Source organism: Nannobrachium achirus (genome assembly GCF_963921795.1).
Source record: "Nannobrachium achirus genome assembly, contig: SCAFFOLD_360, whole genome shotgun sequence".
Lineage (NCBI taxonomy): Eukaryota > Metazoa > Chordata > Actinopteri > Myctophiformes > Myctophidae > Nannobrachium > Nannobrachium achirus.
In genome coordinates this window covers 1-68,000 of record NW_027664656.1, presented here as the reverse complement: position 1 = coordinate 68,000, position 68,000 = coordinate 1, and the positions used below count along the sequence as shown (strand labels likewise).

The 68,000-nt window shown below is 45.0% G+C and overlaps 9 protein-coding genes across 9 annotated transcripts; all 9 read left to right on the top strand.

Moving 5' to 3' along the window:
• Positions 1-29,346: 29,346 nt before the first annotated feature.
• On the top strand, positions 29,347-30,306 carry LOC308280882 (beta-1,3-galactosyltransferase 2-like; the record flags this gene model as incomplete). The annotated part of the gene is made up of 1 exon (XM_080755192.1): positions 29,347-30,306. The coding sequence occupies one exon, from the start codon at positions 29,347-29,349 to the stop codon at positions 30,304-30,306; it is 960 nt and encodes a 319-aa protein (XP_080611318.1).
• A 3,600-nt stretch (positions 30,307-33,906) lies between these two features.
• LOC308280881 (beta-1,3-galactosyltransferase 2-like) lies at positions 33,907-34,866 on the top strand (the record flags this gene model as incomplete). The annotated part of the gene is made up of 1 exon (XM_080755191.1): positions 33,907-34,866. One exon carries the CDS (start codon positions 33,907-33,909, stop codon positions 34,864-34,866), a length of 960 nt encoding a protein of 319 aa, XP_080611317.1.
• Positions 34,867-38,466: 3,600 nt separating this feature from the next.
• LOC308280880 (beta-1,3-galactosyltransferase 2-like) lies at positions 38,467-39,426 on the top strand (the record flags this gene model as incomplete). The annotated part of the gene is made up of 1 exon (XM_080755190.1): positions 38,467-39,426. One exon carries the CDS (start codon positions 38,467-38,469, stop codon positions 39,424-39,426), a length of 960 nt encoding a protein of 319 aa, XP_080611316.1.
• A 3,600-nt stretch (positions 39,427-43,026) lies between these two features.
• LOC308280879 (beta-1,3-galactosyltransferase 2-like) lies at positions 43,027-43,986 on the top strand (the record flags this gene model as incomplete). Its single annotated transcript, XM_080755189.1, has 1 exon — positions 43,027-43,986. One exon carries the CDS (start codon positions 43,027-43,029, stop codon positions 43,984-43,986), a length of 960 nt encoding a protein of 319 aa, XP_080611315.1.
• Positions 43,987-47,586: 3,600 nt separating this feature from the next.
• LOC308280878 (beta-1,3-galactosyltransferase 2-like) lies at positions 47,587-48,546 on the top strand (the record flags this gene model as incomplete). Its single annotated transcript, XM_080755188.1, has 1 exon — positions 47,587-48,546. One exon carries the CDS (start codon positions 47,587-47,589, stop codon positions 48,544-48,546), a length of 960 nt encoding a protein of 319 aa, XP_080611314.1.
• A 3,599-nt stretch (positions 48,547-52,145) lies between these two features.
• On the top strand, positions 52,146-53,105 carry LOC308280877 (beta-1,3-galactosyltransferase 2-like; the record flags this gene model as incomplete). Its single annotated transcript, XM_080755187.1, has 1 exon — positions 52,146-53,105. The coding sequence occupies one exon, from the start codon at positions 52,146-52,148 to the stop codon at positions 53,103-53,105; it is 960 nt and encodes a 319-aa protein (XP_080611313.1).
• A 3,599-nt stretch (positions 53,106-56,704) lies between these two features.
• LOC308280876 (beta-1,3-galactosyltransferase 2-like) lies at positions 56,705-57,664 on the top strand (the record flags this gene model as incomplete). Its single annotated transcript, XM_080755186.1, has 1 exon — positions 56,705-57,664. The coding sequence occupies one exon, from the start codon at positions 56,705-56,707 to the stop codon at positions 57,662-57,664; it is 960 nt and encodes a 319-aa protein (XP_080611312.1).
• Positions 57,665-61,264: 3,600 nt separating this feature from the next.
• On the top strand, positions 61,265-62,224 carry LOC308280874 (beta-1,3-galactosyltransferase 2-like; the record flags this gene model as incomplete). Its single annotated transcript, XM_080755185.1, has 1 exon — positions 61,265-62,224. The coding sequence occupies one exon, from the start codon at positions 61,265-61,267 to the stop codon at positions 62,222-62,224; it is 960 nt and encodes a 319-aa protein (XP_080611311.1).
• A 3,594-nt stretch (positions 62,225-65,818) lies between these two features.
• On the top strand, positions 65,819-66,778 carry LOC308280883 (beta-1,3-galactosyltransferase 2-like; the record flags this gene model as incomplete). The annotated part of the gene is made up of 1 exon (XM_080755193.1): positions 65,819-66,778. The coding sequence occupies one exon, from the start codon at positions 65,819-65,821 to the stop codon at positions 66,776-66,778; it is 960 nt and encodes a 319-aa protein (XP_080611319.1).
• Positions 66,779-68,000: the final 1,222 nt, after the last annotated feature.

Below are 68,000 nucleotides of genomic sequence, written 5' to 3'. Positions count from 1 at the left end.
CATCTGGAGCATCAGCCATTGCGTTGCGAACTTGCGATGTAGCCTGAACCAATCAAATAGATAAATAAGAAGAAGAAGTATTTGGGGGTGGGACGTGGCCGTGAAACCTCGCTCAAATAGAGACTCTGTGAGCAAATATAGGAGAGGTGGACGACGTCGATGCACGATGTGTTGTCGCTCGCGGTACGTCAGGACGGTTCCATTGAAACAAATGTACTTTAATGAGATTTCGTCGCTAGCGTCGCAGGCAGTGCGAATGAGCTGTTACAGGGTGTGTTATACTGTTGTTATGCTGTGGTATACAGTGTTATACAGACAATGAAACAGAGTTTGACAGTGAATGTGTGTCACTGTCTGATGAAAATGTCAATTCCACTCACGAAGATCATTCAGGGCTTTCATTTCATTTGCAGTGTCACCCACATCCTTATTTTCAACCTCTTTGTCTTTTTGTGATTTTCTGCTCACTAGAAAACAACAGAGTAAAAAAACAACAACATATTGGTTCAAGAAGAACATGTTTTACTTAAATAAAAGTATCAATACTGCAATGTAAGTAAAAGTCCAGAATTCAAAATGTATTTGAGTGAAAAAACTAAGGTTTTTTGGGGGGTGACGTAGAAATCCTACTTTATTCATGGACTAAAACCCAGCAGAATTGAAACTCTCAAAAGAACAGAAAACCTTGACTCAGAAACTATGTTAAAAGATAATAGAAAACATTTATTTACATCGCTGTAACAGTCACACACATGTACATACTGTACGTCCTACACCGAAGGCACACAAGACAAGACTGCAGAATAAGTTTACATGTGTCTTATTTTCCCACTCAGATAAAGTGATGTCACGAGGAAAACTTGAGAGGATCTCAGAATGTCCGTTTCAATTAGAACAGATTAAACATAACTTTAAAGTTAAAACTTTAAACACACTTTGAGAAACCCTGAGCTAGATTGATTGATTCATTCTAATCATTTGTCAGATGGACAGTTAAAATATATATTTAAAAAAAAAGTAATGGGGACCAAATAGAAGACTTTAGAGTATAATTACCACTTTTCTAATCATTTCTGTGTCCACTGGAGTGAAATTGAAATCTAAAGTGCAAATAAAGCGTGCAGGAGTCCGTTTAGCCGTTTCTGCTGATCTTGTACAGCTAATATTAATCATATGGTGACCTTATCACTGAAGTAGGTTGATTTATTTATTTATTTATTTTGGGGGGCAAAGGTGTTGGCACTTGGGGGAGTGGGGTTTATTAAGCTATCAATGGTGGAGGAAAGCGTCTTTGGGTGGTTGTGATAGTCTTAGCATATTTTGAAGTTGTGGTTGTTGTTTTTTTGTTTGCATATTTTAGATTTTTTGTTTTTCACCATTTAATATTTGGCCAAGGCAATAAGTTGATACAATTTTTTATTTTGGTTTGACTACCAAGGCTGGGCTAAATACTATGGACAACATGATTCTATGTGTTCAAATACTGCCCTCTTCTGGCCAGAGAGTAGCATTGCTGCATCTACAGTTCAAATGAGGGATATCAGTGTCTCTATCAAATAGCAGTTCCTTTCTTTATAATTACTGGACTGGAAGTATTAAAACATGTCATTAAAACATTAATTACTGGACTGGAAGTATTAAAACATGTCAGACACTTGAAACAGGACTGTTATCTTCATCTCAAAGACCGCAGCAGTGCGGCAGTGGTTCAGCGGTAGAGTTGTCGTCTTTAGAACACAGAGGAACCCTCTGTGTTATAATAGATTACAGTACCCGAAGGGTTTCCAGTTCGATCCCGGCCTCCCCCTGAGTTAGTGTCGAAGTGTCCTTGAGCAAGACTCTGAAGTGCCTTGCATGGTTTCCTCTGCCATCGGTGTATGAATGTGTGTTTGAATGTGTGAATGTAATCTCTGTAAAAGTGCCTTGGATAAAGGCACCATTTATTTACCATTTGACCCAACAGCTTATTGAATGTTCATGATGTTCAAATAAAAGACAGAACATCCTATGACTACAGAATATAATACAATAATGTTACTCACGATTAAGAGTTCTGCGTTTTCTTCTTAGGAAGAGGAAGAGGAGAATCAACGCTGTCACAATCACAAGGACAGTGACGATTATAATGATCGTCACCTCCGTAGTTGAGAGGGGAAGTGGATAACCTGAAATCAGTTGACAGAATGGAGTTTAACCTCTTACAGTGGTTAAACTCCACTTAAGACTATAATGACATTACCCAAATAGTGAGGCAAGGGCTAATGTGGTTAATGTTGTTGTTGATATTGACGTGCAGAGAATGTTAGAGAGGCAGGGGCTGACATTTCGAAGAGGGCCTTTTGGTGAAAATATCGAAAATAGCAGACCTTCAAGCTCACAACGCGTTGCAGCGCGACGCATTGTGAGCTTGGAGGTCGGCTATTTTCGGTGCATGGTATCACACCAAACTAAGCATAATCAATTTCTTTCACCATAGTAAAAACTGCATTCATGGTGTGGAGAGGGCACTTTTTACAGACGAATAAAAGGGCAGGGGCTCAAGCCCCCTTTGATGTCTATGTGTGCATATGCCTGATCGCCATCATAATTTTAAAAAGACAACATTAATTTCAAAATTGATGCATAAGAAGCTAAATAAAACAACTGAATATTAAGGTAAAAGCACAATTTTTAACAGGATTTATTGTTTGTGAATTGCTTATAATGAAAGTAGGTTTGGTACCTTGACAATAGATTTCAGCTGGTAGGACATATTTACCTTGACAATAGATTTCAGCTGGTAGGACATATTTACAAGGCTTCTTGCTGACACAGTCTCTGATGTCCAAATGATCTTCTTTGCAAATCAACGACATGTCCATGTTCTAAAGAAAGAAAAAAATAATAATCAAAACGTCCTTTAGTGCTTCTTCTTGTTTTCTTTTGTTCTTCTTTGTTGGGAAAAAAAGCAGATATGTAATTTTGTGTGACTAATCCTTTATTCTGTTCATCTGCCAAAAAACAATAAAGAAATTTGTAAAAAAAAAAAACGTCCTTTAGTGTGAGAGTCTGTTTTCAGTCAGGAATGAAAACCCCCCAAATGTATGTTTTTCTATCGATATACTCATCCCATGGAATTTCTTTTAGTTTTGTTTTTGTCGCATTACTAGGCCAATAATTTGATGATAATAATAAAGCCCAAAATGTACAAAAACAGACTCTTTTGTGTCTCCTACGGAACCAGTGCTGGTAATCAGATTATCGACAAAAAAATAAACAATATCCATTACTTCCAGCCTCCATGGGAAGAGTAATCCATAGAAAAAGAGTCACTTTGGGGGTGAACGACACCTTTAATGTGACATAAAATACAACACTAAGAGGAAACAGGAGTTTACCTTGGTCCAGCCTTCCACATGTGGTGTTGGGTCGTCTATGGCTTCTCCACAGTCTCCAGGAAGCCTCTTACACAGCAGGTTGTTGAGATGCTGTGTTAGATGGAATGGACACACCTGCTGCCACTGCTTTCTAAACAGGACCTGAAGCGTGCCTCCACACTTCTCCGTGGTCTTGAATTCAACAGTGTCTGCAACAAGTTCAACGAAATACAAAAATCACACCCAGTGTGAAGTGAGTGGAGCTATTTATGAGTTAATTTCATTAAGGGTCTTGTGTAGCTTGGCTAATGTGACCCTGTGCGTACATTAACTGTGAGCGCTTTGTGCCAGAATGTAGGCAAGATGTAGACCAGATGTAGACCAGATGTAGGCCAGATGTAGGCCAAATGTAGGCCTGATGTAGACCAGATGTAGGCCTGATGTAGGCCAGATGTAGGCCAGATGTAGGCCATGCTTCAGAGCCCGGACATGTTTTGAGGCCCGGACAAAGCCAGATGTTGGAGCTTAGCTCCTTCCAGGAGTTTCGCACCAGAGTATGTCCGATTTGAAAATTACCCTCCGTCTTTCTGGAAAACATATTACTCAGGCTTTGTAGCAGCTAGAAACACAATTCCAAAACTATTTGATAGCTTACACCTTTGGCTTTCATAGAAAAAAGAAATCTGAAAAACGTAAAATTACTGTACTACATACTGTACATGTACTGTAATACACATAAATGTGTTCCCAGCCTGAAGGGGTAATACACTTTTAAAGTTTAATGTGCACCCGACTGTCCATAATGGGTTAATGGTGTGAAAGGCAGCAAAAAACACAACAGACCCTTTCCCTCCACATACCTTCTTTATCAAAGCTATCAGGAGGGTGACTGTTGTGACATTACTATTCAGCTGTGCAGTCCACAGACATGGTTATGCCATTACTATTCACCTGTGCAGTCCACAGACATGGTTATGCCATTACTATTCACCTGAGCAGTCCACAGACATGGTTTGACCAGCACCGTGGCCCAGCACCGCCTCACATTGCTCCAGTTTGGACTCAGAGCCCTGGCAGTGCATCTGGTACGCGTCTACCTCTGACTCTGTTTGAAAGGATTCAAAGTGGAGGGCGCTGCCGCAGCCCAGCTCCTGGCAGACCAGCTGAGAGTGTCTGCTGTCCCAGTGATCACTGAACACCAACCTGTCATCCATCTTCACCTCGCCAGAGCAGTTCCCTGATAGCGTGACCTCGGGAGATTCTGAGAAAACAGCCGTAAAACATCAACTAATAAATCAGTTGAATCAGATATGTCTGAATTAAATGTTTCATCTGGACTCAAGTAGAGATGTCATTCAAAGTGTCTACATCAAATGGTCTTGATTTCTTTTGTACATTGTACATCCTGTGTTAATTTAACTGTGAATGTGTAAATAATGGACTTGCTAAATCCACAGTGGTGAAGTTAGTGTAGCAGAGAATGTTAGAGAGGCAGGGGCTGACATCTCTAAAAGGGCCTTTTGGTGAAAATATCGAAAATAGCAGACCTCCAAGCTCACAACGCGGCACAGCGCAACACGTTGTGAGCTTGGAGGTTGCCTTTTTTCAGTGCTTTATCCCACATTGAACTAAACATAATCTAGACAATACTGGAGATGTGGCATAACGGCACAGATTTCTACACAGAGAGGGACATTCTTTCAACATAAGATGCTGCATTCAAGTTCAGGAGAGTTTGGACAAGGTCTTGAATGCTGCCTTCAGGTATGGCATGGAAAGAGGGCATTTGCATTTCTTTCACCATAGTGAAAACTGCATTCATGGTCTGGAGAGGGCACTGGCAAAATGGCAGGGCTCAATCCCCCTTCGGTGTCTATGTGTGCCACTCTGCTACATTATTATCTTTTTCTTCTTGTTATTATTTATTTATCATCTTGGATTTGACTATTTGTTAATAACTGCTGTTACTCTGGCATTGGAGGTAGACTCCTTGGCTCCCAGAGGGTCTCTCCTCACTCTCACAGTCCCAGATGCTCTGGGGTTCCTTCACACGGCTACAGTTGAAGCTCTTCACCCACATAGGAGAAGAAAGCTCTGATGTCGTATGGTTTTTATATCCTCCCAGGTTGAGATGACGACACAGTGTCTCTCCCTCTGCTTGTGTCCAGCCATGGTTAGACACCATCCTGGGACCCATCTGGCTGTCAACAAACACACTGCCCTCAGAGGCCGTTCCAGGCACTGTTGGATGTTGTAGGATGATCTTCTGCCAGTCTGAGATAAGATGAAGAGTAAAAGAGACAGAGGCAAAGCACAGATTAAGAAAACCAAGGCAATTAAAGGACCACTTCCGCAGCTAAATACATACAGTATCAAAAGAATCCTATCCCACAAAGATTTGGTGGCCCACCTGTAGTAACTCCGAGGACCCCCAGTAGAAGAGCATTTAAAAACATACCGTAACAGCGGAGGCCACCTAGAGTGCAGCTGTCATAGTTCTGCGACTGTTTGGAACAGGTCAACAGTGTCCAGCTGTTTTCAGAACAACTCAGGTGCGTCACTATCTCCGGTCTCAGCGGCAAAGGTCCGGAGTGTTCCAGATACTCTCCGGTCTCGCCGCATTCCAGCTGTCTGCAGATGGCGTTTCGGACGTTGCGCTCGTTTTTCAGAGCCTTCTCGCAGACCGAGAGCTGTCTGCCCTGGATGGAGGGATTCATGGGACGATATGAAAACGTCAAGTCACGATTATTGTGATTAAAGAAATTGCGATTTACCATACGGTATTATCGCGATAATCAAAATATCCCCAACACCCATTATCCTGGGGCAGAACATCTACCAAAAAAGAGCAGATCTACAAGCCCACAACGCGTTGCAACGTCGCAACACAAGCTTGTAGATTGTCTACATTTTGGCATGGGGTTTGGCAGGGATTTGGTAGAGAGTGTATGAAGTATGTTATTTCCATGTCTGTTAATTCTAGAGGGTTCAAGTGGTACCAGATATGCAGCTCCACAAATAAAAGGCCAATTGATCCCAGTGAATGACGGAGAATAATTTCACGATAAATTTAAACCTCCACGATACAATTATTGTTTTTTATCAAGTTTTTTATAAACGATAACGATGATTATCTTCCCATCCCTACCTGGTATGCTATCTTCAGGTTGCCAGAGCAACGGTCTCCTGAACCCTGGAAGTTGGGAATGTGATTGTGCCACGCATCGGGGCACATGGGCATTGCCGTCCACCATCTTCACCCCGGCCACAGAGCAGTTCCCTGAGAGGACACGCCACGGGGTTCTTCCTGCGGGAAAACACAAATACAACACAAAAAGAGCTTGAGAACTTATATTGTGGTCCTTTAAGGGGGAATGTCACTTTCAAAAAAAGATTTGGGTCATTTTATTTTAATATTATCTACTTTGGGAGCACCTCGGACAGTTTTTAAGTTGCTCCATTCAGTATTTAGATATTTGATATTATTTTTTTTATCAAACTCCATTGTAACCATGATAGATTCATAGAAAACACCCGTACTTGTGTGAAGCGCGAGGACGCGCTTCAAAAGACAGAGGGGGTGATTGTAGCCCCAGCCAATAAACCGACCCGCAAACGCCCTGCCAATCGAGCTCAGCTCTATTGGCACAGTGGTTTGGGTGTCGGACTGGCGAGTGGGAAAGTGGTGTTCGATTCCCGCTCCTGCGCATCACTACACTTGGTTCTGGCAATACCTAATAATATGTGAGGGGGATGTGTTATTTCGATTACTTTTTTCACTTATTTTAATTCTTTGGAAAAAAAAAAGAAGAGCTAAGTACAGGTGTTTTGGATGAATCTAACATGGTTGACATGGAGTTTGAAGTTACAATGGGAAACAGCAGGGGTCATCAATATGTCTGTGGCATCACGCAGAGGACTGGAGATTTGGGCATTTTGAGTAGGGGGCGTGGCATATACTGGCATATTGATGAGTAAGGGGCATGTCATATACTGGCATATTGATGAGTGGGGGGCGTGGCATATACTGACATATTGATGAGTAGGGGGCATGTCATATACTGGCATATTGATGAGGGCGTGGTATATTCATAGATCCTGGCATTGTAAATGAAGGTACATATAGGGCAAAGTTTGAGATACCATAAAGTTCATTTAGGAACATTTTTGGGGTGGGGAAATTATTAGCATGTAGTTTTATTGATCATCGTTTTTCTGAGAATTAAACCACACTTTGCATGTGTGAACTGCATCTTTAAACCAGCAAAGATAAAGAAAATGTAAAAGTGCTGAAACAAAAACAGACCCTGTTTCCCTCTGCAGACTTTCTTCATCGAAGCTACAAGATATAATATAGTGAAAGTATTGACCTGTGCAGTTGACAGACACCAGTCCACCATGGCACTTTCCCCAGTCTCTCTCACACTGGCCCAGGTTGGACTCAGAGCCGTTGCAGTGGACGTGGTAGACATGCGACTGGGTCATTCCTAGTTGGTGAAAGCTCACTGCATCGCCGCATTTCATCTGCTGGCAGACTATCTGTGTGTGGTTGTTGTCCCAGCGGTCGCTGCACAACCTGATGCCCTCCACCCTCACCACGCCATGGCACCACGCCGATAGCGAGACCACAGCGTTCTCTGGGGAAACAGAAATACAACGTCAACACATCAAAACAAAAACAAACAAAACAAAAATTAATACATTACGGGAATGTATCAAACTGTAAAAATAATAATAATACAGAAATAATAATTACAATAATGATCAGAGCAGGGTTTCCCAATAAACTACCTGACCTGGTGGAGTGGTCTGTTTGCAATGAATCAAATATTAGATAAATCAGTATATTGTAGACCACTAGGGGGCGAGCCCAACTTGTTTGTGATGGTTTTTGAAAATCTTATACCCATACCTAACACCATACCAAAAAAATCTAAAACTTTGCACCAAGTGCACGAACTTTACCAGTTCCTCCCCAGCTAGGAGGGAAGCCTCGCCCTGTAGGCTTCCCCTCCCCTGCGTGTTTTTCTTTTCTTTTTACAGTGGTTGGGCATTGTCCTATTCTAATACAAATCCAATTTTGTCCCATTCTAATACAGACCCATTCAATGCCCCATTTCGGCACCGGCCTCAGTGGCTTGGCTCGCTATAATCACTAGACTCCCAAAACACACCTCCCGGGTTTGCATCTGCTTGTGCTACTTTTTTCCTGCTCACCACAGACAGACAACCTTTTGCAGATAAAGTATAGTTATTGACCACGACGGAGGCGCACCGTCTCAATCCTTGATCCACGTGAGAAACCGCTGAGCGAGCTAAAGCGAGCGAGTCTCCGTGTCGAGTAGCGGACTCAGCAACGTTGGAGGTGTAAACCAGGGGACTGCTTTTGTGACCGACTCCCACACTTTTAGGGACTCGTAGTGGGCTGGGCTGCTGGAGTGCATCTCTCCACTCCGACATGTCTCCTTTCCGACATGTCTCCATTCCGACACTAACCCTATCTCTAACCCTAACCCTAAACCTTAGGCCCATGGGAGTGTCGCCACTCCGACAATAAGAAGTCAATTTCGGAGTGGCGACATGTCGGAATGGAGAGAGCCTCCCGGGCTGCTGCATGCAAGGCATGCTGGAAAATAGTTCCACCAAATCACTGGCTGTTTCACGCTGATAAAACGTACATCGTAGGGTCTGATTTCCTGTCATTGTCATTGTGAACCACAAACACTGCTTAAAGTGCTTATGGAACAATTTTGTCCTTGTGTGCATGTGCTGTGCCGGCCCCCCCTCCCCTCAGTGAAAATGTAATTGTGTTCTTTGGAAGGGGGAACATAGCCAAGAGTGGCAGATCTAAAAGCTCACAACATTGTGCACATCAGCAATTCTGTTTTAGAGATTTGGTGGAGATAAAAAAAAAAAAGAAGAAGCAGCGGTCCAAGTACAGTCATTTGACTAAGAATACAGGGTTTAAGTGGTTAACAACTTCAATCTTGTTCTTTCAACAATTTGAACAGAATCATTGTGTTCTAGTTAAGATAACTAGTTAACTGAATGATTGTGTTCTAGTAAAGATAACTAGTTAACTGAATGATTGTGTTCTAGTTATGATAACTAGTTAACAGAATGATTGTGTACTTCTAGTAAAGGCTCTGTGGAGTTGCAGTTTCAAGTGTTTGGAGTCAGCAGAGACCAAAGACAGTACAGTTTGTTGGTTTGAATTGTGAATGAACCATGTGTGTGGAAACGTCTCTTTCATGCAACTCCATGCAAACTGTCAGAATCCCAATACTTAGCTGAGCAGTATGCCCTAGCCTAGGCCCTATACTAGCTTTCACCAAAACTCTTGAAACATTGTTTTCTCACTAAACAGTAAACAAACAACATACACTCATACAGTATAAGTGTATAGAGGGTATCTGCACATTTCAAAAGTGACAATTTAAGGAGTTTTAAAGGAGTAGTTCACCCCCAAAACGACTTTTTTTCTATTGATTAGTCACGCCATGGAGACTTGAGTTCAATAATATTTTTTGGTTTTTGTCGCATTCCTAAGACAGAAATGTGATAACAATAAATTTACCCCCATTGTTTCCGGATGGTGACTCGTTTCGAAACGGGTCACCATCCGGAATCAATTGGGGTAAATTTACTAGAATCACATTTTTGTCTTAGGAATGCGACAAAAACCAAAAAATATTATTGAACTCAAGTCTCCATGGCGTGACTAATCAATAGAAAAAAAGTCATTTTGGGGGTGAACTACTCCTTTAAATAATTGTCAACTATTAGCAGATCTACATGCTCACAATGGTAATATGAGCATGTAAATCAGCTATTTTCACAATAGAACCGTGTTCAACAAAATGTAATGCCTCAAGTCTTACAACTCCAAGTGTTTTTCAGGGTGAGGGGTCCCCAGTTCAAATATGATTATTTTGGGGGTCACGGCCTGAAAAGGTTGAGAACCACTGCCTTACAGGAGCAAGTTACGGACGGGTCTTTTGCGTCATCGTTACAATATTGTGGACACAGCTGGTTTCTGCCAGAAAGCAGAAATATATAAACCTGTGATGAGAGAATGAAGATGATGATTGTGATTTTCTGGTGGGTTGCCAATTTCAACCAATCGGGTGCCGTAAGTCACACCCCTGTGTAGTGTGTCTGTGTCATACCGGCCAACCAACACTACCAATATACAGTAACGTGATAATCTTCTTAAGACTGTATTCTTGTTCAGTGTTGAATGAAAGGTTGTCACTTGCCTTGTGGCCATGACGTCACCCGGCCGGTGGCGGCGACGCAGAGCAGCAGCAGGAGGAGGAGGGAGCACATCGTCACCGTAGATCCTGACCGGGGACGTGCACAGAATGTTACAGAGGCAGGGACTGACATTTCTAAAAGGGCCTTTTGGTGGAAATTTAGAAAATAGCAGACCTCCAAGCTCACAACGCGTTGCAGCGCTACGCGTTGTGAGCTTGGAGGTCGGCTACTTTCGGTGCTAGATATCACACTGAACTAAGCATAATCAAGTCAATACTGGAGATGTGGCGTAACGGCATGGATTTCTACACAGAGAGGGCAATTCTTTCAACATAAGATGCTGCGTTCAAGTTCAGGTATGGCATCATGGAAAGGAGGGAACATTTGCGTTTCTTTCACCATAGTAAAAACTGCATTCATGGTCTGGAGAGGGCACTTTTACAGACGGATAAAAAAAACACCAAAAAACCCAACCCAAATGTAATGGGGAAATGTTCACAGTCACTCACTCGAATTGTAAAAATGCATCACTTTCATATGCTGTTTACAGTGTATAAATATAATAAATATAAATATATAATCCTTGTTTCTGTGTAAAATAGTAATTCTCAAAAGAGCATGTGTCCTCAGAAACGCCACCTCCAGTCTTGTCATCTATTTGATCTTGAAAAGTGGGATATCATATGTTCAAGATTTACTATTATTATATACGAGAAAAGAGTAGAATTATTGTATGTTGGTCCCCCCCCCACATACACACCACCAAAAAAAAAAAACATATTTGAACTAGGGACCCCCACCCTGACAAGCACTTAGAATGTAGGAGTTGAGGCATTACATTTAGTTTGACTAAATGGTGTTGTGATGCATTGTGTTGTTTTGTTAGCCTACTTCTGCTGCAGTATAGAGATCATGTTGTTTCTATCTATTATTTCTTTCTTTTACGTTTCAAAGATCTTAAAAGGTCCTTAAAATTCAATGTTAATGTTTACAGATTACATAAACTTGTGCAGGACTTCATTTCCAATCTTTTTTTTTTTTTTATTGAATATACAATTTACAAAAAAGTTCAGGTATTCAAACAGCACAGGTAATAGACATAAAAACATTACATACAGGAACGGAAAAAGACAAAAAAACAACAGTACAACCATATTATATCATAACATTAATCAGAGAGATCGGGAAAATGGAAATGATACAGATCTAAGAGTTTTAATTTTTTTTTGTTAATTACTAGATCTAATGATTTAATTAAAAGATAGAATTCCAATTTGAAGTGGGTGAAAATAGGTGGAGATTTGGCGAATTTTTGCTTGTGAATAAAGAATTTGGCATAAAGAATAATGAAATTAAAAATAAACTCAAATTCGTCATTGTCTGGGTTGCTGTAGTAGCAAATGATGTCCTTGAGGTTAAAGGAATAATTTAGATTGACCGAATTGAAAAAGTGGGCTTCTAGATCTGACCAAAACTTACGAGTGAAATTGCACAGGAAAAATAAATGGGAAGTCGTTTCTGGAGCTTGATTACAAAATGAACAAGAGGGGTCACTTCATTTCCAATCTCCACAACATCCTAGTGGTGATTGACGTCATCGTGCTCAGCTCACCTTTCTTTCTCCTTTCTGAACCTCTCCCTCCGTTATAGTCCATGGGCCAGACGGGTTGTCGGTATCAAAAAGGTGGCAAAGGTTACCATGCATTTTTGAAAAGCTCTATATCTGTAGATTATATTTTGGTATGATAACCCTTTCTTAGACCCAGCTAAATTGGTGTTATCAGCCGCTGGAGTTGGTGTCTCATTAACTTTACATTACAGGGAAAATAAGCAAAACAATAATCTGCTTTTAGTAGCATAAGAGGGGTGTCAGGGGTCAAACTAGGGGTTTGTCATGATGCTGAATCCATTGCAAGCATCTGTTTTGCACAAACAACATTCCTTGGGCTAAAAAGACTATGGTTTAGTGATGAAAAGTGATGAGTCATCACTTTTGTGGGGGCTGTTTTAGCCCCAGGAATGTTTTTCGTGCTAAACAGATGCTTGCAATGGATTCAGCATCATGAAAACCCCCTAGTTTGACCCCTCTTATGCTACTTAAAGCAGATTAATTTTTTGCTTTTTTTCCCTGTAATGTAAAGTTAATGGGACCAACTCTAGCGGCTGATAACACCAATTTAGCTGGGTCTAAGAAAGGGTTATCATACCAAAATATAATCTACAGATATAGAGCTTTTCAAAAATGCATGGTAACCTTTGCCACCTTTTTGATACCGACAACCCGTCTGGCCCATGGACTATTATGCAGCTCAGAGATGAGGTTCCTCACACAATACATCCACAATCTATCGGTTGCGGGGAAGCTCCACCATCAAGCAACACTGGTCCGTGTAGGTCCGTGTACCTTTTGATAGTTTGTTATTTGATTTGGTTTTTAAGAACGAAAAACGAAAAAGGAGACAATTAGTTCTGGTTTGCCGTTTTTTGTTTTTGATTAACAAATCGAGGAACGGAATACCAATCCCGAACCGTCCATTTCCACTCTGTTGTTTACACGTGACAAAACCAAAATAGCCAATGCAAAAACTGCGAAACCACTCCGCGGTCCGTTCTGGGTCTTGCTTATTCCGTGTCATTCTCTCATAATGAAAAATGAAAGAACGCAGAACGGAAGCAGCAGTGACGTAAGTGTCACGTGACCGGAAAATCTGTTGCGGTTGTAGTTCTTTCAGTTTTTTTTCAGTCGTGGACTCGTGTACTATATTAAAAGCTTTTATTTGTAGTAGATCTACACATTGTGCAAGTAAGCAGTCATATGGAGTGTAATTTTATTATAGAATTGACCCGATAATTATAGGGGAGAGCCGGGGAGGGAGGGTAGAAACATGGGGGCTTAATCTATTAAGTGCAGCAGGCTAAAAGGTCCGAATTGCAACATTTGCAACATACGTTTCCACTGCAGTTTCAGATGATAATTATATTCATGGCCCTGTCCCCTACAATATAATTATATTCTAGTAGTGTAACAATATGGGCAACTATTCAGGCATTTAGCAGATGCTCTTAATCCAGAGCAATAAGCAAGGTCAATACATCAATCAAATGCATAGAAATAATAATAATTCTTACATAGTTTAACAATTTATTTAAAGTTTACATATTCTTTAAACTGATGACACATGGTACATGTGTATAAATACATAACTGGGTGTGCACATTTAATTGGAGACAATAATCCCATTTAGACTGGGAACGCATCTTTTTATGTTAAATTCACCTCTTGAAAAATAATACAATATTAAAACATTTGAGCAATATTAATCTTAGAAACAGTTGTTCCTGAAAAACATTAGGATTTAGATTTAGAAGAATTCTTTGTCATTTTTTAAGCTCAAAGCTGTGAGCTTGTAGCTTAGATCTTACAGAAATAACAGGAATTTAAGAGACTTTTGTGTGGGCGCTCAAAAATGTAGCACATTCAAAAAATAATTTGAGAATATTAGACATATTCACTCATATAACATTGAATGACAGACAGATAGCACACAGTACTATTTAACTCATATAACATTGAATGACAGACAGATAGAACACAGACAGATATGGGCCTAACTTGGGTCTGTGCAACACATTAGGATCACTGATTTTGATCATTGACCACTGATGATTAACACCATGATAGTCTCTCTATTATATTGTATAACCTCGAAAAAATATGTTTATGAATTGAAATATGTTTCATTGTTTATAAATGTGCAAACATTTCTACCACATTCTTATTGTAATCCAAAGTATACTTTCCAAGACAATACACAGGAATGACGGTCCAGAATTATCATGCTTTGGGGCCTACATCAGGGGTCTTCAACGTTTTTAGGCCAAGGACCCCTTGGCTGATAGAGATGAAGCAGGGACTCCCTGCACATATTGTATAAATGCGTGATGCAGATTTTCATCAATGTCATAGATAGATTCATAGACTTGTTAGGCGTCCGAGCCTATGTGAAGTCAGCTGCATTAGCGTTAGCTAGAATAAGACTTCCGGTGCCGATCTCTTCAGAATAAGAGTAGCCCCGAGGCAATTGAAAAATGTTGAAAAGCGAGTAATTGTCCCATGATATGCACATTCAAAACATAGATTAAGCATTTAAACGAACACACACAATGCTAATTATGTTTCTGGGTAAAAAAAAAATTAGAAAAACATTATACATGGATAAATGCAGTTCACTGGAGCCTTTACAAATTGAGCACTGGACGGACAGGCGGCGGCTTTTTGTGGTCGGCACTTTGAACACACGCACACGTTCGGGGAGACCTCCTCTATCACACCACACTCTCCGCTAAGCAGGAGAGGTGTAAAATCTATTTCTGTTGGCTTTCCAGTGCAGCCACTCACTCAAAAAAGTGAAATTTTCAGACATTTTCAAACTCTAGTTGGCGCTGGAGAGCAGACGGCTCTTTGCGTCGGCACTTTGAACACACGCACGCATTCGGGGAGACCTCCTCTATCACACCACACTCTCCACTAAGCAGGAGAGGTGTAAAATCTATTTCTGTTGGCTTTCCAGTGCAGCCACTCACTCAAAAAAGTGACATTTTCAGACATTTTGCTATGCATTCTGTATGTTATGACTCTAAGACAGGGTGGGCAACTTTGATGCTGAAAAGGGCCACTACATTTTCACACACACTCCAGAGGGCCACAATGCATATACCAAAAATAGAAGATCTACAAGCTCAAAACGTGTCGCATCTGCTATTTTTGCAAATGTTTTAATTGATATCCTTAAAAGTAATTGTTTTATTTAATGTCAAATGCATGTACAGGTCAACTTATGTTCTTACTTTATGAACTTAATCACAAATGCATTTGACATAAAAAAAAAGACTAGTAATAGTAATAGGCTACTAGTCATCAAGAAGATACTAATATACAGTCGACTGACATAATGAAAGTGGGTCATGTTTTACATTTGGAATTATAACAGCAGAAATCAATATTATATCAGTATTCTGATATTTGCCTGTGGGCCGCATTAAGTGTAGGGCCTGTATGCTCTAAGAACTCATTAATTCTCATTATACTGTGACATGGTTTATAATTAAGTACAACTTGATAGAACATCTGTGTAGAACATATTTAAAATAACGTTATACTTGATGTTTAACCACTTGATCCCAAATTGGGGGGAATATTAACCAAAAGTGTCCAATCTACTAGCTCACTGTAGATCTGCTATTTTGGCAAGGGAGCAGAAAGTGCATTCCAACTCTAGCCACATTTAGGGTACTACTTTGTGTGTGTGTGTGTGTGTGTGTGTGTGTGTGTGTGTGTGTGTGTGTGTGTGTGTGTGTGTGTGTGTGTGTGTGTGTGTGTGTGTGTGTGTGTGCGTGCGTGCGTGCGTGCGTGCGTGCGTGCGTGCGTGCGTGCGTGCGTGCGCACCTGTGTGATGTAGCCCTTGTTTCATGTTATTTTATATTGTTCATTATATTTCAATATATTCACACATTTGAACACATATTTAAAAGATGAGTATATGATGTATGTCTCTATACTAGTGTACTTCTAATTGTCCTATTTTCCAGGTTCTTTCAGATTGAAATTCGTGGAATGCAAGCTATTAAAAGCCACTTTACACAATTCCATTCCAATTCAATTCGTTCTGTAATCCTATCAATTCTATCAATTGGCTGTTCATACACAATTTTACAGGTTCTTTCAGATTGAAATTCCTGGAATGCAAGCTATTAAAGGCCACTTAAAGGACAACGTTGTTTTTTTACAACAAGGTTTCATATTTTAGATTGTAATTAGAGAAATGAAAAAGTGAGTGTTAAAATGTTTTCATTTGCTTCGTTTTATCGCGTTTACCGTGCTAAAATGTGGGGCATGCGTACGCATGGGGGCCAAGTGTGGCCAAATATGTCTTTTTAGACACAATAAGCCAGCAGTTTCTTTATTGTTATTTACAGTAACACTTCTGGCCCCCATAAGTCACATCCAAGCATGAAAGGTTGCGTTGTATCTTGGGAATGGGCTTATTCTGTATAAAATGCCATATTTAGCCACTTGTACGCATGCCCCCAACCACAGAAATAAGAATCTCTAAAACAATAGAAAGAAGAAAATGAAATCATTTTAACACTCATCTTTTGTATTCTTTAATTACAATCTAAAATATGAACCCTTGTTGTAAAAAACTAAAGTTGTCCTTTAACACAATTCCATCCAATTCAATTCAACTCGTTCTACTGTAATCCCATCCATCCTACCAATTGGCTGCACACAACACCTGGCCTATTTACTATTAATAACCTTAAATGTTACGGGGCAGATGTAATGGTATATAAAAAATACTTTGTTGCAAGTAAAAGTTCCAGAATTCAAAATATGCTTGTGTAAAAGTATAAAGTATTGGTATTAAAATGTACTACTGCAGTATCAATAGTACAGATAGAATCCCAAAGTGCAAAATGTCCCATTTCAAGTTTTCAAATGTATAAATAAACATATTTTGAAAATAGAAGATCTACAAGCTCACATGTACATAATGCAAATGTATTAACCTGTATGTGGATATATGAGGTTTATATTGTATTATCTCTACATGAATGTTCTGGTTGGGGATAGGAGCTCAATGCATTATATCTACATATCGTCACTGTCTAGCCAAAACCTCTTCCATTTAGAGGCTTTTAATTTTTTTTGGTATAAATCAGGGCTGTTGAACACTCTTTACGTCTGTGTGTTGGTTAAAATAATATTGAACCAATGAAAAGTAGTAAAAAGCCCATCAGTCAAAAAGTCCTAAATCCACTTGAGCTCATTTTTTTCGAAAATTTACAATTTCGAGTTAGGAGGTTTCGCAAGACATATGCAATATTATGAACCTACATACCTATTTTACACCTCTCCTGCTTAGCGGAGAGTGTGGTGTGATAGAGGAGGTCTCCCCGAACGCGTGTGTGTGTTCAAAGTGCCGACACAAAGAGCCGCCTCCTGTCCAGTGCCCAATTTGTAAAGGCTATGCACTCCAGTGAACTGCATTTATCCATTTCTAATGTTTTTCTAATGTTAATAAAACTTTTTTTTACCCATAAACATAATTAGCATTGTGTGTGTTCGTTTAAATGCTTAATCTATGTTTTGAATGTGCATATCATGGGACAATTACTCGCTTTTCAACATTTTTCAATTGCCTCGGGGGTACTCTTATTCTGAAGAGATCGGCACCGGAAGTCTTATTGCAGCTAACGCTAATGCAGCTGACTTCACACGCCTAACAAGTCTATGAATCTATATATGACATTGATGAAAATCTGTATCACGCATTTATACAATATGTGCAGGGAGTCCCTGCTTCATCTCTATCAGCCAAGGGGTCCTTGGCCTAAAAACGTTGAAGACCCCTGATGTAGGCCCCAAAGCATGATAATTCTGGACCGTCATTCCTATGTGTATTGTCTTGGAAAGTATACTTTGGATTACAATAAGAATGTGGTAGAAATGTTTGCACATTTACAAACAATTAAACATATTTCAATTCATAAACATATTTTTTCGAGGTTATACAATATAATAGAGAGACTATCATGGTGTTAATCATCAGTGGTCAATGATCAAAATCAGTGATCCTAATGTGTTGCACAGACCCAAGTTACATGCCAGGTCCTTTCCAGTGATACACTTGCATCGTCTGGCACTATCCGTTTAGATTAGAACAATCATCTTTATCCAGGGTTGCAGATCAAAGTGCTTCACAGGCAGGACATAATTCACTTCACAGTAGATAACTCAGACATAACATTATAGTAGGCAACATGCAAAAATACAAAGAGTGCATAGAGTCCTAAGAGGACGGGACTGTTGATGTCAAATGTGTCACCCTGTGCCATGGTTTTGCAGGACAGGACAGATGCCAGCATAGCTCACTTTCACAAGTATAGTAATAGGCCTATTACAGTAGCTGTACAGTATCGGTGGCATGATGAGAAAGTATCTGCAGTGAAATGACTAGCTCGTCACCTGCTTTGAGGTACAGCGATGTTGCTTTGACATGTCAAGAGCATCTTCTGAATATCATCTGCCCCTATGAAAGCATGAAATGCTATAAAATCTATGAATGTGAGTTGCTGTTGGGTGTCTTCTTGCCTTGTTCTCCAAAAAGTGGATTGACTTTGACTTGGTGACAATTGTAACATTGTTTCATCAGGGGGAAATGTGCCCTTAGTGACTTGTTTAACATGATTACCAACCTTGTTTCTGGTCATTGCGACTGTAGGTCGCAGTTTAGTATGCGAACGGTCACAGCTTAATCGTATCTCTGTAACGCCTGACACTGTGGTTCCCCACTGTGACATGTGATGTCACAGTGATGTGTCAGGGGAACCACAGTGTCAGGCGTGGTCTATGGGTTTGCCCCTCTGACATCACGCTTTGACATCACTGTGATGTCATGGGAACCACTCTAACAGCATCCCTTTTATGCCCATATATGGAGATTTCACAAATAACTGAGTAAGCTTGTTTGGGCTCTCACAGCATATCTATCATATCATATACAGTACATGGATCTCGAGTACAAGGTAACTGGTCCGATATACATCACTGGCCAGACGGCCAAGACATGGCAAGACTTCGCCCTTTAGGGCGAGGTCGCTTGTCTCCCCCCGGGCGTCTTACTAGTTTGTAGTTTTATTGGTTGGACCTTTAAGGAGGATTAGCATACTGACAAACAGATATTTGTTCTCATTCAGATTAACATCATTATTTATCTTCATTTCGGAAACTCTGTCACCGGTTGTTCTTCCCTTTTTGAGCGGTGGTCACAACGCTCCTATACGTGGCCGTGTGTGTGGGTCTGTCTGTCTGTCTGTTTGTATGTCTGTCTGTCTGTCTGTCTGTCTCCGGGTATGTAGCCTGCAGTAACCTTTTCTGACCACACATGTTAAGGGAGGGGCGCTGTTGCACACACACACACACACACACACACACACACACACACACACACACACACACACACACACACACACACACACACACACACACACACACACACACACACACACACACACACACACACACACACACACACACACACACACACACACACACACACGCACCACCGCTCAGTTCACACAAGTGTGATTTTTTAATTGTATGGTGCTCAGAGACTGACACTGATTCTCTCAGACACCTTAATCCCTAATGTACAACTCCTGGCCAGTGTCAGTGAAATCAACTTTTATGATCTGAGAAACCAATCTGACTGGGAAATACACATACAGTATGTGTGATCATATATTGTAGAGCATCTTCAGCAGTCAGTGTATTGCATGCCTCTGTATGGCAGCCTTAATTTTGACCTCCCCTGACCTTTCTATTGTAAATACCAAGTGCTTAATTTGAGGGGGAACATGTTCCCCCACCTCTCTGTCGTCTCTGATTGGATCCGGCAGCTATTTGATTGGATCCGAGACCTTCCCTGTCAATCAAAATAGTGATGTTGGTCATTTATGTTTTCATCCTTCCAAATAGAGACCTTTTTGGTTGCAGCATTTTCTGTACTTTATATTTTCATGTTTTTGTTTAATTTCTTGTAATGTTTCTGATGTGGTGCTTCATAGGTGACACACAATAGACATGATTGTACATACATGGTGTCACAGAATTTTGTCAAAAATACATATAAGTTTTTAATATGCCATTCAGATTGATCATTCCAAATTGATAGATTGAAAACCAGTGTTCTGATGGGCCACATGTGCCAAATGTTACTAACTTTATAGCCTACTGGGAGTGTAAATTTAAAATATATAATGCATAGTACTGTGTTCTATCTGTCTGTCATTCAATGTTATATGAGTTAAATATCTATCATAGTACTGTGTTCTATCTGTCTGTCTTTCAATGTTATATGAGTTAAATATCTATCATAGTACTGTGTTCTATCTGTCTGTCATTCAATGTTATATGAGTTAAATATCTATCATAGTACTGTGTTCTATCTGTCTGTCATTCAATGTTATATGAGTTAAATACTGTATCTTTCATAGTACTGTGTTCTGTCTGTCATTCAATGTTATATGAGTTAAATATCTATCATAGCACTGTGTTCTACATGTATCTGTCTGTCATTCAATGTTATATGAGTTAAATACTGTATCTATCATAGTACTGTGTTCTATCTGTCTGTCATTCAATGTTATATCAGTTAAATATCTATCATAGTACTGTGTTCTATCTGTCTGTCATTCAATGTTATATGAGTTAAATATCTATCATAGTACTGTGTTCTATCTGTCTGTCATTCAATGTTATATGAGTGAATATGTCTAATATTCTCAAATTATTTTTTGAATGTGCTACATTTTTGAGCGCCCACACAAAAAAGTCTCTTAAATTCCTGTTATTTCTGTAAGATCTAGGCTACAAGCTCACAGCTTTGAGCTTAAAAAATGACAAAGAATTCTTCTAAATCTAAATCCTAATGTCTTTCAGGAACAACTGTTTCTAAGATTAATATTGCTCAAATGTTTTAATATTGTATTATTTTTCAAGAGGTGAATTTAACATAAAAAGATGCGTTCCCAGTCTAAATGGGATTATTGTCTCCAATTAAATGTGCACACCCAGTTATGTATTTATACACATGTACCATGTGTCATCAGTTTAAAGAATATGTAAACTTTAAATAAATTGTTAAACTATGTAAGAATTATTATTATTTCTATGCATTTGATTGATGTATTGACCTTGCTTATTGCTCTGGATTAAGAGCATCTGCTAAATGCCTGAATAGTTGCCCATATTGTTATACACTACTAGAATATAATTATATTGTAGGGGACAGGGCCATGAATATAATTATCATCTGAAACTGCAGTGGAAACGTATGTTGCAAATGTTGCATCCTCTTTGGATCAAATCATAACCTCAAAAAAGTCGATAACTTCACAATCAAAGTGGGTGACAAGGTCATAACACGAAAAAACGAAATCTCTTACTTTGTTCCACAGTTCATGACATCACCTCTAATCATGCAGTGGTGTAAAGTAACAAAGTACATTTACTCAAGGACTAAGTAGTTTTGAGGTATTTGTACTTTACTTTCTGTACTTTTACTTCTACTCCACTACATTTATTTGAAAACTTTAGTTAATTTGCAGCTATGTATAAAACATACATAGCCCTATTATATACACTAGAAGCGTCTAGTCGGCGACCTGGCCAACTCGGAACAACGTAAATAGGGAATGAATGCCCCGCCCTTTAATGCAAACCCCATTATACCTGTTGTCATAGGACCCGTTTTGACCATCTGTTTGCCTGTGTCCATTTATGCCCATATATGGAGATATCTGTTATCTGTCTGTCTGTCAGCGTCCATTTTATGTCCATATATGGAGATCACTGCAGATATAGTTCTGGGTCCATTTTATGCCCATATATGCCCATATATGGAGATATCTGTCTATTTGCGTCCATTTCACGCCCATATATGGAGATCTCTGAATCTGTCTGTCTGTGTCCCTTTATGCCCGTATATGGAGATCTTTGTGATTCTGCGTAAATTTTATGCCCATATATGCCATTTGCGTCCATTTTATGCCCATTTATGGAGATCTCTGTATCCGTCTGTCTGTGTGTCTGTCTGTGTCCCTTTATGCCGTATGAGATCTCTGAATCTGTCTGTCTGTGTCCCTTTATCCATTTTATGCCCATATATGGGGGCATTCATTTTATGCCCATATATGGAGAACGCGCGTGCCCGTGGGACGAACGGTTCTCATATGGGGGCATTCATTTTATGCCCATATATGGAGAACGCGCGTGCCCGTGGGACGAACGGTTCTCGAGATACGCGGATTACCTACATACATACACACTCAGAGATTTTTTGTTGACTCATGTGGCGTACGTCTGCCCATATATGCCCATATATGGAGATATCTGTCTATTTGCGTCCATTTCACGCCCATATATGGAGATCTCTGAATCTGTCTGTCTGTGTCCCTTTATCCATTTTATGCCCATATATGGGGGCATTCATTTTATGCCCATATATGGAGAACGCGCGTGCCCGTGGGACGGAACGCGCGTGCCCGTGGGACGAACGGTTCTCGGAGATCTCTGAATCTGTCTGTCTGTGTCCCTTTATCCATTTTATGCCCATATATGGGGGCATTCATTTTATGCCCATATATGGAGAACGCGCGTGCCCGTGGGACGGAACGCGCGTGCCCGTGGGACGAACGGTTCTCATATGGGGGCATTCATTTTATGCCCATATGGAGAACGCGCGTGCCCGTGGGACGAACGGTTCTCGAGATACGTGGATTACCTACATACATACACACTCACAGAGATTTTTTGTTGACTCATGTGGCGTACGTGATGTCAGAGCCTTTTATGAAGTGATGTCACAATGAGTCAGAGCTTTCGCCGATTTCCTCAGAAACAGCCTGATGTCAACAATCAACCCCGCATAAGGAGATTCCGAACGTTTCGCGCCGGTTTGGGAAAACCGCGCGTCGGGTCGGGTCGAGACCCGGCACTGCACTCCGTGCCGTGGCCATATATGGGGGCATTCATTTTATGCCCATATATGGAGAACGCGCGTGCCCGTGGGACGGAACGCGCGTGCCCGTGGGACGAACGGTTCTCGGAGATCTCTGAATCTGTCTGTCTGTGTCCCTTTATCCATTTTATGCCCATATATGGGGGCATTCATTTTATGCCCATATATGGAGAACGCGCGTGCCCGTGGGACGGAACGCGCGTGCCCGTGGGACGAACGGTTCTCATATGGGGGCAGGCACTGCACTCCGTGCCGTGGCCATATATGGGGGCATTCATTTTATGCCCATATATGGAGAACGCGCGTGCCCGTGGGACGGAACGCGCGTGCCCGTGGGACGAACGGTTCTCGGAGATCTCTGAATCTGTCTGTCTGTGTCCCTTTATCCATTTTATGCCCATATATGGGGGCATTCATTTTATGCCCATATATGGAGAACGCGCGTGCCTGTGGGACGGAACGCGCGTGCCCGTGGGACGGAACGCGCGTGCCCGTGGGACGAACGGTTCTCATATGGGGGCATTCATTTTATGCCCATATGGAGAACGCGCGTGCCCGTGGGACGAACGGTTCTCGAGATACGTGGATTACCTACATACATACACACTCACAGAGATTTTTTTTTGTTGACTCATGTGGCGTACGTGATGTCAGAGCCTTTTATGAAGTGATGTCACAATGAGTCAGAGCTTTCGCCGATTTCCTCAGAAACAGCCTGATGTCAACAATCAACCCCGCATAAGGAGATTCCGAACGTTTCGCGCCGGTTTGGGAAAACCGCGCGTCGGGTCGGGTCGAGACCCGGTGATCTAGTTTTAGAAGAGACCATTTTAAGATGAGACAGCGTCGGTCGTCGTCCTAGAAACGGCAGATGTTGGACATGGCGACAAAACGCGAGGCTGTCCGCGTCAGTGCCAATATTTAATGTTTCCGATTACCATGTCAAAATACTGTTCCGAATCTTGTTTAGATTAAGAAACGTAGGACACTCACGTTGTCGCGCTGTGGACCGTGGTGCTCCAGTCCGTAGGCTACTTGTTGTTGTTGTTTGAAACAGGAAGACAAACCAAACCACTTCTTCCTGTCACTGTCTAACAATATACGTTTTATAAATAAAACTATTTGCCATGAGTAAACGTGTCACGTAGAATACATTCATTATTCAGACCATTTAAAGCGTACAAATAAACGCATGATTAAATGAATGAATACAAATAAGAATATAAAGAGTCAGGATGGGATTCGATCTCCGCCCATTCTTGGCATAAAACCAACGGTCTGAAGCATAGACCGCAACGCCACGATAGTCAAGGCTTCCCTGAATTATAATCCCGTTACATAGTAAAGACAAACAGCCATCCAAACACACAGACGACATGGTCATTGGATTAATTTGAGACATTGACACTGATTTCCAACTCGGCTGTTTAATAGGCACGCGATTTGTCTCACAACACCTCACTCGCCATCATTCATCAGATTAGTCTTCATGGTATAGTATATAGTAAATATGACGCATGATATAAAGTTAGTCTAGTTAGAACAACTCGAACTGGTATAAAAAATGACAAAGCCTCCCCCTGACCGTCCTTCAAAATATAGACTATAAGGCCATAAGGCTAGTAGGCTACCTATCTCCCCTTTTCTTTATTCATTTATTCATTCATTTATTCATTCATTATTTTTTAGAACTGCCCCCCCCCCCCCTCCCTTGTTACTATTCCCTATGCATAGTAGGCTACTGTCACTGTGTTCTGTCTGTCTTTCAATGTTATATGAAAGACCTTACTAGGATCTCCTTTTAGTTGACTGTATCAGTGATGTGACTGTTATGAAACTACAAAAAAATTAAGTCTGAAGTTAGCCTTTTTTGAATGGTGTAATGTTTTAGCATAGTAGCCTACTGTTTGTCTGCCATTTTAATATTGTGATTTATTTTGTATTAATTGAGTAAAGGACCCCAGTGTAAGCAAGCCATTGTGCTTTCTTTGGTTTAGGGGAGTCTATATTTTGAAGGACGGTCAGGGGGAGGCTTTGTCATTATTTATACCAGTTCGAGTTGCTGTAACTTGACTAACTTTATATCATGCGTCATATTTACTATTTCTAAGTAGGCTGTATATACCATGAAGACTAATCTGATGAATGATGGCGAGTGAGGTGTTGAGAGACAAATCGGTTGCCTATTAAACAGCCGAGTTGGAAATCAGTGTCAATGTCTCAAGATAACCCAGTGACCATGTCGTCTGTGTGTATTGATGGCAGTTTGTCTTCACTCTGTAACGGGATTACAAATCATAAACTCCGTGTCCATCGTGGTGCAGAGGTCCATGCTCTAGGACGGAGATTTTATGCCAAGAATGAGAGGAGATCGAATCCCGTTGACTCTTTTTATTTTTAATTTGTATTCATTCATTTAGTGATGCGTTTATTTGTACGCTTTAAATGGTCTGAATAATGAATGTATTCTACGTGACACGTTTACTCATGGCAAATAGTTTTAATTATTGATAAAACATATATTGTTAGACAGTGACAGGAAGAAGTGGTTTGTTTGTCTTCCTGTTTCAAACGATAACAAAAAGCAACCTACGGATACGGAGCACCACGGTCCACAGCGCGACAACGTGAGTCTACAAACTTAATCTAAACAAGATTCGGATCGGTATTTTGACAAAATGTAATATTGGCACTGACGCGGACAGCCTCGCGTTTTGTCACCATGTCCAACATCTGCCGTTTCTAGGACGACGACCGACGCCGTCTCATTTTGAAATGGTCTCTTCATAAAATATAACACCGGCACTGCACTCCGTGCCGCGGCGGGGAACGCGCGTGCCGAATCTGAAGCCCGTGGGACGAACGGTTCTCGAGATACGCGGATTACAAACACACACACACACACACACGCAGAGACTTCTCGCATTTATAGATAGATACCGTAGGCTGTTTGAAAATGGCAGTTCTAAGCTCATATCACGTTGCATCGCAATGCACTGTGAGCTTGTAGATCGGCTATTTTCAAACTTTTTTGTACTTTTACTTTAGGTGCATTATTTTGATGCCAATACTTTTGAACTTTTATTCATTACATTAAGAAATGACTAACACCACTGCATCCTCTGGCAAAACACAACTGGTTGGTTCTTCCTTTACTCACATTTATTTAGCTTCTCTTGTAGTATTATCATACAGTATCACTGTATCAGCCTCAATCCAACGGCCAACTGTCTATAAACAAGCTCTTACAACAAGCATACAAAATAAACGAGTAAAGTATTTTTCTGTAATATCCTGGCTACCACACAAACTCGTTGTAGTCATGTATGTCACTGAATGAATATGTACAACTAACAGCAGTCATAAAAAGAGAAACTCCTCAAACAAACATACCTCGCTGTCTGCATTCACGTCCAAACTAGTAAATGAGTCCCAAAGTGACCGCCGCCCACAACCAACAAAGTGACCGCCGCCCACAACCAACAATGAAATGTGTCTGTCAGCAAATGCTAATTAAATCAACTTTTCACTTTACGACGTTTTAAAGTTTAACATGCTTTATTCTTTCCTCCCGCATCTCCTCTTCGAAGGGATAATGTATTGTGTAACAACTAAATGTGTCCTCTGAGTCCTGACAACAACACTACAGAAGACAGAAGAGCAGTTCCGGACTCAAACATAAATACTGTTATGTAGCTTTGTAACCTGCAGGGGGAGCTATATCACCAGCAGAAAGCAGGTGCCAATAGGTGGCTTGGTCCAGGCCTCAAATCATTTATATTCATATTTTCAGAAAGCTCCATGGGGGGAAAGAAATTGGCCAAATACATACTGTATATATTTTCATATCAAGGGGTCCTTGAAATGAAAAGGTTTGAGAACCACTGATTATAGAAACAGAAAAACGTTGGGATTTCGAATACGCATTTGTTTGTTTATTTAGAACTAGCTCTTACCCGTTCAAAGATATGAGCTCCAAAATGATGTGCAGTGTGTGGGTTATGGGATGTGCACTGTGCATACAGTATATGAGGGATGGAAAGTAACTTTAACTGGTGCTTGCATGATAATATGTAGGAGCGTCAATGTAAGAAATACCCGTTTCGTTTAATGGCTCCCCCCCCCCCCCCCCCCCCCGCCTGCCCACACACTCCCCCCCCCCCCCCTGTGTGTGTGTGTGTGTGTGTGTGTGTGTGTGTGTGTGTGTGTGTGTGTGTGTGTGTGTGGGTTTGTGTGTGATTGTGCATGGCCTGAACAACAGCGCCCCTCCCTTAACATGTGTGGTCACAAAAGGTACTGTAGGCTAAATAGATATAGATACACCATAAAAATGCTATTATACAGCATACGATTTGCGAAAGTGACAAACGGGCTTCACAGTTATGTCAGGTGTGTTCATATGCTGATGGTGATGCGATTTCAGATCAATTGCTCCAGCCACTGAGGAGAAACGCTGTTTCAGACAGACACTCAGACAGACAGACATTCGCAAAATTATAGTATAGATAGGCCTCAGGTCTTAAAGTATTGTAAAAATGCATAGCAATAGCAACCTGTGTAGAGAACTGGGCCTCTACGTAGGCCTCATTCAACCTGTGTGGAGAACTGGGCCTCGTCGTAGACCTCATTCAACCTGTGTGGAGAACTGGGTCTCGTCGTAGGCCTCATTCAACCTGTGTGGAGAACTGGGCCTCGTCGTAGACCTCATTCAACCTGTGTGGAGAACTGGGTCTCGTCGTAGGCCTCATTCAACCTGTGTGGAGAACTGGGCCTCTTCGTAATTTGTCATTTTAGAGGTATTAACAAAATCAATAACCAAAGACAATGCATAGCTATTTTTCCAGGACCTTCCAGGACCCTTGAAAAATTCCAAAACTTTTCCAGTACTGGAAAAATATTTTTCTGTGACCGTGGGAACCCTGGTACAAGCATTGGATATTTGCGTTGCGACAAGTCACACGTGAGTTTGTAGATCTAAAAAAAGAAGAAAAGAAATACATTTTTAATTGTATAATTTTATTTTAACAACAGAAATCTGGTACGGGCACATATTTTTAGAAGAGTGCTCCCACTGGTTTAAACAACATATGAAACAAGCCCAAATAAGCAACTATTACTTTGGAATTGAAGACCACAACTACCAATATTTACAATTACAAGCAACTTTGACCCAAGAAAATGAGAAGGGAAGGAAACAAAGAGAAACCTGATTATTGTACCACCACTGTATATTATTATTATTTTGTGTGCTGATTGACTTAATATACAGTAAGAGAAAACGGACATTACACTGGTGTGGACTCTTTTCTTGTGTGGGAGTGATCTGTATTTAGTGAAACTGTATTTATTATTGTCTTAATTACATGGGAAAAATACCCATCAAATGGCCCTTCTGCACAGAAAAATACCATGGGAGAATTGTGTAAAAATCACACAGTGCAAGTTTTGGTTTTATTCATGCCCTTTTTGACCATAAATCACAGATGTGTCCAGTGGTTATACCGATGTGTACCTGCTGTGTTAGAGCTAGCTAACACATACATCGAATGCATAAAAGCAGTCATCTAGGATCACAGGTAAACCAAGAACCAGTCATCAGTCTAACAGTAGCCTATTAACTAACTAACAATACAGAACTAATCTAAACTATAACGCTGCAATTGGAAATTGCAAGTGTGGTTGCCTATTTATTCTGGATAGCCAAATTGTCATGTGAAGCTTGATGGACTTACTCTATAATGGTGATGTCGCCGAGAATACTGCTTCCTGATTGGCTAAAAGTTTATCCAGGAAATGAAGAGGTAAGCTAGGCTAGAACTATAATGTATTGCATACAGTCAGCCAGTCATTAATAAGGAAAATCATAGTTTCAGCCCTAATATGGTCAACTCATAGTGATGTTATGATGACAAGACACACTCTTCAAGAAAGATTATAAAAGAGTCTCACTGAATATCTACAGTGATATTAATCATTACCTATTGTGGAGAGCTCTTACTAATCCAGATAGATTTCGAACAGCCCATTGAAATTAAGCGACTCCTTTGATTAGACGTAGAATCCAGTCGCCGTGCCCGCTCGCAATGCGTTGGGGAAGACCACACCATCGCATGCTCTGCGTTTCACTCGCCAGTCTCCTTTTGCGCCTGATGATGTTCGGCCTTGTGGCCTCGGGAGTAGAACGTCCCATGGACCGCCCCGTGGACCACGATGGAGATAATGGGTTGGAGACGCCCCACTGGACGATGAAGAACTGGTTGGCAGAAGCTAATGCCAGCCAAGGTGGAGAGGAGAGCGGCTCCACGCTGTCTCCTGGGCCGTTCCCTTACATCATTGACGAGGCAAACAAATGCCCGACGGGCAGAGCGGCGCCGTTCTTGGTGTTGCTGGTAACCGTCGAGGCTCATAATGTGCACCGTCGAGACGCCATACGACGGACGTGGGCAAACGAGAACCAGGAGGGAGTCCTGAGGTTGTTCCTGCTGGGGGTGAAGCCGGGCGAGCAAGGGCGCCTGGAGCAGAACATCCTGGAGTCGGAGAGCCTGGAGCACCAAGACATTATTCAGCAGGACTTTGTCGACAGCTACTACAACCTCACCCTGAAAACCATGATGGGTCTTAACTGGGTGGCCACACGTTGCCCGCGGGCCAGCTTCGCTATGAAGGTCGACAGCGACGTCTTCGTCAACACGAAGTACCTCGTCCACAAGCTGCTCAGACTGAAGCCCGGGGTGAAGGACTACTTCACAGGCTTCATCAAAAGGGGCGAGGGGCCGATCCGGAACAAAAACAACAAGTGGTACATGTCCGAAGCGGAATACCCGGGTCACACGTACCCCACCTTCGCCGGAGGGCCCGGTTACGTGTTCTCCGGAGACCTGGCTGCAAAGATCTATGGCACCTCTCTGAGCACTCCACGCTTACACCTCGAGGACGTGTACGTGGGCGTGTGCCTGGACAAACTGCGGGTGGAGCTCACAACACCCCTGCCAAACGAGTTCAACCCGGACCCAGTTCCCTGGTCACGACACAGCTACAGCCGCCTGGTCACCAGCCACCAGGTTTCCCCTGTTGACATGCTGGAGTTCTGGAGCCGTCTGCAGCACTAAGGTAGACCTGGCTGGGAGGAAGACAGCCCTGAGGCCGAAGGGGCTGAGATCATTCTCATAGGACTTACAGTCCCATTAAGAGTGTTGTGAACAGGCGTTTGACAGAAAGAGCCCCAAGTAACAGGATATTTTGCATGACTGCGGAGGGAAAGGCATGGCAGGCATGGCTGTTTCCAGTCAAGGTCGGCTGTAGAGGATTCCCTGCCCAATCAGTGTGGAGGATGCTCACAGCCATTGGGATGACCAGGAGGGAGAGAAGGACAGAAGCTTGAAGGAGAGGCGTAGCGGCAGAAAGAGCCTCTTGTTGGTTATGGAGCAGGAGAGAACTTGAGAGGGGAGTTAAGGAAGCCAGGAGGAGGACTTAGACACCACTGCCGAGTCGTGCCGACCCATCATCGGGAGGGTGTTGCGCTTTGTGTAGGGCTTGTGGTGTGTGCCCTGTCCGTCCATGACGGGACCCGTCTGTGGAGGGGCTGTGAAGGCGCCAGTGGGTAGAAGGCCCGAGGAGAACGACAGAAAACATCATGCCATGCCATGCCATCGGGGAAACGAGCCAAAACCACACAGAAACACTGAAGGAAACGTCATGAAATGTCCAGCACTACAGAGGTGCACCAGAGAGGGGGTCAGCAGCCGCGCTGGACCGACGGCGGCGGTGGTGCAGTTTCTTCATGAGGCCCGACCAGTGTGAAAGAGGGGAAGCCACTCAACGTAGCAGAGGGGCCAAGTCACGACTTGTCCCTCTCCAAGCCTTAAGTACCCCTCTTGTCACTTGATGTGGTATTGGATGTTTTTAGCCTTTTTATTTCGTTTTTGTCTAGCTGCACAGCCCCACTTACCTGCAAACTGACATTTTACACATTGGCATTTTATGCCTTGAGCAAAGTGGGGTTGCAGGAAGGTGCCTTTAGGGGCTGGGGTCTCCAAATAATCTTCCCTCATAATATGAGGTTGTGGTATAAAAGAGTTTGAGAACCCCTGCAGTAAAGTATCAATAATGCCACCTCCCCTCCCGGCCAGGGCATGTTGCAGTGGGATTGTGTTGGATGGCATGCAGGCAGGACCAGACTGAGCTCTCTGGGCCCTGCTGAGCCCTGTCATCTCCTGTCCGACTGCAGCTGCAGCTCATGGACACACATCACAGGATTTACTGGGGATCCAACAGAAAGCCACGTCTTCACTTGACAACAAAAGATTGGGGAGAGGATACATGGCAAAAGTACAAAGTGTATTTATTAAAGATAGGCCTAGGACATTAACTAAATAATGTTTCGAAACAGCTGAACTCAACATAATGCCAAAAGGATCCTATGAAGTGTGGAGTCAGTGATCAGTGGTGTAAAGGTGGATGTGTGGAACATGGTGTAGTGCAAGGTGTTGGATGGAAAGTAAAGCTAGAACTAACTAAACATAACAGAACAGAACATCAGGCAACAGGGCTGTTGGAGACAGGTCAGCCTCCTCTGGAATCTGGATCTCTCCCTCAGAATTACATGGGCTGGCTTCTTATAGACTCCTGGAGGCGCCGGTCCCAGGTGCTCTCCAATGAGCCATTAGACCAATGAGCCAATAAGGCCCCACCCTGCTCACCTATAGGAAGACAGTTAGCAAGGCAACGAGCCCTAATGACCCAGACTTAATGTGTGGGGCATCACACCAGCTGTCATCTCAACAATGCTCTCCCTCTCTCTCTCTCTCCTTTCTGTGGCAGAATAAGCAAACCGGGTCCATGAAAACAAGACAAAAAGAAGTGCCACAGCACTTGAGCACTATAAACGTACAACAGGGTTCCCACACATTTTTACCAATTAATTTCCAAAACTTTTCCAGAATATTTAACCAAATTTCAAGGACTATATAACAATAATTCAGCTCAATAACAGGTTGCTTACTCCTATGCGCAACAGGTAGTGTATGCCAGTGGTTCTATGCGCAACAGGTAGTGTATGCCAGTGGTTCTATGCGCAACAGGTAGTGTATGCCAGTGGTTCTATGCACAACAGGTAGTGTATGCCAGTGGTTCTATGCACAACAGGTAGTGTATGCCAGTGGTTCTCAACCTTTTCAGGCCGTGGCCCCCGAAAGAATCATATTTTAACTGGGGACCCCACCACCCTGGCGAGGCGTCGTGAGCATGTAGATCTGCTATTTTCACAATTTCTGACTAATATTTGACAATTTGGCCCATGTTTAATTTGTCATTTCAGAGGTATTAACAAAATCAATACCCAAAGACAATGCATAGCTATTTTTCCAGGACCTTCCAGGACCCTTGATAAATTCCAAAACTTTTCCAGTAGGCCTACTGGAAAAATATTTTTCTAATTTCAAAATATTTCCAGGAATTTCATGACCGTGGGAACCCTGGTACAAGCATTGGATATTTGCGTTGCGATGTGACAAGTCACACGTGAGCTTGTAGATCTAAAAAAAGAAGAAAAAAAAATACATTTTTAATTGTATAATTTTATTTTAACAACAGAAATCTGGTACGGGCACATATTTTCAGAAGCGTGCTCCCACTGGTTTAAACAACATATGAAACAAGCCCAAATAAGCAACTATTACTTTGGAATTGAAGACCACAACTACCAATATTTACAATTACAAGCAACTTTGACCCAAGAAAATGAGAAGGGAAGGAAACAAAGAGAAACCTGATTATTGTACCACCACTGTATATTATTATTATTTTGTGTGCTGATTGACTTAATATACAGTAAGAGAAAACGGACATTACACTGGTGTGGACTCTTTTCTTGTGTGGGAGTGATCTGTATTTAGTGAAACTGTATTTATTATTGTCTTAATTACATGGGAAAAATACCCATCAAATGGCCCTTCTGCACAGAAAAATACCATGGGAGAATTGTGTAAAAATCACACAGTGCAAGTTTTGGTTTTATTCATGCCCTTTTTGACCATAAATCACAGATGTGTCCAGTGGTTATACCGATGTGTACCTGCTGTGTTAGAGCTAGCTAACACATACATCGAATGCATAAAAGCAGTCATCTAGGATCACAGGTAAACCAAGAACCAGTCATCAGTCTAACAGTAGCCTATTAACTAACTAACAATACAGAACTAATCTAAACTATAACGCTGCAATTGGAAATTGCAAGTGTGGTTGCCTATTTATTCTGGATAGCCAAATTGTCATGTGAAGCTTGATGGACTTACTCTATAATGGTGATGTCGCCGAGAATACTGCTTCCTGATTGGCTAAAAGTTTATCCAGGAAATGAAGAGGTAAGCTAGGCTAGAACTATAATGTATTGCATACAGTCAGCCAGTCATTAATAAGGAAAATCATAGTTTCAGCCCTAATATGGTCAACTCATAGTGATGTTATGATGACAAGACACACTCTTCAAGAAAGATTATAAAAGAGTCTCACTGAATATCTACAGTGATATTAATCATTACCTATTGTGGAGAGCTCTTACTAATCCAGATAGATTTCGAACAGCCCATTGAAATTAAGCGACTCCTTTGATTAGACGTAGAATCCAGTCGCCGTGCCCGCTCGCAATGCGTTGGGGAAGACCACACCATCGCATGCTCTGCGTTTCACTCGCCAGTCTCCTTTTGCGCCTGATGATGTTCGGCCTTGTGGCCTCGGGAGTAGAACGTCCCATGGACCGCCCCGTGGACCACGATGGAGATAATGGGTTGGAGACGCCCCACTGGACGATGAAGAACTGGTTGGCAGAAGCTAATGCCAGCCAAGGTGGAGAGGAGAGCGGCTCCACGCTGTCTCCTGGGCCGTTCCCTTACATCATTGACGAGGCAAACAAATGCCCGACGGGCAGAGCGGCGCCGTTCTTGGTGTTGCTGGTAACCGTCGAGGCTCATAATGTGCACCGTCGAGACGCCATACGACGGACGTGGGCAAACGAGAACCAGGAGGGAGTCCTGAGGTTGTTCCTGCTGGGGGTGAAGCCGGGCGAGCAAGGGCGCCTGGAGCAGAACATCCTGGAGTCGGAGAGCCTGGAGCACCAAGACATTATTCAGCAGGACTTTGTCGACAGCTACTACAACCTCACCCTGAAAACCATGATGGGTCTTAACTGGGTGGCCACACGTTGCCCGCGGGCCAGCTTCGCTATGAAGGTCGACAGCGACGTCTTCGTCAACACGAAGTACCTCGTCCACAAGCTGCTCAGACTGAAGCCCGGGGTGAAGGACTACTTCACAGGCTTCATCAAAAGGGGCGAGGGGCCGATCCGGAACAAAAACAACAAGTGGTACATGTCCGAAGCGGAATACCCGGGTCACACGTACCCCACCTTCGCCGGAGGGCCCGGTTACGTGTTCTCCGGAGACCTGGCTGCAAAGATCTATGGCACCTCTCTGAGCACTCCACGCTTACACCTCGAGGACGTGTACGTGGGCGTGTGCCTGGACAAACTGCGGGTGGAGCTCACAACACCCCTGCCAAACGAGTTCAACCCGGACCCAGTTCCCTGGTCACGACACAGCTACAGCCGCCTGGTCACCAGCCACCAGGTTTCCCCTGTTGACATGCTGGAGTTCTGGAGCCGTCTGCAGCACTAAGGTAGACCTGGCTGGGAGGAAGACAGCCCTGAGGCCGAAGGGGCTGAGATCATTCTCATAGGACTTACAGTCCCATTAAGAGTGTTGTGAACAGGCGTTTGACAGAAAGAGCCCCAAGTAACAGGATATTTTGCATGACTGCGGAGGGAAAGGCATGGCAGGCATGGCTGTTTCCAGTCAAGGTCGGCTGTAGAGGATTCCCTGCCCAATCAGTGTGGAGGATGCTCACAGCCATTGGGATGACCAGGAGGGAGAGAAGGACAGAAGCTTGAAGGAGAGGCGTAGCGGCAGAAAGAGCCTCTTGTTGGTTATGGAGCAGGAGAGAACTTGAGAGGGGAGTTAAGGAAGCCAGGAGGAGGACTTAGACACCACTGCCGAGTCGTGCCGACCCATCATCGGGAGGGTGTTGCGCTTTGTGTAGGGCTTGTGGTGTGTGCCCTGTCCGTCCATGACGGGACCCGTCTGTGGAGGGGCTGTGAAGGCGCCAGTGGGTAGAAGGCCCGAGGAGAACGACAGAAAACATCATGCCATGCCATGCCATCGGGGAAACGAGCCAAAACCACACAGAAACACTGAAGGAAACGTCATGAAATGTCCAGCACTACAGAGGTGCACCAGAGAGGGGGTCAGCAGCCGCGCTGGACCGACGGCGGCGGTGGTGCAGTTTCTTCATGAGGCCCGACCAGTGTGAAAGAGGGGAAGCCACTCAACGTAGCAGAGGGGCCAAGTCACGACTTGTCCCTCTCCAAGCCTTAAGTACCCCTCTTGTCACTTGATGTGGTATTGGATGTTTTTAGCCTTTTTATTTCGTTTTTGTCTAGCTGCACAGCCCCACTTACCTGCAAACTGACATTTTACACATTGGCATTTTATGCCTTGAGCAAAGTGGGGTTGCAGGAAGGTGCCTTTAGGGGCTGGGGTCTCCAAATAATCTTCCCTCATAATATGAGGTTGTGGTATAAAAGAGTTTGAGAACCCCTGCAGTAAAGTATCAATAATGCCACCTCCCCTCCCGGCCAGGGCATGTTGCAGTGGGATTGTGTTGGATGGCATGCAGGCAGGACCAGACTGAGCTCTCTGGGCCCTGCTGAGCCCTGTCATCTCCTGTCCGACTGCAGCTGCAGCTCATGGACACACATCACAGGATTTACTGGGGATCCAACAGAAAGCCACGTCTTCACTTGACAACAAAAGATTGGGGAGAGGATACATGGCAAAAGTACAAAGTGTATTTATTAAAGATAGGCCTAGGACATTAACTAAATAATGTTTCGAAACAGCTGAACTCAACATAATGCCAAAAGGATCCTATGAAGTGTGGAGTCAGTGATCAGTGGTGTAAAGGTGGATGTGTGGAACATGGTGTAGTGCAAGGTGTTGGATGGAAAGTAAAGCTAGAACTAACTAAACATAACAGAACAGAACATCAGGCAACAGGGCTGTTGGAGACAGGTCAGCCTCCTCTGGAATCTGGATCTCTCCCTCAGAATTACATGGGCTGGCTTCTTATAGACTCCTGGAGGCGCCGGTCCCAGGTGCTCTCCAATGAGCCATTAGACCAATGAGCCAATAAGGCCCCACCCTGCTCACCTATAGGAAGACAGTTAGCAAGGCAACGAGCCCTAATGACCCAGACTTAATGTGTGGGGCATCACACCAGCTGTCATCTCAACAATGCTCTCCCTCTCTCTCTCTCTCCTTTCTGTGGCAGAATAAGCAAACCGGGTCCATGAAAACAAGACAAAAAGAAGTGCCACAGCACTTGAGCACTATAAACGTACAACAGGGTTCCCACACATTTTTACCAATTAATTTCCAAAACTTTTCCAGAATATTTAACCAAATTTCAAGGACTATATAACAATAATTCAGCTCAATAACAGGTTGCTTACTCCTATGCGCAACAGGTAGTGTATGCCAGTGGTTCTATGCGCAACAGGTAGTGTATGCCAGTGGTTCTATGCGCAACAGGTAGTGTATGCCAGTGGTTCTATGCACAACAGGTAGTGTATGCCAGTGGTTCTATGCACAACAGGTAGTGTATGCCAGTGGTTCTCAACCTTTTCAGGCCGTGGCCCCCGAAAGAATCATATTTTAACTGGGGACCCCACCACCCTGGCGAGGCGTCGTGAGCATGTAGATCTGCTATTTTCACAATTTCTGACTAATATTTGACAATTTGGCCCATGTTTAATTTGTCATTTCAGAGGTATTAACAAAATCAATACCCAAAGACAATGCATAGCTATTTTTCCAGGACCTTCCAGGACCCTTGATAAATTCCAAAACTTTTCCAGTAGGCCTACTGGAAAAATATTTTTCTAATTTCAAAATATTTCCAGGAATTTCATGACCGTGGGAACCCTGGTACAAGCATTGGATATTTGCGTTGCGATGTGACAAGTCACACGTGAGCTTGTAGATCTAAAAAAAGAAGAAAAAAAAATACATTTTTAATTGTATAATTTTATTTTAACAACAGAAATCTGGTACGGGCACATATTTTCAGAAGCGTGCTCCCACTGGTTTAAACAACATATGAAACAAGCCCAAATAAGCAACTATTACTTTGGAATTGAAGACCACAACTACCAATATTTACAATTACAAGCAACTTTGACCCAAGAAAATGAGAAGGGAAGGAAACAAAGAGAAACCTGATTATTGTACCACCACTGTATATTATTATTATTTTGTGTGCTGATTGACTTAATATACAGTAAGAGAAAACGGACATTACACTGGTGTGGACTCTTTTCTTGTGTGGGAGTGATCTGTATTTAGTGAAACTGTATTTATTATTGTCTTAATTACATGGGAAAAATACCCATCAAATGGCCCTTCTGCACAGAAAAATACCATGGGAGAATTGTGTAAAAATCACACAGTGCAAGTTTTGGTTTTATTCATGCCCTTTTTGACCATAAATCACAGATGTGTCCAGTGGTTATACCGATGTGTACCTGCTGTGTTAGAGCTAGCTAACACATACATCGAATGCATAAAAGCAGTCATCTAGGATCACAGGTAAACCAAGAACCAGTCATCAGTCTAACAGTAGCCTATTAACTAACTAACAATACAGAACTAATCTAAACTATAACGCTGCAATTGGAAATTGCAAGTGTGGTTGCCTATTTATTCTGGATAGCCAAATTGTCATGTGAAGCTTGATGGACTTACTCTATAATGGTGATGTCGCCGAGAATACTGCTTCCTGATTGGCTAAAAGTTTATCCAGGAAATGAAGAGGTAAGCTAGGCTAGAACTATAATGTATTGCATACAGTCAGCCAGTCATTAATAAGGAAAATCATAGTTTCAGCCCTAATATGGTCAACTCATAGTGATGTTATGATGACAAGACACACTCTTCAAGAAAGATTATAAAAGAGTCTCACTGAATATCTACAGTGATATTAATCATTACCTATTGTGGAGAGCTCTTACTAATCCAGATAGATTTCGAACAGCCCATTGAAATTAAGCGACTCCTTTGATTAGACGTAGAATCCAGTCGCCGTGCCCGCTCGCAATGCGTTGGGGAAGACCACACCATCGCATGCTCTGCGTTTCACTCGCCAGTCTCCTTTTGCGCCTGATGATGTTCGGCCTTGTGGCCTCGGGAGTAGAACGTCCCATGGACCGCCCCGTGGACCACGATGGAGATAATGGGTTGGAGACGCCCCACTGGACGATGAAGAACTGGTTGGCAGAAGCTAATGCCAGCCAAGGTGGAGAGGAGAGCGGCTCCACGCTGTCTCCTGGGCCGTTCCCTTACATCATTGACGAGGCAAACAAATGCCCGACGGGCAGAGCGGCGCCGTTCTTGGTGTTGCTGGTAACCGTCGAGGCTCATAATGTGCACCGTCGAGACGCCATACGACGGACGTGGGCAAACGAGAACCAGGAGGGAGTCCTGAGGTTGTTCCTGCTGGGGGTGAAGCCGGGCGAGCAAGGGCGCCTGGAGCAGAACATCCTGGAGTCGGAGAGCCTGGAGCACCAAGACATTATTCAGCAGGACTTTGTCGACAGCTACTACAACCTCACCCTGAAAACCATGATGGGTCTTAACTGGGTGGCCACACGTTGCCCGCGGGCCAGCTTCGCTATGAAGGTCGACAGCGACGTCTTCGTCAACACGAAGTACCTCGTCCACAAGCTGCTCAGACTGAAGCCCGGGGTGAAGGACTACTTCACAGGCTTCATCAAAAGGGGCGAGGGGCCGATCCGGAACAAAAACAACAAGTGGTACATGTCCGAAGCGGAATACCCGGGTCACACGTACCCCACCTTCGCCGGAGGGCCCGGTTACGTGTTCTCCGGAGACCTGGCTGCAAAGATCTATGGCACCTCTCTGAGCACTCCACGCTTACACCTCGAGGACGTGTACGTGGGCGTGTGCCTGGACAAACTGCGGGTGGAGCTCACAACACCCCTGCCAAACGAGTTCAACCCGGACCCAGTTCCCTGGTCACGACACAGCTACAGCCGCCTGGTCACCAGCCACCAGGTTTCCCCTGTTGACATGCTGGAGTTCTGGAGCCGTCTGCAGCACTAAGGTAGACCTGGCTGGGAGGAAGACAGCCCTGAGGCCGAAGGGGCTGAGATCATTCTCATAGGACTTACAGTCCCATTAAGAGTGTTGTGAACAGGCGTTTGACAGAAAGAGCCCCAAGTAACAGGATATTTTGCATGACTGCGGAGGGAAAGGCATGGCAGGCATGGCTGTTTCCAGTCAAGGTCGGCTGTAGAGGATTCCCTGCCCAATCAGTGTGGAGGATGCTCACAGCCATTGGGATGACCAGGAGGGAGAGAAGGACAGAAGCTTGAAGGAGAGGCGTAGCGGCAGAAAGAGCCTCTTGTTGGTTATGGAGCAGGAGAGAACTTGAGAGGGGAGTTAAGGAAGCCAGGAGGAGGACTTAGACACCACTGCCGAGTCGTGCCGACCCATCATCGGGAGGGTGTTGCGCTTTGTGTAGGGCTTGTGGTGTGTGCCCTGTCCGTCCATGACGGGACCCGTCTGTGGAGGGGCTGTGAAGGCGCCAGTGGGTAGAAGGCCCGAGGAGAACGACAGAAAACATCATGCCATGCCATGCCATCGGGGAAACGAGCCAAAACCACACAGAAACACTGAAGGAAACGTCATGAAATGTCCAGCACTACAGAGGTGCACCAGAGAGGGGGTCAGCAGCCGCGCTGGACCGACGGCGGCGGTGGTGCAGTTTCTTCATGAGGCCCGACCAGTGTGAAAGAGGGGAAGCCACTCAACGTAGCAGAGGGGCCAAGTCACGACTTGTCCCTCTCCAAGCCTTAAGTACCCCTCTTGTCACTTGATGTGGTATTGGATGTTTTTAGCCTTTTTATTTCGTTTTTGTCTAGCTGCACAGCCCCACTTACCTGCAAACTGACATTTTACACATTGGCATTTTATGCCTTGAGCAAAGTGGGGTTGCAGGAAGGTGCCTTTAGGGGCTGGGGTCTCCAAATAATCTTCCCTCATAATATGAGGTTGTGGTATAAAAGAGTTTGAGAACCCCTGCAGTAAAGTATCAATAATGCCACCTCCCCTCCCGGCCAGGGCATGTTGCAGTGGGATTGTGTTGGATGGCATGCAGGCAGGACCAGACTGAGCTCTCTGGGCCCTGCTGAGCCCTGTCATCTCCTGTCCGACTGCAGCTGCAGCTCATGGACACACATCACAGGATTTACTGGGGATCCAACAGAAAGCCACGTCTTCACTTGACAACAAAAGATTGGGGAGAGGATACATGGCAAAAGTACAAAGTGTATTTATTAAAGATAGGCCTAGGACATTAACTAAATAATGTTTCGAAACAGCTGAACTCAACATAATGCCAAAAGGATCCTATGAAGTGTGGAGTCAGTGATCAGTGGTGTAAAGGTGGATGTGTGGAACATGGTGTAGTGCAAGGTGTTGGATGGAAAGTAAAGCTAGAACTAACTAAACATAACAGAACAGAACATCAGGCAACAGGGCTGTTGGAGACAGGTCAGCCTCCTCTGGAATCTGGATCTCTCCCTCAGAATTACATGGGCTGGCTTCTTATAGACTCCTGGAGGCGCCGGTCCCAGGTGCTCTCCAATGAGCCATTAGACCAATGAGCCAATAAGGCCCCACCCTGCTCACCTATAGGAAGACAGTTAGCAAGGCAACGAGCCCTAATGACCCAGACTTAATGTGTGGGGCATCACACCAGCTGTCATCTCAACAATGCTCTCCCTCTCTCTCTCTCTCCTTTCTGTGGCAGAATAAGCAAACCGGGTCCATGAAAACAAGACAAAAAGAAGTGCCACAGCACTTGAGCACTATAAACGTACAACAGGGTTCCCACACATTTTTACCAATTAATTTCCAAAACTTTTCCAGAATATTTAACCAAATTTCAAGGACTATATAACAATAATTCAGCTCAATAACAGGTTGCTTACTCCTATGCGCAACAGGTAGTGTATGCCAGTGGTTCTATGCGCAACAGGTAGTGTATGCCAGTGGTTCTATGCGCAACAGGTAGTGTATGCCAGTGGTTCTATGCACAACAGGTAGTGTATGCCAGTGGTTCTATGCACAACAGGTAGTGTATGCCAGTGGTTCTCAACCTTTTCAGGCCGTGGCCCCCGAAAGAATCATATTTTAACTGGGGACCCCACCACCCTGGCGAGGCGTCGTGAGCATGTAGATCTGCTATTTTCACAATTTCTGACTAATATTTGACAATTTGGCCCATGTTTAATTTGTCATTTCAGAGGTATTAACAAAATCAATACCCAAAGACAATGCATAGCTATTTTTCCAGGACCTTCCAGGACCCTTGATAAATTCCAAAACTTTTCCAGTAGGCCTACTGGAAAAATATTTTTCTAATTTCAAAATATTTCCAGGAATTTCATGACCGTGGGAACCCTGGTACAAGCATTGGATATTTGCGTTGCGATGTGACAAGTCACACGTGAGCTTGTAGATCTAAAAAAAGAAGAAAAAAAAATACATTTTTAATTGTATAATTTTATTTTAACAACAGAAATCTGGTACGGGCACATATTTTCAGAAGCGTGCTCCCACTGGTTTAAACAACATATGAAACAAGCCCAAATAAGCAACTATTACTTTGGAATTGAAGACCACAACTACCAATATTTACAATTACAAGCAACTTTGACCCAAGAAAATGAGAAGGGAAGGAAACAAAGAGAAACCTGATTATTGTACCACCACTGTATATTATTATTATTTTGTGTGCTGATTGACTTAATATACAGTAAGAGAAAACGGACATTACACTGGTGTGGACTCTTTTCTTGTGTGGGAGTGATCTGTATTTAGTGAAACTGTATTTATTATTGTCTTAATTACATGGGAAAAATACCCATCAAATGGCCCTTCTGCACAGAAAAATACCATGGGAGAATTGTGTAAAAATCACACAGTGCAAGTTTTGGTTTTATTCATGCCCTTTTTGACCATAAATCACAGATGTGTCCAGTGGTTATACCGATGTGTACCTGCTGTGTTAGAGCTAGCTAACACATACATCGAATGCATAAAAGCAGTCATCTAGGATCACAGGTAAACCAAGAACCAGTCATCAGTCTAACAGTAGCCTATTAACTAACTAACAATACAGAACTAATCTAAACTATAACGCTGCAATTGGAAATTGCAAGTGTGGTTGCCTATTTATTCTGGATAGCCAAATTGTCATGTGAAGCTTGATGGACTTACTCTATAATGGTGATGTCGCCGAGAATACTGCTTCCTGATTGGCTAAAAGTTTATCCAGGAAATGAAGAGGTAAGCTAGGCTAGAACTATAATGTATTGCATACAGTCAGCCAGTCATTAATAAGGAAAATCATAGTTTCAGCCCTAATATGGTCAACTCATAGTGATGTTATGATGACAAGACACACTCTTCAAGAAAGATTATAAAAGAGTCTCACTGAATATCTACAGTGATATTAATCATTACCTATTGTGGAGAGCTCTTACTAATCCAGATAGATTTCGAACAGCCCATTGAAATTAAGCGACTCCTTTGATTAGACGTAGAATCCAGTCGCCGTGCCCGCTCGCAATGCGTTGGGGAAGACCACACCATCGCATGCTCTGCGTTTCACTCGCCAGTCTCCTTTTGCGCCTGATGATGTTCGGCCTTGTGGCCTCGGGAGTAGAACGTCCCATGGACCGCCCCGTGGACCACGATGGAGATAATGGGTTGGAGACGCCCCACTGGACGATGAAGAACTGGTTGGCAGAAGCTAATGCCAGCCAAGGTGGAGAGGAGAGCGGCTCCACGCTGTCTCCTGGGCCGTTCCCTTACATCATTGACGAGGCAAACAAATGCCCGACGGGCAGAGCGGCGCCGTTCTTGGTGTTGCTGGTAACCGTCGAGGCTCATAATGTGCACCGTCGAGACGCCATACGACGGACGTGGGCAAACGAGAACCAGGAGGGAGTCCTGAGGTTGTTCCTGCTGGGGGTGAAGCCGGGCGAGCAAGGGCGCCTGGAGCAGAACATCCTGGAGTCGGAGAGCCTGGAGCACCAAGACATTATTCAGCAGGACTTTGTCGACAGCTACTACAACCTCACCCTGAAAACCATGATGGGTCTTAACTGGGTGGCCACACGTTGCCCGCGGGCCAGCTTCGCTATGAAGGTCGACAGCGACGTCTTCGTCAACACGAAGTACCTCGTCCACAAGCTGCTCAGACTGAAGCCCGGGGTGAAGGACTACTTCACAGGCTTCATCAAAAGGGGCGAGGGGCCGATCCGGAACAAAAACAACAAGTGGTACATGTCCGAAGCGGAATACCCGGGTCACACGTACCCCACCTTCGCCGGAGGGCCCGGTTACGTGTTCTCCGGAGACCTGGCTGCAAAGATCTATGGCACCTCTCTGAGCACTCCACGCTTACACCTCGAGGACGTGTACGTGGGCGTGTGCCTGGACAAACTGCGGGTGGAGCTCACAACACCCCTGCCAAACGAGTTCAACCCGGACCCAGTTCCCTGGTCACGACACAGCTACAGCCGCCTGGTCACCAGCCACCAGGTTTCCCCTGTTGACATGCTGGAGTTCTGGAGCCGTCTGCAGCACTAAGGTAGACCTGGCTGGGAGGAAGACAGCCCTGAGGCCGAAGGGGCTGAGATCATTCTCATAGGACTTACAGTCCCATTAAGAGTGTTGTGAACAGGCGTTTGACAGAAAGAGCCCCAAGTAACAGGATATTTTGCATGACTGCGGAGGGAAAGGCATGGCAGGCATGGCTGTTTCCAGTCAAGGTCGGCTGTAGAGGATTCCCTGCCCAATCAGTGTGGAGGATGCTCACAGCCATTGGGATGACCAGGAGGGAGAGAAGGACAGAAGCTTGAAGGAGAGGCGTAGCGGCAGAAAGAGCCTCTTGTTGGTTATGGAGCAGGAGAGAACTTGAGAGGGGAGTTAAGGAAGCCAGGAGGAGGACTTAGACACCACTGCCGAGTCGTGCCGACCCATCATCGGGAGGGTGTTGCGCTTTGTGTAGGGCTTGTGGTGTGTGCCCTGTCCGTCCATGACGGGACCCGTCTGTGGAGGGGCTGTGACGGCGCCAGTGGGTAGAAGGCCCGAGGAGAACGACAGAAAACATCATGCCATGCCATGCCATCGGGGAAACAAGCCAAAACCACACAGAAACACTGAAGGAAACGTCATGAAATGTCCAGCACTACAGAGGTGCACCAGAGAGGGGGTCAGCAGCCGCGCTGGACCGACGGCGGCGGTGGTGCAGTTTCTTCATGAGGCCCGACCAGTGTGAAAGAGGGGAAGCCACTCAACGTAGCAGAGGGGCCAAGTCACGACTTGTCCCTCTCCAAGCCTTAAGTACCCCTCTTGTCACTTGATGTGGTATTGGATGTTTTTAGCCTTTTTATTTCGTTTTTGTCTAGCTGCACAGCCCCACTTACCTGCAAACTGACATTTTACACATTGGCATTTTATGCCTTGAGCAAAGTGGGGTTGCAGGAAGGTGCCTTTAGGGGCTGGGGTCTCCAAATAATCTTCCCTCATAATATGAGGTTGTGGTATAAAAGAGTTTGAGAACCCCTGCAGTAAAGTATCAATAATGCCACCTCCCCTCCCGGCCAGGGCATGTTGCAGTGGGATTGTGTTGGATGGCATGCAGGCAGGACCAGACTGAGCTCTCTGGGCCCTGCTGAGCCCTGTCATCTCCTGTCCGACTGCAGCTGCAGCTCATGGACACACATCACAGGATTTACTGGGGATCCAACAGAAAGCCACGTCTTCACTTGACAACAAAAGATTGGGGAGAGGATACATGGCAAAAGTACAAAGTGTATTTATTAAAGATAGGCCTAGGACATTAACTAAATAATGTTTCGAAACAGCTGAACTCAACATAATGCCAAAAGGATCCTATGAAGTGTGGAGTCAGTGATCAGTGGTGTAAAGGTGGATGTGTGGAACATGGTGTAGTGCAAGGTGTTGGATGGAAAGTAAAGCTAGAACTAACTAAACATAACAGAACAGAACATCAGGCAACAGGGCTGTTGGAGACAGGTCAGCCTCCTCTGGAATCTGGATCTCTCCCTCAGAATTACATGGGCTGGCTTCTTATAGACTCCTGGAGGCGCCGGTCCCAGGTGCTCTCCAATGAGCCATTAGACCAATGAGCCAATAAGGCCCCACCCTGCTCACCTATAGGAAGACAGTTAGCAAGGCAACGAGCCCTAATGACCCAGACTTAATGTGTGGGGCATCACACCAGCTGTCATCTCAACAATGCTCTCCCTCTCTCTCTCTCTCCTTTCTGTGGCAGAATAAGCAAACCGGGTCCATGAAAACAAGACAAAAAGAAGTGCCACAGCACTTGAGCACTATAAACGTACAACAGGGTTCCCACACATTTTTACCAATTAATTTCCAAAACTTTTCCAGAATATTTAACCAAATTTCAAGGACTATATAACAATAATTCAGCTCAATAACAGGTTGCTTACTCCTATGCGCAACAGGTAGTGTATGCCAGTGGTTCTATGCGCAACAGGTAGTGTATGCCAGTGGTTCTATGCGCAACAGGTAGTGTATGCCAGTGGTTCTATGCACAACAGGTAGTGTATGCCAGTGGTTCTATGCACAACAGGTAGTGTATGCCAGTGGTTCTCAACCTTTTCAGGCCGTGGCCCCCGAAAGAATCATATTTTAACTGGGGACCCCACCACCCTGGCGAGGCGTCGTGAGCATGTAGATCTGCTATTTTCACAATTTCTGACTAATATTTGACAATTTGGCCCATGTTTAATTTGTCATTTCAGAGGTATTAACAAAATCAATACCCAAAGACAATGCATAGCTATTTTTCCAGGACCTTCCAGGACCCTTGATAAATTCCAAAACTTTTCCAGTAGGCCTACTGGAAAAATATTTTTCTAATTTCAAAATATTTCCAGGAATTTCATGACCGTGGGAACCCTGGTACAAGCATTGGATATTTGCGTTGCGATGTGACAAGTCACACGTGAGCTTGTAGATCTAAAAAAAGAAGAAAAAAAAATACATTTTTAATTGTATAATTTTATTTTAACAACAGAAATCTGGTACGGGCACATATTTTCAGAAGCGTGCTCCCACTGGTTTAAACAACATATGAAACAAGCCCAAATAAGCAACTATTACTTTGGAATTGAAGACCACAACTACCAATATTTACAATTACAAGCAACTTTGACCCAAGAAAATGAGAAGGGAAGGAAACAAAGAGAAACCTGATTATTGTACCACCACTGTATATTATTATTATTTTGTGTGCTGATTGACTTAATATACAGTAAGAGAAAACGGACATTACACTGGTGTGGACTCTTTTCTTGTGTGGGAGTGATCTGTATTTAGTGAAACTGTATTTATTATTGTCTTAATTACATGGGAAAAATACCCATCAAATGGCCCTTCTGCACAGAAAAATACCATGGGAGAATTGTGTAAAAATCACACAGTGCAAGTTTTGGTTTTATTCATGCCCTTTTTGACCATAAATCACAGATGTGTCCAGTGGTTATACCGATGTGTACCTGCTGTGTTAGAGCTAGCTAACACATACATCGAATGCATAAAAGCAGTCATCTAGGATCACAGGTAAACCAAGAACCAGTCATCAGTCTAACAGTAGCCTATTAACTAACTAACAATACAGAACTAATCTAAACTATAACGCTGCAATTGGAAATTGCAAGTGTGGTTGCCTATTTATTCTGGATAGCCAAATTGTCATGTGAAGCTTGATGGACTTACTCTATAATGGTGATGTCGCCGAGAATACTGCTTCCTGATTGGCTAAAAGTTTATCCAGGAAATGAAGAGGTAAGCTAGGCTAGAACTATAATGTATTGCATACAGTCAGCCAGTCATTAATAAGGAAAATCATAGTTTCAGCCCTAATATGGTCAACTCATAGTGATGTTATGATGACAAGACACACTCTTCAAGAAAGATTATAAAAGAGTCTCACTGAATATCTACAGTGATATTAATCATTACCTATTGTGGAGAGCTCTTACTAATCCAGATAGATTTCGAACAGCCCATTGAAATTAAGCGACTCCTTTGATTAGACGTAGAATCCAGTCGCCGTGCCCGCTCGCAATGCGTTGGGGAAGACCACACCATCGCATGCTCTGCGTTTCACTCGCCAGTCTCCTTTTGCGCCTGATGATGTTCGGCCTTGTGGCCTCGGGAGTAGAACGTCCCATGGACCGCCCCGTGGACCACGATGGAGATAATGGGTTGGAGACGCCCCACTGGACGATGAAGAACTGGTTGGCAGAAGCTAATGCCAGCCAAGGTGGAGAGGAGAGCGGCTCCACGCTGTCTCCTGGGCCGTTCCCTTACATCATTGACGAGGCAAACAAATGCCCGACGGGCAGAGCGGCGCCGTTCTTGGTGTTGCTGGTAACCGTCGAGGCTCATAATGTGCACCGTCGAGACGCCATACGACGGACGTGGGCAAACGAGAACCAGGAGGGAGTCCTGAGGTTGTTCCTGCTGGGGGTGAAGCCGGGCGAGCAAGGGCGCCTGGAGCAGAACATCCTGGAGTCGGAGAGCCTGGAGCACCAAGACATTATTCAGCAGGACTTTGTCGACAGCTACTACAACCTCACCCTGAAAACCATGATGGGTCTTAACTGGGTGGCCACACGTTGCCCGCGGGCCAGCTTCGCTATGAAGGTCGACAGCGACGTCTTCGTCAACACGAAGTACCTCGTCCACAAGCTGCTCAGACTGAAGCCCGGGGTGAAGGACTACTTCACAGGCTTCATCAAAAGGGGCGAGGGGCCGATCCGGAACAAAAACAACAAGTGGTACATGTCCGAAGCGGAATACCCGGGTCACACGTACCCCACCTTCGCCGGAGGGCCCGGTTACGTGTTCTCCGGAGACCTGGCTGCAAAGATCTATGGCACCTCTCTGAGCACTCCACGCTTACACCTCGAGGACGTGTACGTGGGCGTGTGCCTGGACAAACTGCGGGTGGAGCTCACAACACCCCTGCCAAACGAGTTCAACCCGGACCCAGTTCCCTGGTCACGACACAGCTACAGCCGCCTGGTCACCAGCCACCAGGTTTCCCCTGTTGACATGCTGGAGTTCTGGAGCCGTCTGCAGCACTAAGGTAGACCTGGCTGGGAGGAAGACAGCCCTGAGGCCGAAGGGGCTGAGATCATTCTCATAGGACTTACAGTCCCATTAAGAGTGTTGTGAACAGGCGTTTGACAGAAAGAGCCCCAAGTAACAGGATATTTTGCATGACTGCGGAGGGAAAGGCATGGCAGGCATGGCTGTTTCCAGTCAAGGTCGGCTGTAGAGGATTCCCTGCCCAATCAGTGTGGAGGATGCTCACAGCCATTGGGATGACCAGGAGGGAGAGAAGGACAGAAGCTTGAAGGAGAGGCGTAGCGGCAGAAAGAGCCTCTTGTTGGTTATGGAGCAGGAGAGAACTTGAGAGGGGAGTTAAGGAAGCCAGGAGGAGGACTTAGACACCACTGCCGAGTCGTGCCGACCCATCATCGGGAGGGTGTTGCGCTTTGTGTAGGGCTTGTGGTGTGTGCCCTGTCCGTCCATGACGGGACCCGTCTGTGGAGGGGCTGTGAAGGCGCCAGTGGGTAGAAGGCCCGAGGAGAACGACAGAAAACATCATGCCATGCCATGCCATCGGGGAAACAAGCCAAAACCACACAGAAACACTGAAGGAAACGTCATGAAATGTCCAGCACTACAGAGGTGCACCAGAGAGGGGGTCAGCAGCCGCGCTGGACCGACGGCGGCGGTGGTGCAGTTTCTTCATGAGGCCCGACCAGTGTGAAAGAGGGGAAGCCACTCAACGTAGCAGAGGGGCCAAGTCACGACTTGTCCCTCTCCAAGCCTTAAGTACCCCTCTTGTCACTTGATGTGGTATTGGATGTTTTTAGCCTTTTTATTTCGTTTTTGTCTAGCTGCACAGCCCCACTTACCTGCAAACTGACATTTTACACATTGGCATTTTATGCCTTGAGCAAAGTGGGGTTGCAGGAAGGTGCCTTTAGGGGCTGGGGTCTCCAAATAATCTTCCCTCATAATATGAGGTTGTGGTATAAAAGAGTTTGAGAACCCCTGCAGTAAAGTATCAATAATGCCACCTCCCCTCCCGGCCAGGGCATGTTGCAGTGGGATTGTGTTGGATGGCATGCAGGCAGGACCAGACTGAGCTCTCTGGGCCCTGCTGAGCCCTGTCATCTCCTGTCCGACTGCAGCTGCAGCTCATGGACACACATCACAGGATTTACTGGGGATCCAACAGAAAGCCACGTCTTCACTTGACAACAAAAGATTGGGGAGAGGATACATGGCAAAAGTACAAAGTGTATTTATTAAAGATAGGCCTAGGACATTAACTAAATAATGTTTCGAAACAGCTGAACTCAACATAATGCCAAAAGGATCCTATGAAGTGTGGAGTCAGTGATCAGTGGTGTAAAGGTGGATGTGTGGAACATGGTGTAGTGCAAGGTGTTGGATGGAAAGTAAAGCTAGAACTAACTAAACATAACAGAACAGAACATCAGGCAACAGGGCTGTTGGAGACAGGTCAGCCTCCTCTGGAATCTGGATCTCTCCCTCAGAATTACATGGGCTGGCTTCTTATAGACTCCTGGAGGCGCCGGTCCCAGGTGCTCTCCAATGAGCCATTAGACCAATGAGCCAATAAGGCCCCACCCTGCTCACCTATAGGAAGACAGTTAGCAAGGCAACGAGCCCTAATGACCCAGACTTAATGTGTGGGGCATCACACCAGCTGTCATCTCAACAATGCTCTCCCTCTCTCTCTCTCTCCTTTCTGTGGCAGAATAAGCAAACCGGGTCCATGAAAACAAGACAAAAAGAAGTGCCACAGCACTTGAGCACTATAAACGTACAACAGGGTTCCCACACATTTTTACCAATTAATTTCCAAAACTTTTCCAGAATATTTAACCAAATTTCAAGGACTATATAACAATAATTCAGCTCAATAACAGGTTGCTTACTCCTATGCGCAACAGGTAGTGTATGCCAGTGGTTCTATGCGCAACAGGTAGTGTATGCCAGTGGTTCTATGCGCAACAGGTAGTGTATGCCAGTGGTTCTATGCACAACAGGTAGTGTATGCCAGTGGTTCTATGCACAACAGGTAGTGTATGCCAGTGGTTCTCAACCTTTTCAGGCCGTGGCCCCCGAAAGAATCATATTTTAACTGGGGACCCCACCACCCTGGCGAGGCGTCGTGAGCATGTAGATCTGCTATTTTCACAATTTCTGACTAATATTTGACAATTTGGCCCATGTTTAATTTGTCATTTCAGAGGTATTAACAAAATCAATACCCAAAGACAATGCATAGCTATTTTTCCAGGACCTTCCAGGACCCTTGATAAATTCCAAAACTTTTCCAGTAGGCCTACTGGAAAAATATTTTTCTAATTTCAAAATATTTCCAGGAATTTCATGACCGTGGGAACCCTGGTACAAGCATTGGATATTTGCGTTGCGATGTGACAAGTCACACGTGAGCTTGTAGATCTAAAAAAAGAAGAAAAAAAATACATTTTTAATTGTATAATTTTATTTTAACAACAGAAATCTGGTACGGGCACATATTTTCAGAAGCGTGCTCCCACTGGTTTAAACAACATATGAAACAAGCCCAAATAAGCAACTATTACTTTGGAATTGAAGACCACAACTACCAATATTTACAATTACAAGCAACTTTGACCCAAGAAAATGAGAAGGGAAGGAAACAAAGAGAAACCTGATTATTGTACCACCACTGTATATTATTATTATTTTGTGTGCTGATTGACTTAATATACAGTAAGAGAAAACGGACATTACACTGGTGTGGACTCTTTTCTTGTGTGGGAGTGATCTGTATTTAGTGAAACTGTATTTATTATTGTCTTAATTACATGGGAAAAATACCCATCAAATGGCCCTTCTGCACAGAAAAATACCATGGGAGAATTGTGTAAAAATCACACAGTGCAAGTTTTGGTTTTATTCATGCCCTTTTTGACCATAAATCACAGATGTGTCCAGTGGTTATACCGATGTGTACCTGCTGTGTTAGAGCTAGCTAACACATACATCGAATGCATAAAAGCAGTCATCTAGGATCACAGGTAAACCAAGAACCAGTCATCAGTCTAACAGTAGCCTATTAACTAACTAACAATACAGAACTAATCTAAACTATAACGCTGCAATTGGAAATTGCAAGTGTGGTTGCCTATTTATTCTGGATAGCCAAATTGTCATGTGAAGCTTGATGGACTTACTCTATAATGGTGATGTCGCCGAGAATACTGCTTCCTGATTGGCTAAAAGTTTATCCAGGAAATGAAGAGGTAAGCTAGGCTAGAACTATAATGTATTGCATACAGTCAGCCAGTCATTAATAAGGAAAATCATAGTTTCAGCCCTAATATGGTCAACTCATAGTGATGTTATGATGACAAGACACACTCTTCAAGAAAGATTATAAAAGAGTCTCACTGAATATCTACAGTGATATTAATCATTACCTATTGTGGAGAGCTCTTACTAATCCAGATAGATTTCGAACAGCCCATTGAAATTAAGCGACTCCTTTGATTAGACGTAGAATCCAGTCGCCGTGCCCGCTCGCAATGCGTTGGGGAAGACCACACCATCGCATGCTCTGCGTTTCACTCGCCAGTCTCCTTTTGCGCCTGATGATGTTCGGCCTTGTGGCCTCGGGAGTAGAACGTCCCATGGACCGCCCCGTGGACCACGATGGAGATAATGGGTTGGAGACGCCCCACTGGACGATGAAGAACTGGTTGGCAGAAGCTAATGCCAGCCAAGGTGGAGAGGAGAGCGGCTCCACGCTGTCTCCTGGGCCGTTCCCTTACATCATTGACGAGGCAAACAAATGCCCGACGGGCAGAGCGGCGCCGTTCTTGGTGTTGCTGGTAACCGTCGAGGCTCATAATGTGCACCGTCGAGACGCCATACGACGGACGTGGGCAAACGAGAACCAGGAGGGAGTCCTGAGGTTGTTCCTGCTGGGGGTGAAGCCGGGCGAGCAAGGGCGCCTGGAGCAGAACATCCTGGAGTCGGAGAGCCTGGAGCACCAAGACATTATTCAGCAGGACTTTGTCGACAGCTACTACAACCTCACCCTGAAAACCATGATGGGTCTTAACTGGGTGGCCACACGTTGCCCGCGGGCCAGCTTCGCTATGAAGGTCGACAGCGACGTCTTCGTCAACACGAAGTACCTCGTCCACAAGCTGCTCAGACTGAAGCCCGGGGTGAAGGACTACTTCACAGGCTTCATCAAAAGGGGCGAGGGGCCGATCCGGAACAAAAACAACAAGTGGTACATGTCCGAAGCGGAATACCCGGGTCACACGTACCCCACCTTCGCCGGAGGGCCCGGTTACGTGTTCTCCGGAGACCTGGCTGCAAAGATCTATGGCACCTCTCTGAGCACTCCACGCTTACACCTCGAGGACGTGTACGTGGGCGTGTGCCTGGACAAACTGCGGGTGGAGCTCACAACACCCCTGCCAAACGAGTTCAACCCGGACCCAGTTCCCTGGTCACGACACAGCTACAGCCGCCTGGTCACCAGCCACCAGGTTTCCCCTGTTGACATGCTGGAGTTCTGGAGCCGTCTGCAGCACTAAGGTAGACCTGGCTGGGAGGAAGACAGCCCTGAGGCCGAAGGGGCTGAGATCATTCTCATAGGACTTACAGTCCCATTAAGAGTGTTGTGAACAGGCGTTTGACAGAAAGAGCCCCAAGTAACAGGATATTTTGCATGACTGCGGAGGGAAAGGCATGGCAGGCATGGCTGTTTCCAGTCAAGGTCGGCTGTAGAGGATTCCCTGCCCAATCAGTGTGGAGGATGCTCACAGCCATTGGGATGACCAGGAGGGAGAGAAGGACAGAAGCTTGAAGGAGAGGCGTAGCGGCAGAAAGAGCCTCTTGTTGGTTATGGAGCAGGAGAGAACTTGAGAGGGGAGTTAAGGAAGCCAGGAGGAGGACTTAGACACCACTGCCGAGTCGTGCCGACCCATCATCGGGAGGGTGTTGCGCTTTGTGTAGGGCTTGTGGTGTGTGCCCTGTCCGTCCATGACGGGACCCGTCTGTGGAGGGGCTGTGAAGGCGCCAGTGGGTAGAAGGCCCGAGGAGAACGACAGAAAACATCATGCCATGCCATGCCATCGGGGAAACAAGCCAAAACCACACAGAAACACTGAAGGAAACGTCATGAAATGTCCAGCACTACAGAGGTGCACCAGAGAGGGGGTCAGCAGCCGCGCTGGACCGACGGCGGCGGTGGTGCAGTTTCTTCATGAGGCCCGACCAGTGTGAAAGAGGGGAAGCCACTCAACGTAGCAGAGGGGCCAAGTCACGACTTGTCCCTCTCCAAGCCTTAAGTACCCCTCTTGTCACTTGATGTGGTATTGGATGTTTTTAGCCTTTTTATTTCGTTTTTGTCTAGCTGCACAGCCCCACTTACCTGCAAACTGACATTTTACACATTGGCATTTTATGCCTTGAGCAAAGTGGGGTTGCAGGAAGGTGCCTTTAGGGGCTGGGGTCTCCAAATAATCTTCCCTCATAATATGAGGTTGTGGTATAAAAGAGTTTGAGAACCCCTGCAGTAAAGTATCAATAATGCCACCTCCCCTCCCGGCCAGGGCATGTTGCAGTGGGATTGTGTTGGATGGCATGCAGGCAGGACCAGACTGAGCTCTCTGGGCCCTGCTGAGCCCTGTCATCTCCTGTCCGACTGCAGCTGCAGCTCATGGACACACATCACAGGATTTACTGGGGATCCAACAGAAAGCCACGTCTTCACTTGACAACAAAAGATTGGGGAGAGGATACATGGCAAAAGTACAAAGTGTATTTATTAAAGATAGGCCTAGGACATTAACTAAATAATGTTTCGAAACAGCTGAACTCAACATAATGCCAAAAGGATCCTATGAAGTGTGGAGTCAGTGATCAGTGGTGTAAAGGTGGATGTGTGGAACATGGTGTAGTGCAAGGTGTTGGATGGAAAGTAAAGCTAGAACTAACTAAACATAACAGAACAGAACATCAGGCAACAGGGCTGTTGGAGACAGGTCAGCCTCCTCTGGAATCTGGATCTCTCCCTCAGAATTACATGGGCTGGCTTCTTATAGACTCCTGGAGGCGCCGGTCCCAGGTGCTCTCCAATGAGCCATTAGACCAATGAGCCAATAAGGCCCCACCCTGCTCACCTATAGGAAGACAGTTAGCAAGGCAACGAGCCCTAATGACCCAGACTTAATGTGTGGGGCATCACACCAGCTGTCATCTCAACAATGCTCTCCCTCTCTCTCTCTCTCCTTTCTGTGGCAGAATAAGCAAACCGGGTCCATGAAAACAAGACAAAAAGAAGTGCCACAGCACTTGAGCACTATAAACGTACAACAGGGTTCCCACACATTTTTACCAATTAATTTCCAAAACTTTTCCAGAATATTTAACCAAATTTCAAGGACTATATAACAATAATTCAGCTCAATAACAGGTTGCTTACTCCTATGCGCAACAGGTAGTGTATGCCAGTGGTTCTATGCGCAACAGGTAGTGTATGCCAGTGGTTCTATGCGCAACAGGTAGTGTATGCCAGTGGTTCTATGCACAACAGGTAGTGTATGCCAGTGGTTCTATGCACAACAGGTAGTGTATGCCAGTGGTTCTCAACCTTTTCAGGCCGTGGCCCCCGAAAGAATCATATTTTAACTGGGGACCCCACCACCCTGGCGAGGCGTCGTGAGCATGTAGATCTGCTATTTTCACAATTTCTGACTAATATTTGACAATTTGGCCCATGTTTAATTTGTCATTTCAGAGGTATTAACAAAATCAATACCCAAAGACAATGCATAGCTATTTTTCCAGGACCTTCCAGGACCCTTGATAAATTCCAAAACTTTTCCAGTAGGCCTACTGGAAAAATATTTTTCTAATTTCAAAATATTTCCAGGAATTTCATGACCGTGGGAACCCTGGTACAAGCATTGGATATTTGCGTTGCGATGTGACAAGTCACACGTGAGCTTGTAGATCTAAAAAAAGAAGAAAAAAAATACATTTTTAATTGTATAATTTTATTTTAACAACAGAAATCTGGTACGGGCACATATTTTCAGAAGCGTGCTCCCACTGGTTTAAACAACATATGAAACAAGCCCAAATAAGCAACTATTACTTTGGAATTGAAGACCACAACTACCAATATTTACAATTACAAGCAACTTTGACCCAAGAAAATGAGAAGGGAAGGAAACAAAGAGAAACCTGATTATTGTACCACCACTGTATATTATTATTATTTTGTGTGCTGATTGACTTAATATACAGTAAGAGAAAACGGACATTACACTGGTGTGGACTCTTTTCTTGTGTGGGAGTGATCTGTATTTAGTGAAACTGTATTTATTATTGTCTTAATTACATGGGAAAAATACCCATCAAATGGCCCTTCTGCACAGAAAAATACCATGGGAGAATTGTGTAAAAATCACACAGTGCAAGTTTTGGTTTTATTCATGCCCTTTTTGACCATAAATCACAGATGTGTCCAGTGGTTATACCGATGTGTACCTGCTGTGTTAGAGCTAGCTAACACATACATCGAATGCATAAAAGCAGTCATCTAGGATCACAGGTAAACCAAGAACCAGTCATCAGTCTAACAGTAGCCTATTAACTAACTAACAATACAGAACTAATCTAAACTATAACGCTGCAATTGGAAATTGCAAGTGTGGTTGCCTATTTATTCTGGATAGCCAAATTGTCATGTGAAGCTTGATGGACTTACTCTATAATGGTGATGTCGCCGAGAATACTGCTTCCTGATTGGCTAAAAGTTTATCCAGGAAATGAAGAGGTAAGCTAGGCTAGAACTATAATGTATTGCATACAGTCAGCCAGTCATTAATAAGGAAAATCATAGTTTCAGCCCTAATATGGTCAACTCATAGTGATGTTATGATGACAAGACACACTCTTCAAGAAAGATTATAAAAGAGTCTCACTGAATATCTACAGTGATATTAATCATTACCTATTGTGGAGAGCTCTTACTAATCCAGATAGATTTCGAACAGCCCATTGAAATTAAGCGACTCCTTTGATTAGACGTAGAATCCAGTCGCCGTGCCCGCTCGCAATGCGTTGGGGAAGACCACACCATCGCATGCTCTGCGTTTCACTCGCCAGTCTCCTTTTGCGCCTGATGATGTTCGGCCTTGTGGCCTCGGGAGTAGAACGTCCCATGGACCGCCCCGTGGACCACGATGGAGATAATGGGTTGGAGACGCCCCACTGGACGATGAAGAACTGGTTGGCAGAAGCTAATGCCAGCCAAGGTGGAGAGGAGAGCGGCTCCACGCTGTCTCCTGGGCCGTTCCCTTACATCATTGACGAGGCAAACAAATGCCCGACGGGCAGAGCGGCGCCGTTCTTGGTGTTGCTGGTAACCGTCGAGGCTCATAATGTGCACCGTCGAGACGCCATACGACGGACGTGGGCAAACGAGAACCAGGAGGGAGTCCTGAGGTTGTTCCTGCTGGGGGTGAAGCCGGGCGAGCAAGGGCGCCTGGAGCAGAACATCCTGGAGTCGGAGAGCCTGGAGCACCAAGACATTATTCAGCAGGACTTTGTCGACAGCTACTACAACCTCACCCTGAAAACCATGATGGGTCTTAACTGGGTGGCCACACGTTGCCCGCGGGCCAGCTTCGCTATGAAGGTCGACAGCGACGTCTTCGTCAACACGAAGTACCTCGTCCACAAGCTGCTCAGACTGAAGCCCGGGGTGAAGGACTACTTCACAGGCTTCATCAAAAGGGGCGAGGGGCCGATCCGGAACAAAAACAACAAGTGGTACATGTCCGAAGCGGAATACCCGGGTCACACGTACCCCACCTTCGCCGGAGGGCCCGGTTACGTGTTCTCCGGAGACCTGGCTGCAAAGATCTATGGCACCTCTCTGAGCACTCCACGCTTACACCTCGAGGACGTGTACGTGGGCGTGTGCCTGGACAAACTGCGGGTGGAGCTCACAACACCCCTGCCAAACGAGTTCAACCCGGACCCAGTTCCCTGGTCACGACACAGCTACAGCCGCCTGGTCACCAGCCACCAGGTTTCCCCTGTTGACATGCTGGAGTTCTGGAGCCGTCTGCAGCACTAAGGTAGACCTGGCTGGGAGGAAGACAGCCCTGAGGCCGAAGGGGCTGAGATCATTCTCATAGGACTTACAGTCCCATTAAGAGTGTTGTGAACAGGCGTTTGACAGAAAGAGCCCCAAGTAACAGGATATTTTGCATGACTGCGGAGGGAAAGGCATGGCAGGCATGGCTGTTTCCAGTCAAGGTCGGCTGTAGAGGATTCCCTGCCCAATCAGTGTGGAGGATGCTCACAGCCATTGGGATGACCAGGAGGGAGAGAAGGACAGAAGCTTGAAGGAGAGGCGTAGCGGCAGAAAGAGCCTCTTGTTGGTTATGGAGCAGGAGAGAACTTGAGAGGGGAGTTAAGGAAGCCAGGAGGAGGACTTAGACACCACTGCCGAGTCGTGCCGACCCATCATCGGGAGGGTGTTGCGCTTTGTGTAGGGCTTGTGGTGTGTGCCCTGTCCGTCCATGACGGGACCCGTCTGTGGAGGGTCTGTGAAGGCGCCAGTGGGTAGAAGGCCCGAGGAGAACGACAGAAAACATCATGCCATGCCATGCCATCGGGGAAACGAGCCAAAACCACACAGAAACACTGAAGGAAACGTCATGAAATGTCCAGCACTACAGAGGTGCACCAGAGAGGGGGTCAGCAGCCGCGCTGGACCGACGGCGGCGGTGGTGCAGTTTCTTCATGAGGCCCGACCAGTGTGAAAGAGGGGAAGCCACTCAACGTAGCAGAGGGGCCAAGTCACGACTTGTCCCTCTCCAAGCCTTAAGTACCCCTCTTGTCACTTGATGTGGTATTGGATGTTTTTAGCCTTTTTATTTCGTTTTTGTCTAGCTGCACAGCCCCACTTACCTGCAAACTGACATTTTACACATTGGCATTTTATGCCTTGAGCAAAGTGGGGTTGCAGGAAGGTGCCTTTAGGGGCTGGGGTCTCCAAATAATCTTCCCTCATAATATGAGGTTGTGGTATAAAAGAGTTTGAGAACCCCTGCAGTAAAGTATCAATAATGCCACCTCCCCTCCCGGCCAGGGCATGTTGCAGTGGGATTGTGTTGGATGGCATGCAGGCAGGACCAGACTGAGCTCTCTGGGCCCTGCTGAGCCCTGTCATCTCCTGTCCGACTGCAGCTGCAGCTCATGGACACACATCACAGGATTTACTGGGGATCCAACAGAAAGCCACGTCTTCACTTGACAACAAAAGATTGGGGAGAGGATACATGGCAAAAGTACAAAGTGTATTTATTAAAGATAGGCCTAGGACATTAACTAAATAATGTTTCGAAACAGCTGAACTCAACATAATGCCAAAAGGATCCTATGAAGTGTGGAGTCAGTGATCAGTGGTGTAAAGGTGGATGTGTGGAACATGGTGTAGTGCAAGGTGTTGGATGGAAAGTAAAGCTAGAACTAACTAAACATAACAGAACAGAACATCAGGCAACAGGGCTGTTGGAGACAGGTCAGCCTCCTCTGGAATCTGGATCTCTCCCTCAGAATTACATGGGCTGGCTTCTTATAGACTCCTGGAGGCGCCGGTCCCAGGTGCTCTCCAATGAGCCATTAGACCAATGAGCCAATAAGGCCCCACCCTGCTCACCTATAGGAAGACAGTTAGCAAGGCAACGAGCCCTAATGACCCAGACTTAATGTGTGGGGCATCACACCAGCTGTCATCTCAACAATGCTCTCCCTCTCTCTCTCTCTCCTTTCTGTGGCAGAATAAGCAAACCGGGTCCATGAAAACAAGACAAAAAGAAGTGCCACAGCACTTGAGCACTATAAACGTACAACAGGGTTCCCACACATTTTTACCAATTAATTTCCAAAACTTTTCCAGAATATTTAACCAAATTTCAAGGACTATATAACAATAATTCAGCTCAATAACAGGTTGCTTACTCCTATGCGCAACAGGTAGTGTATGCCAGTGGTTCTATGCGCAACAGGTAGTGTATGCCAGTGGTTCTATGCGCAACAGGTAGTGTATGCCAGTGGTTCTATGCACAACAGGTAGTGTATGCCAGTGGTTCTATGCACAACAGGTAGTGTATGCCAGTGGTTCTCAACCTTTTCAGGCCGTGGCCCCCGAAAGAATCATATTTTAACTGGGGACCCCACCACCCTGGCGAGGCGTCGTGAGCATGTAGATCTGCTATTTTCACAATTTCTGACTAATATTTGACAATTTGGCCCATGTTTAATTTGTCATTTCAGAGGTATTAACAAAATCAATACCCAAAGACAATGCATAGCTATTTTTCCAGGACCTTCCAGGACCCTTGATAAATTCCAAAACTTTTCCAGTAGGCCTACTGGAAAAATATTTTTCTAATTTCAAAATATTTCCAGGAATTTCATGACCGTGGGAACCCTGGTACAAGCATTGGATATTTGCGTTGCGATGTGACAAGTCACACGTGAGCTTGTAGATCTAAAAAAAGAAGAAAAAAAAATACATTTTTAATTGTATAATTTTATTTTAACAACAGAAATCTGGTACGGGCACATATTTTCAGAAGCGTGCTCCCACTGGTTTAAACAACATATGAAACAAGCCCAAATAAGCAACTATTACTTTGGAATTGAAGACCACAACTACCAATATTTACAATTACAAGCAACTTTGACCCAAGAAAATGAGAAGGGAAGGAAACAAAGAGAAACCTGATTATTGTACCACCACTGTATATTATTATTATTTTGTGTGCTGATTGACTTAATATACAGTAAGAGAAAACGGACATTACACTGGTGTGGACTCTTTTCTTGTGTGGGAGTGATCTGTATTTAGTGAAACTGTATTTATTATTGTCTTAATTACATGGGAAAAATACCCATCAAATGGCCCTTCTGCACAGAAAAATACCATGGGAGAATTGTGTAAAAATCACACAGTGCAAGTTTTGGTTTTATTCATGCCCTTTTTGACCATAAATCACAGATGTGTCCAGTGGTTATACCGATGTGTACCTGCTGTGTTAGAGCTAGCTAACACATACATCGAATGCATAAAAGCAGTCATCTAGGATCACAGGTAAACCAAGAACCAGTCATCAGTCTAACAGTAGCCTATTAACTAACTAACAATACAGAACTAATCTAAACTATAACGCTGCAATTGGAAATTGCAAGTGTGGTTGCCTATTTATTCTGGATAGCCAAATTGTCATGTGAAGCTTGATGGACTTACTCTATAATGGTGATGTCGCCGAGAATACTGCTTCCTGATTGGCTAAAAGTTTATCCAGGAAATGAAGAGGTAAGCTAGGCTAGAACTATAATGTATTGCATACAGTCAGCCAGTCATTAATAAGGAAAATCATAGTTTCAGCCCTAATATGGTCAACTCATAGTGATGTTATGATGACAAGACACACTCTTCAAGAAAGATTATAAAAGAGTCTCACTGAATATCTACAGTGATATTAATCATTACCTATTGTGGAGAGCTCTTACTAATCCAGATAGATTTCGAACAGCCCATTGAAATTAAGCGACTCCTTTGATTAGACGTAGAATCCAGTCGCCGTGCCCGCTCGCAATGCGTTGGGGAAGACCACACCATCGCATGCTCTGCGTTTCACTCGCCAGTCTCCTTTTGCGCCTGATGATGTTCGGCCTTGTGGCCTCGGGAGTAGAACGTCCCATGGACCGCCCCGTGGACCACGATGGAGATAATGGGTTGGAGACGCCCCACTGGACGATGAAGAACTGGTTGGCAGAAGCTAATGCCAGCCAAGGTGGAGAGGAGAGCGGCTCCACGCTGTCTCCTGGGCCGTTCCCTTACATCATTGACGAGGCAAACAAATGCCCGACGGGCAGAGCGGCGCCGTTCTTGGTGTTGCTGGTAACCGTCGAGGCTCATAATGTGCACCGTCGAGACGCCATACGACGGACGTGGGCAAACGAGAACCAGGAGGGAGTCCTGAGGTTGTTCCTGCTGGGGGTGAAGCCGGGCGAGCAAGGGCGCCTGGAGCAGAACATCCTGGAGTCGGAGAGCCTGGAGCACCAAGACATTATTCAGCAGGACTTTGTCGACAGCTACTACAACCTCACCCTGAAAACCATGATGGGTCTTAACTGGGTGGCCACACGTTGCCCGCGGGCCAGCTTCGCTATGAAGGTCGACAGCGACGTCTTCGTCAACACGAAGTACCTCGTCCACAAGCTGCTCAGACTGAAGCCCGGGGTGAAGGACTACTTCACAGGCTTCATCAAAAGGGGCGAGGGGCCGATCCGGAACAAAAACAACAAGTGGTACATGTCCGAAGCGGAATACCCGGGTCACACGTACCCCACCTTCGCCGGAGGGCCCGGTTACGTGTTCTCCGGAGACCTGGCTGCAAAGATCTATGGCACCTCTCTGAGCACTCCACGCTTACACCTCGAGGACGTGTACGTGGGCGTGTGCCTGGACAAACTGCGGGTGGAGCTCACAACACCCCTGCCAAACGAGTTCAACCCGGACCCAGTTCCCTGGTCACGACACAGCTACAGCCGCCTGGTCACCAGCCACCAGGTTTCCCCTGTTGACATGCTGGAGTTCTGGAGCCGTCTGCAGCACTAAGGTAGACCTGGCTGGGAGGAAGACAGCCCTGAGGCCGAAGGGGCTGAGATCATTCTCATAGGACTTACAGTCCCATTAAGAGTGTTGTGAACAGGCGTTTGACAGAAAGAGCCCCAAGTAACAGGATATTTTGCATGACTGCGGAGGGAAAGGCATGGCAGGCATGGCTGTTTCCAGTCAAGGTCGGCTGTAGAGGATTCCCTGCCCAATCAGTGTGGAGGATGCTCACAGCCATTGGGATGACCAGGAGGGAGAGAAGGACAGAAGCTTGAAGGAGAGGCGTAGCGGCAGAAAGAGCCTCTTGTTGGTTATGGAGCAGGAGAGAACTTGAGAGGGGAGTTAAGGAAGCCAGGAGGAGGACTTAGACACCACTGCCGAGTCGTGCCGACCCATCATCGGGAGGGTGTTGCGCTTTGTGTAGGGCTTGTGGTGTGTGCCCTGTCCGTCCATGACGGGACCCGTCTGTGGAGGGGCTGTGAAGGCGCCAGTGGGTAGAAGGCCCGAGGAGAACGACAGAAAACATCATGCCATGCCATGCCATCGGGGAAACAAGCCAAAACCACACAGAAACACTGAAGGAAACGTCATGAAATGTCCAGCACTACAGAGGTGCACCAGAGAGGGGGTCAGCAGCCGCGCTGGACCGACGGCGGCGGTGGTGCAGTTTCTTCATGAGGCCCGACCAGTGTGAAAGAGGGGAAGCCACTCAACGTAGCAGAGGGGCCAAGTCACGACTTGTCCCTCTCCAAGCCTTAAGTACCCCTCTTGTCACTTGATGTGGTATTGGATGTTTTTAGCCTTTTTATTTCGTTTTTGTCTAGCTGCACAGCCCCACTTACCTGCAAACTGACATTTTACACATTGGCATTTTATGCCTTGAGCAAAGTGGGGTTGCAGGAAGGTGCCTTTAGGGGCTGGGGTCTCCAAATAATCTTCCCTCATAATATGAGGTTGTGGTATAAAAGAGTTTGAGAACCCCTGCAGTAAAGTATCAATAATGTCCCCTCCCGGCCAGGGCATGTTGCAGTGGGATTGTGTTGGATGGCATGCAGGCAGGACCAGACTGAGCTCTCTGGGCCCTGCTGAGCCCTGTCATCTCCTGTCCGACTGCAGCTGCAGCTCATGGACACACATCACAGGATTTACTGGGGATCCAACAGAAAGCCACGTCTTCACTTGACAACAAAAGATTGGGGAGAGGATACATGGCAAAAGTACAAAGTGTATTTATTAAAGATAGGCCTAGGACATTAACTAAATAATGTTTCGAAACAGCTGAACTCAACATAATGCCAAAAGGATCCTATGAAGTGTGGAGTCAGTGATCAGTGGTGTAAAGGTGGATGTGTGGAACATGGTGTAGTGCAAGGTGTTGGATGGAAAGTAAAGCTAGAACTAACTAAACATAACAGAACAGAACATCAGGCAACAGGGCTGTTGGAGACAGGTCAGCCTCCTCTGGAATCTGGATCTCTCCCTCAGAATTACATGGGCTGGCTTCTTATAGACTCCTGGAGGCGCCGGTCCCAGGTGCTCTCCAATGAGCCATTAGACCAATGAGCCAATAAGGCCCCACCCTGCTCACCTATAGGAAGACAGTTAGCAAGGCAACGAGCCCTAATGACCCAGACTTAATGTGTGGGGCATCACACCAGCTGTCATCTCAACAATGCTCTCCCTCTCTCTCTCTCTCCTTTCTGTGGCAGAATAAGCAAACCGGGTCCATGAAAACAAGACAAAAAGAAGTGCCACAGCACTTGAGCACTATAAACGTACAACAGGGTTCCCACACATTTTTACCAATTAATTTCCAAAACTTTTCCAGAATATTTAACCAAATTTCAAGGACTATATAACAATAATTCAGCTCAATAACAGGTTGCTTACTCCTATGCGCAACAGGTAGTGTATGCCAGTGGTTCTATGCGCAACAGGTAGTGTATGCCAGTGGTTCTATGCGCAACAGGTAGTGTATGCCAGTGGTTCTATGCACAACAGGTAGTGTATGCCAGTGGTTCTATGCACAACAGGTAGTGTATGCCAGTGGTTCTCAACCTTTTCAGGCCGTGGCCCCCGAAAGAATCATATTTTAACTGGGGACCCCACCACCCTGGCGAGGCGTCGTGAGCATGTAGATCTGCTATTTTCACAATTTCTGACTAATATTTGACAATTTGGCCCATGTTTAATTTGTCATTTCAGAGGTATTAACAAAATCAATACCCAAAGACAATGCATAGCTATTTTTCCAGGACCTTCCAGGACCCTTGATAAATTCCAAAACTTTTCCAGTAGGCCTACTGGAAAAATATTTTTCTAATTTCAAAATATTTCCAGGAATTTCATGACCGTGGGAACCCTGGTACAAGCATTGGATATTTGCGTTGCGATGTGACAAGTCACACGTGAGCTTGTAGATCTAAAAAAAGAAGAAAAAAAATACATTTTTAATTGTATAATTTTATTTTAACAACAGAAATCTGGTACGGGCACATATTTTCAGAAGCGTGCTCCCACTGGTTTAAACAACATATGAAACAAGCCCAAATAAGCAACTATTACTTTGGAATTGAAGACCACAACTACCAATATTTACAATTACAAGCAACTTTGACCCAAGAAAATGAGAAGGGAAGGAAACAAAGAGAAACCTGATTATTGTACCACCACTGTATATTATTATTATTTTGTGTGCTGATTGACTTAATATACAGTAAGAGAAAACGGACATTACACTGGTGTGGACTCTTTTCTTGTGTGGGAGTGATCTGTATTTAGTGAAACTGTATTTATTATTGTCTTAATTACATGGGAAAAATACCCATCAAATGGCCCTTCTGCACAGAAAAATACCATGGGAGAATTGTGTAAAAATCACACAGTGCAAGTTTTGGTTTTATTCATGCCCTTTTTGACCATAAATCACAGATGTGTCCAGTGGTTATACCGATGTGTACCTGCTGTGTTAGAGCTAGCTAACACATACATCGAATGCATAAAAGCAGTCATCTAGGATCACAGGTAAACCAAGAACCAGTCATCAGTCTAACAGTAGCCTATTAACTAACTAACAATACAGAACTAATCTAAACTATAACGCTGCAATTGGAAATTGCAAGTGTGGTTGCCTATTTATTCTGGATAGCCAAATTGTCATGTGAAGCTTGATGGACTTACTCTATAATGGTGATGTCGCCGAGAATACTGCTTCCTGATTGGCTAAAAGTTTATCCAGGAAATGAAGAGGTAAGCTAGGCTAGAACTATAATGTATTGCATACAGTCAGCCAGTCATTAATAAGGAAAATCATAGTTTCAGCCCTAATATGGTCAACTCATAGTGATGTTATGATGACAAGACACACTCTTCAAGAAAGATTATAAAAGAGTCTCACTGAATATCTACAGTGATATTAATCATTACCTATTGTGGAGAGCTCTTACTAATCCAGATAGATTTCGAACAGCCCATTGAAATTAAGCGACTCCTTTGATTAGACGTAGAATCCAGTCGCCGTGCCCGCTCGCAATGCGTTGGGGAAGACCACACCATCGCATGCTCTGCGTTTCACTCGCCAGTCTCCTTTTGCGCCTGATGATGTTCGGCCTTGTGGCCTCGGGAGTAGAACGTCCCATGGACCGCCCCGTGAACCACGATGGAGATAATGGGTTGGAGACGCCCCACTGGACGATGAAGAACTGGTTGGCAGAAGCTAATGCCAGCCAAGGTGGAGAGGAGAGCGGCTCCACGCTGTCTCCTGGGCCGTTCCCTTACATCATTGACGAGGCAAACAAATGCCCGACGGGCAGAGCGGCGCCGTTCTTGGTGTTGCTGGTAACCGTCGAGGCTCATAATGTGCACCGTCGAGACGCCATACGACGGACGTGGGCAAACGAGAACCAGGAGGGAGTCCTGAGGTTGTTCCTGCTGGGGGTGAAGCCGGGCGAGCAAGGGCGCCTGGAGCAGAACATCCTGGAGTCGGAGAGCCTGGAGCACCAAGACATTATTCAGCAGGACTTTGTCGACAGCTACTACAACCTCACCCTGAAAACCATGATGGGTCTTAACTGGGTGGCCACACGTTGCCCGCGGGCCAGCTTCGCTATGAAGGTCGACAGCGACGTCTTCGTCAACACGAAGTACCTCGTCCACAAGCTGCTCAGACTGAAGCCCGGGGTGAAGGACTACTTCACAGGCTTCATCAAAAGGGGCGAGGGGCCGATCCGGAACAAAAACAACAAGTGGTACATGTCCGAAGCGGAATACCCGGGTCACACGTACCCCACCTTCGCCGGAGGGCCCGGTTACGTGTTCTCCGGAGACCTGGCTGCAAAGATCTATGGCACCTCTCTGAGCACTCCACGCTTACACCTCGAGGACGTGTACGTGGGCGTGTGCCTGGACAAACTGCGGGTGGAGCTCACAACACCCCTGCCAAACGAGTTCAACCCGGACCCAGTTCCCTGGTCACGACACAGCTACAGCCGCCTGGTCACCAGCCACCAGGTTTCCCCTGTTGACATGCTGGAGTTCTGGAGCCGTCTGCAGCACTAAGGTAGACCTGGCTGGGAGGAAGACAGCCCTGAGGCCGAAGGGGCTGAGATCATTCTCATAGGACTTACAGTCCCATTAAGAGTGTTGTGAACAGGCGTTTGACAGAAAGAGCCCCAAGTAACAGGATATTTTGCATGACTGCGGAGGGAAAGGCATGGCAGGCATGGCTGTTTCCAGTCAAGGTCGGCTGTAGAGGATTCCCTGCCCAATCAGTGTGGAGGATGCTCACAGCCATTGGGATGACCAGGAGGGAGAGAAGGACAGAAGCTTGAAGGAGAGGCGTAGCGGCAGAAAGAGCCTCTTGTTGGTTATGGAGCAGGAGAGAACTTGAGAGGGGAGTTAAGGAAGCCAGGAGGAGGACTTAGACACCACTGCCGAGTCGTGCCGACCCATCATCGGGAGGGTGTTGCGCTTTGTGTAGGGCTTGTGGTGTGTGCCCTGTCCGTCCATGACGGGACCCGTCTGTGGAGGGGCTGTGAAGGCGCCAGTGGGTAGAAGGCCCGAGGAGAACGACAGAAAACATCATGCCATGCCATGCCATCGGGGAAACGAGCCAAAACCACACAGAAACACTGAAGGAAACGTCATGAAATGTCCAGCACTACAGAGGTGCACCAGAGAGGGGGTCAGCAGCCGCGCTGGACCGACGGCGGCGGTGGTGCAGTTTCTTCATGAGGCCCGACCAGTGTGAAAGAGGGGAAGCCACTCAACGTAGCAGAGGGGCCAAGTCACGACTTGTCCCTCTCCAAGCCTTAAGTACCCCTCTTGTCACTTGATGTGGTATTGGATGTTTTTAGCCTTTTTATTTCGTTTTTGTCTAGCTGCACAGCCCCACTTACCTGCAAACTGACATTTTACACATTGGCATTTTATGCCTTGAGCAAAGTGGGGTTGCAGGAAGGTGCCTTTAGGGGCTGGGGTCTCCAAATAATCTTCCCTCATAATATGAGGTTGTGGTATAAAAGAGTTTGAGAACCCCTGCAGTAAAGTATCAATAATGTCCCCTCCCGGCCAGGGCATGTTGCAGTGGGATTGTGTTGGATGGCATGCAGGCAGGACCAGACTGAGCTCTCTGGGCCCTGCTGAGCCCTGTCATCTCCTGTCCGACTGCAGCTGCAGCTCATGGACACACATCACAGGATTTACTGGGGATCCAACAGAAAGCCACGTCTTCACTTGACAACAAAAGATTGGGGAGAGGATACATGGCAAAAGTACAAAG